Below are 50,681 nucleotides of genomic sequence, written 5' to 3'. Positions count from 1 at the left end.
ACCTGGGAGCCACAGAGTGTATACAGCAGACCATCCCACTGCCTAACAGCACACGCTAAGAGGCTTTGAGGAACTGATCAAAACAACAGCACAGTTCTTAACACTGGGAGCATGCTTACTGCATGTCACTTACAGAATTATACGTGTACTTCACTTCTAACATGAAACCTGAATGTCACCGCTTTTAACACTTAAACCATAACAATCAAAAGCTTTTTAACAGCACTGAGGATTAGAAAACTACCTTTGAAACTTCTGGGTTCATGGAATCTAAAAGAACACAGTTTTGTTCTGGGATTCACATACCAGCATTCCTAAATGAAGTTATTTTAAGTTGAAATCACTAAGACTGGTTACTTGGTCAAAAACACTGATTTCATAAGCATCTGTACAAACCTGGAGAGGCCTGAGACAGCTTGTGAGGTGGGGTTTCTGAATCTTGGTACATGGTGGACGCTCAGCTCCTCCAGATTGTCTTCAAGGTAGCAGCTAAGGCTCTGGGAGGACTGGACTCCAGTAACACTGCTTGAAATCAACACTGCCTCCTACAGCCAGGATGCCTTCTGCTCTAGCTGTTATTTTGGGGACAAAATTCACAACCCAGCTCAGACTGTCACAGAAAGCATTTATTACCAGAGGAAACCAGGAGATGCTGGAGCCCACGCAGGGCAGTGTGTGCGATTGGGATGAGGGGACAGCAGGCGGGGACCCCATCACGCATGGCCGGGGGGTCTCTACCCGGCAGGTTTGCTCAGCCCAGGAGACTCCAGCTGGGTTTGTGTTTATGGAGCTCAGGGAGGCAAGTCTCGATAAGCAGGCTTTCTCCTGGACAAAACAAAGGACAGCCGGAGCCAGGGCAACAGCAGCACAGACACCACCATAAAATGGAAATCAAATTAGGCTCACTGTATCAGGAAGTGCGTTTCACCCTGATTGTAAAACAAGGGGGAGAAGGGAGCGCGGGGCTCTACGAGACAGCCTGTCTCTGAGATCAGATGCTTTTAGAAGTTAAACACTGGCAGGGCCTTTCCCCTTGCTAATCCAAGCTGCATACAATTTCCAAGCCAGCTTTAAAAGCTATTGTTATCTTTGTTATCTGTTGTTATTTGGATTTTGAACAAAATTGATGGAGTAGGAGCCAGTAGAGGAATCCTGTTTGATCTGGAAATTCTCTGTGGAGAGTCCAAAAGGCCGGAGAACCAAGTTCCCAAGATCTTTTAGTTTACCTGCAACGTAAAAGCAAAAAGTCCAGTAAAAACAGGGAGTTGGCAGAAGCAGGAGATTCCAACTGCCTTCCTATCTGACTACAAAATAGAGTATTCCTCTGCAGTTAAAGAAACTCCTGCTTTTAAAATTATGAAACCCTCAGCCCCCAGTGTACCAACAGCAGAGCAGTCATTTCAGTGCTATCCACCTGAGCCATCACTTGCACAGATGAGCACAAGAGGCCCCGCTGGGACAGCAAAACTTCTTGGCCACACTGGCCAGAATCCCTAGGGGACAGGCTCTCTGGGCTGAGTGATGAGCTGCTGCCCCAGGGACTGAAGGCCAAGCCTGGCGGGGAAGGCCGCGGCGCCTCCAAGTCTGTTCTCCATGAAACAGCAGAGCCACTTGCTGAATCTAATTCCACTCAGCAGATTTCTACTGAACCTGAGGTTGAAACTCAAGAGCCTCCTGCTTTTCCAAGTCAAGTCTCAGCTTCCAAACCAAACTCATCATTTCTGGGGAAACGGGAGATCTTGCTCTCCTGCACAGCTCCATCAACCTCAACAGCCTAGTTTCCCTCCCTGAGTTTCGGGCTTTCTTTGTCAATCACAAGGTGAGTTCATGTCATAAAGTCAAATGAACACACACACAGCATAACCATGGATTTTTATGTTGATTCTCCATGTAAGGGGGACATGGAGCTTATACGCAAGTAGGAGTTTCCAGGACATTTGGGAGACTGGGATTTGTGGGGCAACAGGATGAATATCTGAAACGAGGGTGTTTTGGAAAATCTTGGCTAGGATGGGTAAATACGCATTTCAATCATTTCTAAACTGTTCTAATTTTTCTTGCAGGTCTGCTTCCAGTGGAGAGGAGGAGGAGGCAGAGGTACAGGTTCCTTCTCACCTTGCTGCCCTTGTTGGCAGCTTTGCTGCTCTGAGATCTCCCCCTTTGAAATAAATCCCAGGTAAAGAACTTAAAGATGCATGCCTTTAAATGCCAAGGCCTTTCCGGGGAACTCTTGGAAAGAACTTTTGGACTCAGTCTGAGATTTAGCCCCAGGAAAAGCTCACCATATTCACAGAAACCCAGACTGACCACTCTCCAGACAGGCTTCCCAAATCCGAACACACGTGCTCAGTGCTGCTGCTGGAGGGAGAGTCATTGCACAGGCCTTGTCCCCGCGCGCCGGGGGCAGCACAGAGAGGCCCCGCATGGGGCAGGGGACGGACGTGTGAATAGGAAGCCAGGAAAGACAGGGCCTCCCCAGGAGAGCGCGAGTCAGCCAGAACGCTGGCAGTTTGTCTGTCTTGGGACTGAAGAAAGAGGACAGGGAGGGAACCAAACATTTAAAGAAGCCCAATAAAATGTCACTGCTGGCACAATCCTTGGCTCCTCTGACACAGAGTGAGTGAAGCAAGGAGGTGCCTGTCCCAAGCCTGGGGCCACCACCCGGGGGAAGGGATCATGGCATGTCCATAGTCCACGCCAGAACAACAGTCTCCAGGGCAAATGCGTGTATTATCTGGTGTCCACTACAGGAGGCACTGGGATCTAAAAAGTACGAGTTACTCTGGTGTAACTTCTGAGATGCTCACAGTCTAGCAGGCAGACACAGATTGGGGAGAGTGCAGAGGAGCCCCCAGGCCCGTGCAGGGGTGTGAGGCAGGCGTTTCAGGAGGGCAGAGGCTCAGAAGGATGGGAGCAGGTACTGAAGGTGGTGAGGAGGCCCCTGTACCTTGGAGATGGCAGTGAAGCCAGGGCACGAATATTCACACTGAGGACAGAGCAGAGCAGGGGCCGTGCACTGGCCCTCGCTTTGCCCATCAGGCTGAAGCGCCTGTACCACGAGGAGCTGGGGACCTCAGCCTGGCTGATTCCACTGAGTGGCAGCCAGAACACACACTTCTCTGGATGCAGGGCGCCTCCACGCCAAGGTCGCAGGTCCCACGGCTGTTCAGTCAGTGACAGCCCTGCAGGACAGAGCAGGGGCCCCTGTGACAGGCGGTGTTGGCTCCCCAGTGGCTTTGCTGAAGCGTCCCTGGGACTAACCTGCAGGGCAGGACTTCTCTGACCCAGGTCCCTACTCCTCTCAGGGACCTGATGGGATCCCAGTCACGTCCAGTTCCCTGTTTCTGCTCACTTCCCCTTGCAGGTGGCTCCCTCCAATAAACCCCTCATATTTCTAATCCAATCTTGGCTTCTGTTTCTCCAAGGTCCCAACCTAACACACGTGGCATCACTTTTTCCTTTTATTCTCATATCTCTGCCCTCATAACATTCCACAACAGCTTGACTATTACCACCAGAACAGCAGAACAGAAGATGGGAAGCCTGCCTGCCAAACAGATAACGCACATAAAGTCCCTGGCAGGTACCAGACACATAATAAAGACACATGGCTAAACAGTCTCCATGTAAGAGAAGACCTGAGGTTACCTGACTGGAATTAACCAATATGTACCAAGTACGTATGTGCAGTGGGGGATGCAAAGATACATGACCTTGTCTTTATACCAAAATAAGGTTAGGTCTGATGGAAAAGCACACACACACACAAGCCAGTGCACATGGTCGAGATGTAAAATGCTGTGAGAGTCAGTAAGCAGATGATCCCCTCCAGCTTGGGCAGGAAGCAGGGGACCCAGCAGAGCGGTGTATGTGAATCTGCATTTCAGTCGCCAAGGACAGGCAGGACTGCAATGGTCTGAGACAGAGGGAGTAGGCAGCGCAGGCGAAAACGGGAGACAGGTGGGCACAGGAGGGCGGCGAGTCCATAGGACTGAAAGGAAGGCGGGAGGGTGCGGCCAAGGCCACTGACAGTTGGAGAACAGCTTTCAGTGTTAATAATGCTGTGCGGCAAAGTGAAGAATAAACCCAAAGGTTCTGACAGAGAGCTAGTGCAACATTACAGGAAAGAGGCCATTTATTCACTGAACAAACAGCTGATGTCTATGCTGTCGGGTAAAGAAGCTCTGAAATTAGGGATATGGAAATAAAAGACACAAACTACTATATATACGATAGATAAGCAAAAAGATACACTGGGAACTATACCCGTTATCTTGTAAAAACTTCAAATGGTGTATAATCTGCAAAAATACCGAATCACTACGCTGTATACCTGAAACTAACACAATGGTGCTGATGGTTTGTTTAGTTGTTGTGTCCGACTCTTTGCGACCCCATGGACTATAGCCTGCCAGGCCCTTCTGTCCGTGGAATTCTCCAGGCAAGAATACTGGAGTGAGTTGCCATTTCCTTCTCCAGGGAATCTTTGCAACCCAGGGACGGAACCTGCCTCTTCTGCACTGCAGGTTTTTTTTTTTCTTCTGCTGAGCCACCTTTGTAAATCAACTACAGTTCAATTTGACGACGCTCTAAAATCAGCGTAGGACCAATGGGGACATTAGGAAACAGAGCCCAACATTAAGGTAGAACCAAGTTGTGGTGTCTGCCCAATTCACCCTGTTTACGATGGTGGTAGAGAAGCACCTTCAGCGAGAGCAAGCTTTCAGCTGTGTACACGATCACATGCTCACAGACTTCCTGCTGCTGCTCAGTCAGGCTGGACTCTCAGAGACTCAAGCAGCTTCTGCAGACCCCAGACAGGACCATCTGCCATCTGGCCCATCTCCCACACTCTCCACTGGCTGCCAGATTTCACCTGCCCCTTATCTGGGCAGTAATCAATCAGGTTCCTTTCTTTCCACTTGTAGCAAACCTGGTACCACCCACTCAGCCTGAACGTGTCCACATGTCCTTAACTGTAAGGGTCTCATCTCTCAGACCAGATCCCATGGCAAAGAGAAGAGTCCAACAGTGCTTGGGCTCAGACAAGAACACTTACGACTAGAGATCAAGGCTTGGTACTGGATCCAGTTCTGATAAATATTAAATTTCTGTGTCTGCAAGCAACACTGTATTATAATAAACCAACTGACTTGTTATACATCACTTCTCTTTGGAGATAGTGACTGTGCAGTAGTCAGCTTACTGTCAGGAGAGGCAGGAAGACCTTCTCAAGATCACTGAGGTCTGGGCCTCGTGGAATAGATCCTCTATTAGGAGAACCAGACTGCACACAAGTGAATCCTGACACTGCATTTCCTCTTCTGAGACAGGAAACTAAGCCGTGCAGCTGACTCCTAATGTCCTCTGAGCAAAAGGCAAATTAAGAGACAGCACAGAATACAGAAAATAAAACTTACACCCAATTCAAATGCTTATATATTAGCTCCGGGGTGAAAGTGGAAGTTAGTTCCCTACCAAGAACTATCAAAGCAGCAGGAGTGATTCTCTCGAGAGGAGGAGCTATGGGAATAGCAACCAGGAAATGAGGCAAAAGACAGGGAGGGCACTGAAACCCCAAACTGGCCCTCCCTACTGAGGGGCCACAGCAACGTGAGCTGGCTGAGACTCTCTGCTGGCCAGACCCACCGCACGGCAAGTGCACAGTCTGAGCTAAGGACTGGGGAGTGCAGCAGGAAGAGAAATGTGGGAAAGGAGCATGGCTGCAGCAGCTTTCAGGGACAGAAACAGGCAAGGGAGCGACCAGATTCTAGGAACCTGAATCACTTACACAGAAGCACCTAATGCAAAGGAAGAGTCAAAAGAACCCTTACAATGACATGAACAAGTTACCTCCAGCTCCACATCTCACTTTTTAACATGGAACATACAAGGTGGTGTTCTTAATTTAGTTCACAAATGCACACTCTTTAGGATGCTAGTGGACAGGAACGAACACCTGAGTAACTTCAGGACTCAGGGGACTGGTAACATGTTCCAAGAAGGTGGAAGGAGGGGACGGTACAAGTGGAAAGCTGGACTGGATGGCGAACAAGGCCCCCGTGTGTGCCGAGCAGCTGGAAGCTAGTGAAAGAAAGGCAGGGTCATTGGGGCAACACCTCACCCACGGCTCTTGACCTTTGAGGGAGTCAATGAGTTTCACGTCCAGCTCTAGGTTTTCCAGGTCAGGACAGACTCTCAGCTGAGGTGGGAAGACAGATCATCTGGAATGGGTGGAACAGAAGCTAGATGCTCTGTCCAGGGCATCTTCCCCACCTCATCAAACCACTGACTATACCCTGCAGTCCTTTTAAACCTTATGTTCCCTGGCTACCACAGGGAGGCTGTCTTCCCAGAGAAGAGAAGAGGGCAAACAAGTAAACACTCCAGTGACTGACCCCTTTCCTCTAATCTAACGTCAGCACAATCATCCTCTCTGGCAAGGACTGTGGCACTATGACCAGTGGCCACTCCTGTTCTAAGGATGACATTTACAAATGACAGGCTAAGAAGTGAGGAGTAAGTATGTTCTGCCCACTCATAGTTTCAATTAGAATTTTTTTCCCAAGGAGGGGGGTACATTTCCAACAAAAAGGAAGTCAAGTTACAGAGAGAAAAGGAAAAGAAAATCAAGAGTACTGAACAAACTAAAAGTCATGCAGTCCACTGCAAAAAGCCTGCACAGGACTTCTGAGTAAGTGAGGTGGCTCTGAGCATCTGGAGACCAGCCTCCAAGGATCTCAAAGTGCACGAATCAAAACTAGTTCATCTGCAATGAGGAAGGAACACACCAGGAAGCTCATACAATGCTGACAGTGACTTCTCCCTTTAAGGCTCTCCTATGGGAGATGATACCAAGAAGCAGTATTTTATTCACTGTCATTATATTCATGAAGAAAATAAAGGAGTCTGGTCATTCAGACTACTGATGTGTAACAACAAACTGACGTATGATTTACCAAGCGAGCTAAGTTGTTCATGAAAGGAACAACATAAGTAACTGCCAAAACCACAAGACAAGAAACATCAGCTTATGAGAACTGAGTGACAAGGACAGACGGAACTTAATTCCATCTGGAACCAACAATGGCAGTAAGATTCAGTTTATATTTATCCATTTATTGTTTCATGGTGATTTAAAAACAGTGGACCCAGAGATCAGTGCCTAAGTGACCAGTACAGTCACTCACCAAGTCTTCTCTTTCAGCACAAAATCCAGCTCAGCTAAATGCAAATAAAATAAATAATCATTGTGAATTATTTTTTGCTAAAATAAATAATCATTGTGAACAGGTGAGGAATACTCTCTTCTTCCTTCTTTGAAGAAAAAGTACCTTCAAAATAACTTTTTGGCTCAAACATGATGTCAAATTTGATTAAAAATGTAAATTAGAGAAAAAGCCAATTTTGGAAGAAATGAGGAAGGCTCCACAGATCTGCCCATGTCTGAAGCAGCGCTCCTAGGAGTCTGAGTCCACCAAGAAGGGCCCACACTTGGATTTACTAGGTCAGTAGTTTCTCCTCAATCAACTCTGTCAGTGATCTTTTGGGAAATTTGTCTCATTCTCTGATACTGATGCCTAAAGGCCATGAATGGCCAGGCTCAATATATTTTAAGTGATCTTTCCTTTTGGCCCATGCGACTGCAATTCATGATATAGATTCTTCATAAGGAAAACATACAGGAGGTCATGAACAGACAACTATCACACAGGTTATAAGCAGATTATGCTGGGCAGGTCTCTGTCCAGGAACCTTTACTCCTCTTGGTCAAGCAGACTGTTTACAATGACAAACCCTCTAATCCCAACCATAAACACACGGTTTGGCCAATGTAAGAACTAATTAAAACATGGGTCAAATGAAACCATTTCCCCTGACTCCACCCACACAGTTTTTTCCCCTCTTCCCATTTACTACTAATTCTTACCCTCTCATGTCTTCTCAAATACTAAAGGGTCTCTGAACGTTATTTTCAAAACAAAAATCCCCTTGGTTTTCACAGGGTACTGGCTTGTACTGATTGCATCCTAATGAACTTAAAAACTGAAGTTGTTTCCTCAGTGAACAAACTCAACTGTTTTTATGAAACTGATGATCTGAAAGAGAGGTTGGTGGCACCCCCAGGGTTGGGCGTTAATTATGTTTGCATTTTGAAGGCAGGAAAACTTACCAAAAAAATAAAAGCAAAATGGAAGTTTAGTTTTTGAAAAGCTGATATCCACTCTAAACCACATTGGTCCTTTAGAGTCAAAACTGAGTAATAACTCACAAGCCCCAAGGTGCTGGTACTGAACCACAGAAGGGCCTCAAAGCTGTTTCCAACTGTTGAGTTCTCCTCTGATGAATAAAAGGACGGATGGCCGCATCCCCCAGCTGAGCTATTTATGGTAAAGAGAAGGTAAGGGAGGCAGACTTACCTAACATCTCTTCCTTCAGTCTTTCATTCCGTTCTTCAATTTGCTTAGGTAATCTCTGAGGGAAAAAGCACCAAAACAATGGTTGTGAAAATCTTTTGGCTTTATTTTGAACTTGAGAAACATTTTTACAAACCTTGTGTGAAAATGAGATCAGGTTAAAGCACACATATATGGTCCCACTAACTACAGAAAAATCCCCAATAGTTCTCTGTGGGGGCACTACAGAGACAGGAGTTTTGTTTGGTTCAATGCTATACACAGTTCCTGGGTCACTGGAGTGGACTCAGGAGGGCCTCGATAAAAATTTGGTGAAAAATACACATACGCGTACACACACACAGAATATCTGAAAGGATAAACATCAGATGTTTACAGTGGTATATTCAGGTGGTGGGATAATGGCTGATATTTATATATATTTTCTGCTCACTTGTATTTTGTAACTTGAGGTCCTTTCTTTATGTAACTTAATTGTTGAGAAAGCATCAGATTGATATGAGATATTCCGAAATGATCATCCAGCTTAGGGCTTTTCAACCTGGCACTACTGAGTCTGGACAGGGCAGTTTGCTATTGGGGCTGCCCTGTGCACAGTGCAGTGGTCAAAGCATCCACGGCCTTCAGCGATGCCAACAGGACCCTCCCCACCATGACAAAGTGGTCCCCCACGTAGCCAAATGTCCCCCGGAACCAGACCGCCTCCAGCTGAGAGCCGCAGGTCTGCTCTGGGCACTGTTAGCTCTGGAGTTGCCCCCACACCCTCTGCAATTCCCGTATTAACTCTGTTGCAATAATTCAAGATAAAATAAATTCTTTACGCCTATAACAACAAGCTTTAATAAAAGGCTCCCTTTGTCTTAACACTTAATTTGACAAGGATAAAGGCCACCATGAATTTAGCCAAGATTTTAAGTACTCTATTCCCTTTCCTCATGTCCAATTTAAGTTAATCCTAACACCATTCAGATACGTTAAAAGTCAGATAAAGGATTAAAACTGCTTTCAAATTACATATGTATTTTAATTACCCAAATGAACTTTTCTCCGATTGCTCCATTTCTAGGTAAATAAAAGACCTGTTGTGACCGAAGGAACTCACCTCAAGTGGGTATAAAAACAAAGCAAAACAAAACCCAAACTACCTAGGATTTTGATATGAATGCAGGGAGATGAGTCAACATTTCTCAGGTCTGCCTGGTGGAAAAACACATGAACTAAATGGGAGATCCTGTGGAGTAGGGGCTCAGATGCCCTCAGGACTGACAGGAAACGTAAGTAAGTAATGGACCGGGTGTAAGGCAATAGCACTGGTGTGCTCAGCCATGTAATCGGAGCACTCCAGCCCCACGCCAGCATGTGCGAGTTCAAGGAGCAGCCAGCATGTCCACATTTTCCAATTTTCAAAAGGAGCCCGACTTAGATTTTTACCCATTTAATTTTATCCACTTGAAATGGATAAAAGTTTATCCATTTAAAAATTCTTTCCATTTTAAAATGTTGGTAACTAGCCTCAATTAAAAAAACATAACCAAGAAGTCTGGCTAAATAAAAGACGCCTGTAGCTCTCTGGCTCCTGCCATCTCTGCTACATACTGGGTTCAGGACAGACCTCCCATTCTAATGCCCTCTGAAAAGTCCGGCAATCAAGAAACCTGGTTAGCTAAAGCCGGTGTGAGTCGAACTTATTTGAACACCTATTACTTTGGGGCAGTGAGACACACATCCAATTTTGCAGCAAATCCTTAAGAGTACACATTACTCTATGCACTGGAGATAGAGAGTGATGATAAAGGTAAAGGCGCAAACATACAGTTATTTTTAAAGAGAGGAAAACAAGTACTATTTAGTTTTAATTTACTATTGACATAAAAATATGACATTTAGAAGGAAAAGGATTTTTAGTGACACGGACAAGAACTAGAGTCATTTTAAGAGGGATAAAAAGATTAGGATATTTTCAACTAGAAATGTTCTGCACATATGACAATGAGTAGAACCTTGGTGACTGAGTAAGGAAAAGAAAACCAGAAATTTATTATCTATAATATTAAGGCTCACTCTCGACTAAACTGTACACCTATAAGCAGACAAGGTTTCCCTAGTCCAGCAACAAAAGAAGGTTCTTGTTAACCCTAGAGGTCAAAGGTTTATACAAGACAACAGTTTTAGAATGAAGATTAAATAGCACAGGGCGCAATGCGTTGCAGCCACCACTTCAAAGCTCTATCTCCTGCATATTCCTTCCAATAAGCTTCTCAAAAGCATAGAAATGGCATGTAGTTGTGTCTCAAAAGATTATTTAAGATTCAATGACTAGTAACACAAGGAATAGAAAATATTTTTGTAAAAAATTAAGTTTACCATGCAAGCTTCTCTTGCTTGATGTACTGATGGGTCTTTTTCTAATATGGATTTATAGTCTTCCAGGGCTTCATCCAGCTTGTCAGTTTTCTCATACAACTCTGCTCTCCTCAGTATTGCCCTGATATAGCTGGGGTTTAACTGAATTGCTGTAAAGGGGAAGAAGTAACTGTTACCATGAGGAAAAAGGTCCTACACACCCTCAGTTATATCAAGTTTCCTCAATAATCATTCTCCGTGGCTCCGTAAGAAGAGTTATTTGTTAAAGGTTATACGTAGGTTCAGCAAACTTTTTCTGTAAAGGGCAGGTAGTAAAGATGTCAGGCTTTGTGGGACAGACTGTTACAACTACTGAACGCTGCTATTGCAGCATGAAAGCAAGCACAGACAATGCATCAGCAAATAAGGGTGATGGTATCACAATAAAATTTTATTGATGGGTACTGAAACCTGAATCTCACATAATTTTCATGTGTCCTGAAATATTACTTCTCTTTTGATTTTACTTCCAATGATTTAGAAATGTAAAAACCATTCTTAGCTTGCAGGCTGTACAAAAGCAGGTGGCATTCAGGCTGCATTTGGCTTGTGGCTGTAGTTTACCCAACCCTGGTCTATACCCCAGGTTCTGGTTTCCACCTAGTGCACAGGGAAAAAGTGAGGGGAATTGGAAGGTGCATGTTAAAGAACTGAGGCAGAACAGTGGCAGACTATCATTTACTTTCTCGTTTTCTAGGCCTCAACTACGGAGGTCACACAATGACAGCTAAGGTTATATTTTTAGCTAAATCCTCACTGTTCTTTCAAACTCTTGCTCTAACACCCTTAGGTCACTAGTGTGTAATATCCTTTCTTGGATCCAACAACAAATGCCTTATAATAATCTGGTGCCCATATTTTGGTTCAAGTACACTACATTCTTCTATTCTTGTGTTTTTCCTTTTTCTGTTAAAAAGCAGTATCATGGCTCTAAAACTTTTTTCTTTTCAAATGATGTCCTCATTTTTAAATTCATTCATGTTTTCAGTAACTGTCTGTTTATACCTAATATATGCACTAGGGTAGTGACCCTCCAGAGTACAGTGGTAACCAGAACAGACCAGGTCCAAGTCCTCATGAGGCTTTAAGCTATTCTAGGAGGCAACAGAAGATGGCATACAAATAATTTCAGAGAGCTATAGAGCTACAGAGAAAAATAAAACAAGGTGATGTAAATTCAAAAGAGGGGAATGAGTGACTTTATAAAGAGTGGAAACAATATGAAAAGGGATTATTTGAGGGCAGCCAGCTATTTGAAAAGTGGAGGCAGACAGTATAGGAAAAAGAACTAAAAAGAGTAAAGGATCTAAAAGCAAGAATAACTTTGGCATCTTGGTGACAGGCAGAGGTGCAGAAGCGATGAGGCTGAACATACCCAACAAGCAGGTCATGGAGGCCTTGCTGGCCAGGGAAGGAGCTTGGACTTTTTCTATTTTGTATTTTTTCAACAGCTTTTATATTGGAATAATGCAGTTGATTCACAATGTTGTGTTAGTTTCAGGTGTAGAGCAAAGTGATTTAGTCATACACACACATCTACTCTTTTTCAGACTCTTTGCCCATTTAGGTTAATACAGAGTACTGAGTAGAGTTTCCTGTGCCACAGAGTAAGTAGGTCCTTGCTGATTGTCTATTTTAGTCATTTATTATAATTTTTATTGGAATATAGTTCATTTACTAGACCTTTTAAGTGTGATAAGAAGCCACTGGAATAGTTTCAAGCAGATTAAGACATAATCTGATTTACAGTTTTAAAAGCTCACTTTGGCTACAGTGTAAATGGTATGGGTGGAAGCAGTGAGACAGCCGGGAGGTCACTGCAATAGTCCAGACGACAGCTCACTAAGCTGCTAAACGTGGAGATGGGAAGGAGAGGCCAGATTAAGGAAATGTCTCTGAATCAGAGCCCAGTGGACTTGCTAATTAATTAAGCCATGTGGAATGAGAGAATAACTCAGGGATGACTCCAAAGGTTTTAGATTTCAGCAAGTGAATAGATAACAATGCCATTCACTAGTATGAAAAAAACTAACTGCAAGTTGTTTTCATGCATTCATGTATGTGTGGGACTGTGAGGCACCAGAGTCTGTTCTGGGCACGTTCCATCCGCCACGCCACGGGACCAGACATCCCAGGGAGATGTCAAGTTGGCAGTGGGATACAGGGCTCCTACAGGGCAGGACCGAAGATATAAACTACACGGTATGGATGGACTACTTCATGTGCAGACAGTCTTTCAATGAAGCAGATGACAGAAATGGTGCAGAGCCTGGAAGGGGATATTGGTTCAGGAGAAGGTTTTCTGAAAGAACCTAAACTGCAGGATTTCAACTTTACACACTGTCAACCTCCCCTTAGTCTAGCACACCATATTCTCTTAAAATACTCCAGGGACCTCTACTACATCATTTTTTAAAAAACTGAACCCCCTAGTTGACACCTTAACGCCTATACTGCCCCCTTTTCTCAACTAGTGGATAACTTGTAACAATGCAAATACTGACTGAAGAGATGGAATCCTTCCAGGGTTACTCTTCTTATTGGCCGCACAACTGACAGGATCTTAGTTTCCCAACCAAGGACTGAACTCGGGCCCTGGCAGTGAAAGCACTAAGTCCCAACCACTGTACTAGGGAACTCCCTATGACTACTTTATAAAAACCTCTAACACCAACTTACCACTCTAACTTGTGACTTGCTTTCTCAATCCATATAGAGAATTAACTTAAACTTTATTTACATGCTAAGCTAAAAGCATAAAGGTGACTGGCGTTAAATATTGTTCCACAGTTTTCATACAGGTTCTTGTATAGTATTTCATAGTAAAGAGCTCCAAATGAGTTAAGTCCTTTGCCAAAGTTTGTACACAGAGTGAACATGTGTTTATTTGGGGGGCAGAGGAATGAAAGGTCCTGTATATCCAAATAATCTGTACTACTTAATCCAAATAAACTGTACTACTGTTAATGTATTTTGTGCATGGATTCAATAAACCATATGTAGTCATAACAACTAAGTATAAGCACATGTATTTTGGTTTAACCAAAACCAAAAATGAATCTGGAAAACAAACACTTCCCCCCACTTCCTCTCATTCTCTTGGCTCCTAGACTGAGGGCGACAGCTAGAGATGTACTGTTTTCTAGTGTATTCCCCGCTAATCAGCTTACAAGCTATTTTCTCACCATTTGGTTACCAAGGAAAGAACTCTGAAAACTGCAGCTTGTTCCTAACTTAAACTCGTCAAAGCCACACATCTCACAGAGATTAAGGTTAAATATCTTCTTCCAAACAAAACAGTACATTTAGAATTAGTTCCAGTCCAAGACAGTAATAGATCAGAATAAGTTTGCTAGATCCTAATATGTTAAGTTTCATTCAGAGACTCTAATGAATTGCCAAGTATAAAGAAGAGAAGGTGACTAATTAATATTATTAAAAAATCTCAAGAAATAAAACAGATGAGGGAATTCATGCTTGGTCTGAGAGCAGGATTTGATAATATATAACGTTCTTCTTTTTTTTAAATACAGTTCTTTTAAACTCTGATTCTCTCAGAGAAAATATTATCCAAAGGAGAAAATATTATCCAAAATGGAGAAGAAAATACAAATTTAAAAAACAATATTAGCTTGAAAAAACTCATGCGAGTAGCAAGATGCAAGGAACAAGATTATGTGTGTTCCCCACATCAAGCAGGTTATAAAGACAAGACTACCATCTGGCCTGTCAGGAAATTTTTTGGAAAAAAAACAAAAACAATAATGACCCTATGTCTGGAGCTGTCTCTATGAGGTGGTGGAATGAAAAGATCATTATGGAACTCAGACATCAGATGACAAAGACTGGATTCACTGTGTTGAACTTGATAAAAAATGATGGCAAGGAGATCTGGATTAAGTACAACATCTGAACGGAGTACCATTTCCCTAATAGAAACCACCACTGCTATCCAAGCACATGGATTCAGAAGCCCCAACAGCAGCGAAGATCTTCAATTTCAAAAGCAAGCACACAAGAAGTATATACTGTTTCTGTGGCCAAGGTAGGTTTGAATTTTCTCCACGTATTTACCAATACAGGATAAACTGACTGAACTGTCCATTCAAAAAATGCTTTCACTAAGATGACTACTGTGCAGGACACCTCTGAGAAAGACCCGAAGCTTCTCATTTAGCAGCCCCAGAAGGGTGCATGTGTACAAGTACACATCTGACTGACAGCCTCTGCATTTGTTGTCTGGCTGAAGTAACAGGCTTCCCAGGTGACTCAGTGGTAAAGAATCCACCTGCCAAAGCAGGAGACAAAGGTATAATCCCTGGGTCAGGAAGAGCCCCTGGAGAATGAAATGGCAACCCACTTCAGTATTCTTTGCCTGGGAACCCTATGGTCGAAGGAGCCTGGTGGGCTACAGTCCACGGGGTCACAAAAGAGTCGGTCACAGCTCAGCAACTAAACAACAGCTGAGGTAATGCTCTTGTATGTCACCATGTACAAGACCAAAAAGCTGTACCTTTGCTGCAGTCACTGATGGCCATCTCTTTCTTGTCCTAAAAGGAAATAGATCATTAATATGTGTCACCCTAATTCTGTCTCAACAGCTCAAAGGCTCAATGACATAAATTGATCATTAATAATTGCTTACACAGATAGATGCATGCTTTTCAAGGAAATCACACCAAAACATGCATGCCACTTCCAAGCTAAAATTCAAACTATGCTGACAGCTGACTTGAAAGACTTCTGGCAACAGATTATTCAAGGAGCTTCCTCCTGAAGTATCTTTATTTAAAGATTGCTGCAATTGGCCTGCGACATTTTACATCAGAATGTTGATAGTGAGAAAACTCTGTGATCAATAAACAGGACAAATGACTGACACATGCATAACTGAATGAGTAACCTTCCTCGTTGGTGAACTGTTACATATCACACCCAAAGTGGTATTTTCCAGGAAGTACAGAGGTGGTCCACATACAGACAGGGCATGGCTTCTCATGTAGTCTCAGTTATGAACCTTAATTGATTCACTAACCAAACAAAAATACAAAAGAACCGGCCAAAAATCTAATTTAATTTGCTGAATTGAGAAGCACAGCATAGTGAAAAGAACATAGGATTTCAAAAGAACTAGATTCTAGCTTGAGAACCAGATTCTCAAAAGAACTAGATTCTAGCTCTGATATTCATCTGCTATTAATACTTCCATAATGGCTACTATGGCAAATGCCAAATACTTTGTAGAATATTTTAGAGCACTGTCTACCAAATTGAGTTTCAGGATTCAATCAAAAACAGTTCCAGGATGGGGAGTGACTACTTAATGGGTTTTTCTTAGGGTCATAAAAAATTTCTGGAACCGGACATGATGATCATTGCCTAATACTATGAATGTATCTAAAAATGGTTAAAATGGTCAATTTTATAGTATGTGTACTTTACCCACAATAACCAAAAACAGGTTCCAGAGTCGTCTGGGAAACACTAACTACATTATCTCTTCCAATGTCCAAAATAGCAATTCACGTACTAAAAACTCTAACACGAAGTCCTGTAGTACAGAAAACTGGAAGTCAGTATTTCCCTAACTTTTAGGTAACTGTTAAGTCTGAGGCACACAATGTCATTTTTAAAGTTTCTGATATAGGAGTAAATCTATATAACATGTGTGTACAGCTGATGTGGTGGTATTCTTTGTGCCCCCAAGTAACAATTCTTAGAACCTATTTTTTGTGGGACTTTGTTTACTGTAGTGTAGTCAGGCCTAGAGCTAAAAACTGCCCTAACTCCAGGTTTGCCTTTTCCCCCTCCAGACGTGAAACATGAAGCTTAGCCAGGCATACCCCATCAGGGATGCTGAGCCTGCAAACTTGTCTTTCAGAAATTCTTCTTAAAATATTTAACCTATCACTTCCTTAAACTCAGAATAGGCTCCTTAAATCACTTCAGTGCATTCCTAAAAGTCTCCAAGTCTGTAATTTTAGAATCTTCTTAAAAATATTAAGAATGAAAGTTGAAAGAATAAAACAAAAAGAGCCCACCAGCAAACTTATCCCTTGTAGAGGTCAGAGTTACATAGCAAGTTTCTTCTGAGTTCCCCTCAGCCATGACAGAAGACTAGCAAGGCCATCCATTTTCCTAACTCAGGAATGAGTTGCTCATACTAGCCTAAGGCTAGCAATGTCACTAATTTTGGCAACTATGAGAACAAAGAATCCCAAATTCCAGGAGCCAAATGGGTATGGTGCGTTTTCTCTGACACTGAAGGTGTCCTCGATCTCAATTCACAATGACAATTTCCAGTCTATGAATGTGGCTTGATGTCTCCCAGAGGCAAAAGTGAAATCAGAATTTTCCAGCTAAGTGGAAAGACTGTTAGTTGTGAATTCTGATCGATGGTAGAATGTATTAATGAATGTTGTTTTAAATAAATCTAAAAATTGTTTTATTTCCCCTAATACAAAATGTCTGTTTGTATACTCTGTATGCTCTAAAATTATTCCCTCTCTTATGTCACATGAATCACTCTAAAAATATTAAAACTTCACCCTGTACACTGAACCCAGTAACAAAACACACAAGCCTGGATTAAAATAAAACTTTTTGAATGCCCAAACATTCAAGCGCAGCCCCCACCTCTCCCCTTTAAAAACCCTCATCAGTCAACATCAAAAAGAAAATGACATAGATACCTGATCAAAACAAACAGAAAACCACTTCACCCAATCTTACGCCTGCTTTGTGGTTTTTGTTATAGCCACCCTAATAATCCTAAACTTAAAGGTAAAAAAAATTCTACCCTTGTGCTTTGAATATAAGTAGTCTTTAACAAGTGGTACTGTTTGTTTTTTCAAGCTCTCACCATTTCAAGCCAGGAAGATTTACTATGCTGTCTAAACAGGAATATCAACAAATCACCAATCTAACTTTTAATACCGACATGATACCAAACAAATATCACGACACTCTCCTCTACTCTACATTCACCCTGCCACACCAGGCTCTCAATCCTTTGGAAATACAAAAATGCTTCTGAATTTTCCCTGACACCCATTTTGCATTTAAGGGTACTTTTCACCTCAGCTCTTGGACGCTTCTCCCTATGTCCATACTTTCAACAGAAAATCAGAATCTCAGGGATAAGCACCTTGAAGTCGTTTCAAGCACGGCTTCCTGTCCCTTTGAGTCTTATCTAAAGTTCCAGAGGCCTGGAGTAAGCAGCTGGAGCTACGCTAGGACATGTACTACTTGGCTGTTTGATTCATTAACCTACCCTGGTTTGGTAGAAACTGTGCCAGGCTTCCTTCTGTGAAAGTATTCACTCAGCCACTTTAATAAGGAATACGAACAGTAATCTGACTTAAGTTTTTCAAAATTATGCTTCTATCCTTCCCATGCCCTTTAAATCAGCGAAATATAGGTGCAGGAAAAGAGAGGCAGCAACTTTAAAGCCCCTATGCTTGTTTCCGGCGAGAAGCTATCCTACAAAAACAGTGCAAATTCATGTGCTTCTGAAAAAGACAGGGTCTAAGACATACCTGTTTCATCCTTGCTGCAGCTCTGTTGGAAAACAGAACAGACCGGTCTTTCTGGAAGCAGGAGGGACACGTCTGCAGGGCGCGAGTATAAGAACTTTCGGCTTCTATGTAATCTGAGGATAAGGGAAAATATAAGAAGTTGTTATGGTTTTATTTCTGATATTACTGTATTCCAAATGACCTCAGGATGTATAGCTTTCCATTCTATACATTCACCTTTCACTTGGCTTATCAATTTAGCAAAGAGTTTTGAAAGGGGATTAGGAAACTGGACAGATGAAAGAGACTAAAATCTGGAATTAACAGCCCAGGATGAAGAAAAAAACTCTCTATATTTTTCATTAAAGATATTCTGCTTTCATAGAGTCAACCAGGCTAAAAATGCTTCCATGAAGTGTCTGGAGAGACATTTTATAGAGCTAAAAGAAACTATGTTAAAAACCACTAGTTGACTAAATACCTTAGAGAGAAAATGGTGATAAACTCATATTCATTGCCACATACAGAATTATAGTTAGGATACTAAAAGATAATTGCCTACTCACTCCTTTCTCAGGTTTGAAATATTTAATACTAAAATATAAAGAGACAAAACTTTCAGAGAATCTTTAGTTCTCTTAAAAAAAGAAGTGATAATTGATAAATCAGGATATACGAAAAAAAAATTTTTTTTAACCTAAAAATAACAAAGGGAAGATGTTACTGCTCCTAGATATCCAAAGCATACATACTTTGAGACGTGACAAATTTGATAATAAGATCAAATAGTTCCCCCAAATCATAAAAATGAACCTTAGTTATCCCTAAGCAAATACAAGAAATGCATTAGGACCATCTCTCTAGTTAAGGCATCTACAGAAAAAGGAACTTGAAACAGCAACTGAAGTGTAAGCAAAACCCTTCTCGAGGCAGCACAGGACACACGGGGCCAGTATTCACAGCACTGTCACTAAGTGAGGAACTGAGACCCTCTTTTTACAGCAATGCGGCAAACAGCCTTTTAACATTCTGGATTAGTTTCCCAAAACAAAAACTCAGAGAGCTTTGTTCTTCAGTACTGTTAGCAGTTCAGATCTGCTAGCTGTTTCCAAACATTCTTCAGTGTTTCTTCACAGACTCTACAAAAGAATGAGGAGTCAAGACAGCCAGCATCAGCGCTGAAAAACACATCTTACCTCCCTTCTTAAACTGCTCATTTCCCTCCTCCTTTAGTCTAGAGCTCTCTTCTCTCCTTCTCTGAAAAAGATCAGAGAATGACATAAATACAGTATTATGATAAGTGAACAGAAAGGCCAGCTTTCATTACACATTAGGCTATTCAACAGCCAGCAGCTTGACTTTTGAGAACTGGGTCAGTTTTATCTAAATCTCAAACACACAGAAAAAAAACACATGACCATCTGGCTAAACATCAAGTGAATTCTTGACACTAAAAAGACAAAACCCAGGTTTTCTTTGTTTCTGGCTTTTGCATGGAACAGTAATTTCCACTTACTAAAAATGAAACTAATAGACCCACTGGTATGCTTACCTTTATAAATTAAAATTCTAGATCTGCTACTTATTAATTGCAGATGACCTTGGACAAGTTTCAGATCTTTCTGGGCGTTAATTTCTTCATATAAAAATTAAAGCTAATAGATTTATGGGTTAACGTGATATGTATGCAAAGCTTCCAATACACTGGTGAATAAGGGTTCAAAAATTAGCTATTATTTTTCTGTAAAATAAACAATGTCATACTTATTTAGCTACAACTGCACTCTGTGTCATAAGCAGGCATACAGAGGCTGGCAGAGTATAATATGGGGGATGAGTCTTGTTTGCAGGGTCAGGTGGTATGCTGTTAGCAGGCTAACACAGGGAAATTTGAAGAAACCCAGAGAAATCTCTTTTCCTAGCCTCTTCTATCAACAGAAATTCATGCAGATGGTAGGGCACTCATGGGACTCAAAGGTAGAGTGAATGTTAGTCTGTGGGGCAAAAAAGACACGTGCCGAGCCCCTATGTTCTCTCAGCCCTGAACACCTCGGCAAGTTAGCCGGCATAAGCAGAGCTAGCATGCCACCTTTGACAGCATTTAAAAAAAAGAGAATCTCCAAAAATCTCTTCCTTCATTCTTGAAGTTTCTGACTCAATAAAAACGCCAATGGGAGAACACAAAATTAGCAGACTTATTCATCGACAGTACAAGCGACATCCTGAACCAAATTTAAAAAATATAATGCTTCTGGAGAAGATCTGTAAATGAGCTGCTGAGATCTGGGTGCTTTGCAAATACCTTATTACTATACTCTGAAAGAAACAGAACACTTGATGAATCTCAATAAAGAAACTAAGAAATAGGTATAAACAGAATCTAATTTTTACGACATCTATTATAGGCCAGATGTTCAGCAGACAATAATAATTCATTTTAGGATATAACATATCTGAAGAAGGCCTATTCCAAAGGAATACAGGAAAAAATAAGATGGGTAGTGGTGGTGACAATCAAAATACAAAAATGTGGCCACATTTACCTACTACCACCCAGAGGAAGGTGCCTGAACTGTAATATCCTCTGTTGAACTGGTGAGGATTTTTTGTTGTTTAGACACTAAGTCACGGCTGACTCTTTTGCGAACCCACGGACAGTAGCCTGCCAGGCTCCTCTGTCCATGGTATTGCCCAGGCAAGGATACTGGGGTGGGTTGCCACTTTCTCCTGGAAATCTTCCCGACCCAGGGATCAAACTCACATCTCCCTGTACTGGCAGGCAGATTTTTTTTACCACTGAGCCATTTGGGAAGCCCGGTTAGGATTTCTGGAGGCAAGCAAAAGGACTGTCTATCTCGGGCAAAAAAGAAAAAAAATTTTTTTTAAGGGCTTAAGTTTACTGGAATGCTACCATGGGGCTCACACAATCATGGGGAGGCCTAAAATATGGGCTTATAAAACAGACAGGACTCAAGGCAATTCTGAAGTCAAAAAGCTAAAAAATATTGATGTGTCTTCTAGGAGAAAAGTCTCGCCAAGATAGGGCTGTAATAACAGCCAACAGACCCTAACCATTCCCCTTTTTTTGTCCTGATTTAGATTTAAAGTTTTGGTAAGAAGCATTCAATGAGCCAAGCATAGTCACATGCCTTGGCTGTCAAGAGAACAGAGTGAACAGGGGGACTGACCAGCACTCAATAAGGGGAATTTCCTCCACATAAGAAAGGGAATTCTATGCTGGAAGCAAAGAAAACCCCATAATGAATCCAGTTAAAAGTTATTTCAACCCCAAATAGACAAAGTGACCTGGAGAAACAAAGTTGGAGGCATCATGCTCCCTGATTTCAACCTACACTTACAAAGCTATAGTAATAAAAATGGTATGGTACTGGCATAAAAACAGACACATTGATCAGGGAAACAGAATAGAGAGCCCAGGAATAAACCCACACACATACGGTCAATTAATTTATGATAAAGGAGCCACTAATATATAATGGGAAAAGGACAGTCTCTTCAGTAAGTGGTGCTGGGAAAACTGAACAGCCACATGCCAAAGAATGAAAACAAACCACTGTGTTATACCACACACAAAAGTTAACTCAAAATGGATTAGAGACTTGAATGTAAGACCTGAAACCATAATACTCCTAGAAGAAAACAGAGGTGGTAAGCTCCTTGAAGTAAGTCTTGGTGATCATTTTCTGAATCTGACACCAAAAGCAAAAATAACCAAGTGGGACCACATCAGACTGAAGAGCTTCTGCACAGTAAAGGAAACCATCAACAAAATGAATGGAAGAAAATAGTTATAAATCATATACTTGATAAGGGGGTAATATCTAAATACATAAAGAACTCACATAACTTAAAAGCAAAAACTCCCCAACCTTATTAAAAAGTGGGTCAAGATCTGAATGGACATTTTTCCAAAGACGACATACATGGTGAACAGGAAAAGATGTTCAACATCATTAATCAGCAGGGAAATGCAAATCAAAACTACAATGAGATATCATTCCACACCTGTTAGAATAACTATTATCAAAAGACAAGAAATAACCGGTGTTGGCAAGAATGTGGAGAAAAGAAAACCCTTGTGCACTGCTGGTAGGACTGTGAAGCCACTATGGAAAACAGTATGGACATTTCTTAAAAACTTTAAAACAGAACTACCATATGATTCAGCAAGTCCACTTTTGGGTGTTTATCTGAAGAAAATGAAAGTGCTAACTCAAAAAGATAGTGCATCCCCATGTTCAACTGCAACATTATATACAACAGCCAAGATATGGGAACAACCGAAAGGGCCATCAGTGAACAAATGGATAGGGAATTCCCTGGCTTTCCAGTGGTTAAGAATCCGCCAGCCAATCCAGGGAACACAGGTTCAATCCCTGGTCCAGGAAGATCCCATACACCACAGAGCAACTAAGCCCACCTGCTGCAACTACAGCGGGCGGGCCTACACGCCTAGATCCTGTGCTCTGCATCAAGGGACGCCACTGCAACGAGAAGCCCGCCCACCACAACAAAGAGCAGCCCCTGCTCACCACAATGAGAGAAAGCCTGCACACGGCAAAGACCCAACCCAGCCAAAAACAGAAGAGTCATAGCTCAAAAAAAGAAAAAGGACGAATGGATAAAGAAACTGTGGTTATACACACACAAAGGAATACTATTTAGCCATAAAAAGAATGACATCTTAGGAAAAAAAGACAAAAAAAAAAGGAATGACGTCTTGCTATCTGCCACAACATGGATAGACCTCCAGGGCATTATGCTAAGTGAAATAAATCAGAGAAAGACAAGCACCATACGGTCCCTCTTATAAGCAGAATCTAAACAAATTATGAAACAAAAAACACCAAGCTCAAAGGTTGGGGCAGGAGGGTATGTGGAGAAATGGGTTAAAAAAAAAAAAAACCACAAAAATTCTAAAATAATTTCAATTAGGGTAAAATGAAAACCCTATAAATAGTAGTGACTTTATTCAATCAATCTTAAATTCACACAAACACAAACAACCATATATCACTGGCTAATACAGTTCTAACAGTAAAATGAAAAATTGGTTTCACATTAGAAAATATATTAATGCAGGACAGCATGTTAATGAGTTAAGAGAAAATTACAGGATCACATGAATAAATGCATCACAGGTCTGTAATATATATATTTTCAAAACAGTACTATCAAAAATAAAAATTCTTCAGGGAAGGGTGGCTCATCAAGTTATTAAGAATTCAATGCCCATCCATTAATAATTTCACTCTCTCTAATTTTAAGCTACTTTCTGATCTATAATCTGTTCTCCAATGCCAACTTACCAGGAATGTTCTATGAACACAGATAGGTCATTCAGACTGCCAGATCAGGCTCTTGTGAAGTGTGCTTTAAGAGTCTAATCATTATTTGGTAAATTTAGAACATTAATATTCCAATGAGTAAAGCCTAGATCCAAAGTATACCCAGAAGGAATTATTGACAGGGGCCAGCCTGAGCAGGCAGCCTGAGAGAAGTTCACAGTGTTGTTACAACTAGGCCTAAAAGTTGAACTGGCCAAGAGGCTCTGAACATACTACAGAGGCCAATTATTCTAAGGAAGGCATTTTATTTTTTTGGTCTGATAAATCACAACTCAGTGACCCATTAAGTAATAAACACTGGAAAAGAGCTGTTGCTTTCACAGATTGTGTTAAATTGAGGATTAACGCAATTATCAATATCATGCTGAATATCTCCTTGGCAACAGCTAAAAATAGCACTTTGAAAAGAAAGCTGCACTGTCTCCCGGCTGTGCCAGGAGACTAACTTGATCCTAGTACAAAGACTAGGATTTATTCTGCCGCCGGAACACATTCTTTAACCAAAGGATGGCACGCACGCTGTGTAATGAATGCTATGGAATCCAAGGACAGACTCCATAGCACATAAGTCTTACTCAGCCTGCTAAGTGCAAAGAGCATCACACGTAAGGGAACTGGTAGGGCTGGTATCCTGCAGCATTACTGGGTGCAAATCTTCCAGGTTCTGGTCTGATGTGGTTAGGGGCCCTCTCACATGCCTCCAGATTCTGGGGAGGCCTCATAGGGTAACATGTGTTCTAGAATTTTATTTCCTTAAGAATAGGCACCAAAGGAATTTTACAGGACTCTAAACTCAGTAGACCTCCCCATTACTGAAAGCTCAGGGGGAAACAGGTTATTTTGCATTGTGAATCATCACAGGGGCTGCCACGGAAAACCTCAAAAACACAATGCCCTTGATGAAGGGAGTTTATTTCAACTGTTATCACTACAACTGCCAACTTTTCAGCCTGTTACTCAGTTCACTATAAATTTGACCAGTATAGTTCATAGTTTATATCTATACCAGTATAGATTTCACTGCTTACATCTGCTGTGATACACATTAGAGCTCTACTCATCTGCTTCCCAAGACAATTCTGAGAGATGCACATGGAGGTATCTACCTGTTTTACAGGTTAAAAAAAAATTTAAGATTCAGAAATCTTTTATTTTTTGCAACAAACTTCTATTCCAACCTACTCAGTCTTATCTCCCATTACTACACAAGTCCTCTCTTTTACATAGTTGGATCTCTTATTCTTCATTCTTTTCTTATGCACCCACTTTGGAAATGCCATTGTTTTTCTTCCAGATTTTCCTTTCAACTGCCCAAACCAAATTTTGCTGTTTTCCAAGTCTAACACAAACCAGACCTCTTCCCCAGGACTACCTTCACTTCCTTCCCCACATGATCTTCCTCTGAATGTAAACTGTACAAAACACCTCTAACTGGGCAATTCAATTCTACCTCAGGTAATTTTTAAAAAATTATAAGAGAATTTTTTTTAAAAGCACTGCAGAAAGTCTAGATGGTTACAAAATGCTTAGATGGTTTCATGAGTTGAAGAACACTGCACATCCCTTAGGCCTGGGCAAAATAGGCCAGTCAAGCTCCTCCTCTGACTGCACTCTTCCTCCTGTGGGACCTCTTTAGACCATACTCCAGACTTTTTATCCAAGACTTCTTAGCCCACTCTCAGGATCTGCATGAATCTTTGCCTGGATCTATCCCCCTAAGGGTAAGCTTTGCTGCAGGCATACATTATAGTCCAAGTGCAACAGTTTGTACTCTGCCTTCCCTGTACCTGGAATCAGTCATTTTTTCAAAACCAAGATCTAGGTGTTGTTATGAGGGAGTCATTGCTTTTAGGTCCTCTCAGTGAAGAGACTCATGAAAATACATCTTAAATAAAACAGAAATCCCAGGAGTAAATAAAGAAATAACACAGAAATCCCAGTAACAGCAAAATACTTAACTCATTTTGCTCTATCCAACAATAAACAAAAAGTTTCAAATACTATGTGACTATCACTACTTATAATCTACTACATAAAGTTCAAGATCTCATTTTTTTTCCAACTTTAGAACATATTCTACTAAGGATATACAGCCAAATTTATTGGAATTACCTTCTCTATGTAATTAACTTGAAATAGTTATGCTAACATGTAACCAATTTGATATAGCTACAGCAATTTGTTTCTGTTTATAATCCATTTTAAGGGTTAACTTTCCTTATCCTTTCTGATTTAGTTTTAACATTTGAAAGTGTAAAATACTTACACAGTTCAAAACAATACCAAGTGAGACTTCTGATGTGGCCAAATGAGGTTTCCAAACCCTCTAAGAGCAACTACAAAACTGGACAAAAAGATCAAACACAACCATTTCAGTGTCCTGGAAATGGATGACAGGCTTACGACAATGTGAATAATGCTTATTTATGAAAAACTATTGAACTTCAGGAAATCACCATGAAAATAAATCCCTGGCATACTTCCTAGGGACTGCTCCCTTTCTTCCTCCCATCATTCGGTGTGCTAATTTTCACACCACAAGGTAGGCTATGAATAACCAGCAGTTTTACTGCTGGAGGACTGACTTGATTGAAAGAAGGTTAAATAATCCATGCCTCGTGGTCCTGTAATCTGAGAGCCAAGCAAATGGGGAAAGCCAGGGGTTCTACTGATCTGTGGTTGCAGTCCTGGTTGGGCAAAGACAAACGTAAAAGAGACAGACAAATGTATTGGGAAGATAAAAAGAGAGAGAGACACAGATGCACTTGACAAGCGTTTCACATATCCTGGCTGACTAGAGTTGGTGTGCACGCTTAAGAAGGATGAAACTATTCACGCATCCTTGTTTTATCAGAAGCCTGTGCACACGTACTAAGGAAACACAAGAGGTGTAGACCTGAAAACTATCTCAACTTGGAATATACTTCTAAATTCACATATAGATCCACTGATAGTAAGTGGAAGCCATACTGGTTTGATATGTTTGAGTATAATCTCTAACCAGTACTGGATGGCCGCTACACTGTGTGGAAACAGACACGACCTCAAGAAAGCCAGAATTAAAATTAAAACAACAACAACAAAGAAAACAAGAACAAAAACAAAAACCAACTAAACAGAGCCATCAGTGGCCACACATCCCAGAGGAAATGAATCACACAGCTAAGTCCAGGTAAGTCCAGATAAATTACTACACATATAAGCAGACAGGCAAAATAGCAACAAAAATATTGGGGCACAGGGGAGGGTCAGACTTTACAGCTGCATCAATATTACTTAAAATACCCAGATTCATCAACAACAACAAAAAATGTAAGACAGGCAAAGAGTAAGTTTGACCACAATCAGGAAAAAGCAGCAGTTGACAGAAATATCTGATTATACAGGGATACTAGATCTAACCCACAAAAAGCGGCTATAGAAGGGAGGAATCAAGATGGCAGAGCAGGAGAACATGGCGTTCATCTCTCCCCACAAATGCATCAAGAATACTACTACAAATGGAACAATTCTCACAGAGTACCTGCAGAAAGCCAGCAGAGGACCTTGGACACCTGAAAGGACAAACAAGATCCCCACAGGAGGGGCAGGACAGAAGAAAGAGAGAAAGAAGAGAGCAAGCAGGACAGGACCTGTACTCCTGGGGAGGGGTGAGGAGCTGAAGGAAAAGAAAAAGTCCTGCACCTGGGGAAGCCCCTGCACCAGCAGGGAGATCAGCAGGGTCAGAAAAGGAGCTCTGGGGGCTTGGAGCAGAGTGGAGCAACCGGTCAGTGGCAGGCAGGACAAAGTGAGACCTACCTGGATGGTGCGTGCCACAGCTCCGCGCACCCCAGCCTCAAGTGTGGGTCTGCTAGTGTAGATGGGGGCTGGGGGCTGGAACGTGGGGTTTGGAGAACAGACCCGGGTAGAGGACTGCTGCTGGCTATGAAGAAACAGCCTGTAGGGATGGGAGCGAGGAAGTCCACAACCAGGCACCAGGAATGCTTGTGGAAGAAGCCTGGGCCTCCATAGAAATGAAGCTCTGTGGTTGAGCGGCACATGATGGGCACGGCCGCCACTGTAGCCTCTTCCCCTCACACTGGTCCCTGTCACCACGGGCACAGGAGGGGTGGCTTTCCCATCACATGTGGGCAGACTCACAAACCCGGGTTTTCATGTGTTGGCCCCATTCTGCCTGGGCAGGCTCATGTGCCGTGGGGCAGCCTCAGGAGAAGAAACCAGCTAGGGAGCCCACATGCAGAAAGGGGCTGAGTCCCAGGAGCCATGCGACTGAGAGAGAAGAGATGATATCTCTGCTCACGGCTGTGCGAACTCTGGATTTACATCCGTGCTGCTGATTCTGTAAATTCAGCACCTACAGAACAGCCCAATAAACAATGAGTGCTCTCAAAGCTGAGATGGGTCCAGCTTTAGAGCTGCGGGCTTTGTGGGCAGATACACACGGGGGCTGGGCCAGGCCAGAGGCTGAGCTGCTTCCATAGCTACCACAGCAGGTCCAGGGGCATGGCTACTGCAGTGCTGAGACCCACCTTCAGTGAATCTGTGCTGGTGGCCTGGCGAAAATAACCCGAGAGACACCAGGGCCAACCACACGCCTACCCAGGGTTACGACAGGGCTGAGAGCAGTGCTGACAATGGTGTAACCCGTGAGCCCGCACATCGGTGAAAGGTGACACGACAGGGCACACACACAGGTGAGCAGCTCCAAGGAGGCCCTCAGGGAGCGCTCCCGTGGGAGTGCTCCAGTCCCACCTATCCTGCACCACAGCTCAGAATCGCACCTCAGAAACACCTCTGGGGGCTCCTACTCCAATAGCAAGGGAGCAGATCCCGCCCCTGACAGGGCAGTGACAAGCACAGAGCAAAGGGGAGGTCCCACTCAATATCCAGTGCAAGCCCTGGTCACCACAACATCAGTCTGCCTAAACCTGTACTGAGTTCACAGCCACCTCAAAACATACCCCTTGATACGGCCCTACCCACCAGACGGACAAGACCCACCAAGGGGTAGTCACTAGGAGCGGCAGGAACTACTCTCCTGCTCCCTGTGGAAAGGAGACCACTAACACAGAAAGCTACAGAAGATGACATGGCAAGAGAAGTATGTTTCAGACAGAGGAGCAAGATAAAATCCCACAAGAACAACTAAATGAAGAAGAGACAGGTAGTCCGCCTGAAAAGGAATTCAGAGTAACGACAGTAAAGATGATATGAAATCTCGGAAAAAGAATGGAGGAACAGACCAAGAAGATACGAGAAACTGTTAACAAAGAGCTGTAAGATTTAAAATACAAATGGAGATGAACAGCATAGTAACTGAAATGAAAACTAAATTAGAAGGAATCAATGGCAGAAAAACTGAGGCAGAACGAGTAAGTGAGCTGGAAGAGTGGTGGAAATCATCACCACAGAACAGAACAAAGAAAAAAGAATGAAAAGAAATGAGGACAATCTCAGAGATCTCTGGGAGAACACTGAATGTGCCAACATTCACATTTTAGGGGTCCCAGAAGGAGAAGAGAAAGGCCTGAGAAAAATATTTGAAGAGATTACAGCTGAAAACTTCCCTAATACGAGAAAGGAAACACTCAAGTCAAGGAAGCACAGGTATTACTATACAGGATGAACCCAAGAACACATCAAGACACATATTAATCAAACTAACAAAAATTAGACACAAAGAAAAACATTACCAGTAACAAATAACTTTAACATACAAGGGAATCCCCATAGTTATCAGCTGATTTTTCAGCAGAAACTCTGCTGACAAGAATGGCATGACGTATTAAAAGTGATGAAAGGGAAAAATCTACAACCAAGAATATGCTACTCAGCAAGGCTCTCATTCATATTTGACAGAGAAATCAAAAGCTTTACAGACAAGCAGAGGCTAAGAGAATTTAGCATTGCCAAACTGGCTTTACAACAAATGATAAAAAGGAACTTTTCTAGGCAGGGGTTGGGGGGAGGTGAGGGGAGAAAGGAAGGAAAAAGAAAAAGACCATAACTACAAACAAGACAATCACAAGTGGGAAAGCTCACCAATAAAGGCAAATGAACAGTAAATGTAAAAACTCATCCATACCAATAAGATATTAAAACCAGCAACTGTGAAATGAGACTACTATTGCAGGAAGTGGGAAATGCCTTTGAAAATAAAAGCCCAGTAACTTAAAAACAACCTTGTATAGTTGGTTTAAAACTCAACATTTAGAAAACTAAGATCATGGCATCTGGTCCCATCACTTCATGGCAAATAGACTGGGAAACAGTGGAAACAGTGATAGACTTTATTTTGGGGGGCTCCAAAATCACTGCAGATGGTGACTGCAGCCATGAAATTAAAAGACACTTACTCCTTGGAAGGAAAGTTATGACCAACCTAGATAGTATATTAAAAAGCAGAGACATTACTTTGCCAACAAAGGTCCATTTAGTCAAAGCTATGGTTTTTCCAGTAGTCATGTATGGATGTGAGAGCTGGACTATAAAGAAAGCTAAGTGCTGAAGAATTGATGCATTTGAACTGTGGTGTTGGAGAAGACTCTTCAAAGTCCCTTGGACAGCAAGGAAACCCAACCAGTCCATCCTAAAGGAAATCAGTCCTGAATATTCACTGGAAGGACTGATGCTGAAGTTGAAACTCCAATACTTTGGCCACCTGATACGAAAAACTGACTCATCTGAAAAGACTGATGCTGGGGAAGACTGAAGGCGGGAGGAGAAGGGTACGACAGGATGAGATGGTTGGACGGCATCACCGACTCAATGGACGTGAGTCTAAGTAAACTCCGGGAGCTGGTGATGGACAGGGAGGCCTGGGTGCTGCAGTCCATGGGGTTGCAAAGAGTCAGATATGACTGAGCAACTGAACTGAACTGATCTGATATAGACTGCTATATCATAACCTCAGGGGAACTACAAACCAAAAAACTACAACACACACAAAAAAGGAAACACAACACTAAAGATAATCCTCAAGTCACAACAGAACAAAAGGGGAAGGGGGAAAAAAAGACCTAACAAAATCAAGTTGAAAATGATTCACAAAATGGTAGTTAAGAATTCAGATAGATAATTACTGTAAATGTAAATAGATTAAATGCTCCAACGAAAAGATTTACAATAGCTGAGTATATACAAAAATGAGACTTGTGTACAGGCTGCCTATAAGAGACCCACTTCAGATCCAGGGACACATACAGACTGAAAGTGAGGGGATGGAAAAATGTATTCTGTGCAAATAGAACCAAAAGAAAGCTGAAGTAGCAATACTCACATCAGATAAAACAGGCTTTTTAAAAAAAGACTGTTACAAGAGACAAGGAAGGACACTATGTAATGATCAAGGGGTCGATCCAAGAAGATGATGTAACAACTATAAATATGTATACACCGAACCTAGAGGCACCTCAATATGTAAGGCAAATGCTAACAGTCATAAAAGGGGAAACTGACAGTAATAGTGGGGGACTTTAACATCCCACTAACACTAATGGACAGATCATCCAGACAGAAAATCAATAAGGAAACACAGGCCTTAAATGACACATTAGGCGAGATAGACAATTGATATTCATAGAAAAATTCATCCAAAAGCAGAATATACTTTCTTCTCAAGTGCACATGGGACATTCTCCAGGATATGTCACGTCTTGGGCCAGAAATTAAGCTTCAGTAAATTTAAGAAAATTGAAGTCATATCAAGCATCTTTTCTGACCACAACACTATGAAATTAAAAATAAATTACAGAAAAAAAAAACTGTAAAGAAAAAAAATCAAACATGCGGCCACTAAACAATCTGACACTGAACTACCAGTAGATCACTGAAGAAATCAGAGAGGAAATAAAAAAATACCTACACACAAATTATAATGAAAGCATGACGATCCAAAACCTATGATATGCAGCAAAAGCAGTTCTAAGAGGGAAGTTTATGGCAATGCAATCTTACCTTAGAAAACACAAAAAATATCAAACATAGCTTTACGCCTAAAGAAAGAACAAACAAAATCCAAAGTTAGTACAAGGAAAGATATAAAGATCAGAGCAGGCAAATGAAACAGAGATGAAGAAAACAAAGGAAAATTATCAACAAAAATAAAAGCTGGTTCTTTGAAAAGTTGTAATTGATAAATCTTCAGCTAGACTTACCAATACAAAAAGGCAGAAGGCTCAAAACAATAAAGTTAGAGATGACAAAGAAGTTACAATAGACATCAAAGAAATACAAAAGATCATAAATTCTTAGAAAGGTACAATCTTCCAAGACTGAACAACAAACAGAAAATATGACCATATCAATCATAAGTATTGATATTGAAACTGTGATCAAAACACTTGCAACAAATGTTGACAGGCAAATTCTATCAAACATTGAGAGAAGAGTTAACACCTATCCTTCTGAAATGTTTCCAAAAAACTGCAGAGGAAGGAACACCCCTAAGCTCATTCTAGGAGTCCACCATTATTCTAATACCAAATCCAGACAAAGACACCACAAAAAGGAGAAAATTACTGGCCAATATCACTGATGAACACAGATGCAAAAACCCTTAACAAAACATTAGCAAATCAAATCCAACAATACATTAGAAGGATCATACACCATGATCAAACGGGATTTACCCCAGGGATGCAAGGGTTCTTCAACACATGCTAATCAATCAGTGTGATACACCACATGAACAAACTGAAGAAGAAAAACCACACGGTCATCTCAATAGATGCAGAAAGAGAATTTGACAAAATTCAAAAACTCATTTATCATTAAAAAAAAAAAAATCTCCAGAAAGCAGGTACAGAGAGAACCCATCTCAGCAAAATGAAGGCCATATATGACAAACCCACAGCTAACATCACTCTCAATGGTGAAAATTTTAAATCATTCAGATGGCACAAGTGGTAAAGAATCTGCCTGTCAATGCAGGAGATGAAGGTTTGATCTCTGGGTCATGAAGAGCCCCTGGAGAAGGAAATGGCAAACCACTCTTATTTCTTGCCTGGAAAATCCCACGGAGAGAGGAGCATGACAGGGACAGCCCAAGGGAGGGCAAAGAGTTAGACCGGATAGCGCACACACCATGCTTTCTGAGATCAGGGACAAGCACGTCTACTCTTTCCACTTCTACGCAACAGAGTTTTGGATGTCCTAGCCATGGCAATCAGAGGAGAAAAAGAAATAAAAGAAATTCAAATTGGGTAAGAAGTAAAGTTGTCATTGTTTGTACATGACATGATACTATCCACAGCAAATCCTAAAGATGCCATCAGAAAACTATTAGAGCTTCTCAAGGAATCTAGTAAAGTCACAGGATACAAAATTAATATACAGAAATCTCTTGCATTTCTATAAACAACAAAAGATCAGAAAGAGAATTAAGGAAACAATCCCATTTACCATCACATCAAGAATAAAATACCTAGTAATAAACCTACCTGAGGAGGCAAAAAGACCTGTACTCAGAAAACTACAAGATGCTGGTGAAAGAAATCAAAGATGCCATAGATGGAAAAATATATAGTGTTGTTGGATTGGAAGAGTCAATACTGTCAAAATGACTATACTATCCAAAGCAATCTACAGATTCAATGCAATCCCTATCAAATTACTGATGACATTTTTCACAGAATTAGAACAAAAATTTTAGGAATTTGTACGGAAACACAAATGACCCTGAATAGCCAAAGCAATCATGAGAAAGAAAAATGGGAGTTAGAGGAATCAGGCTCCCCGACTGCAGACTACACTACAAAACTACAGTCATCAAAACAATGTAGTACGGGCACAAAAATAGAAATAAAGATCAGGGCAACAGGACAGAAAATCTAGAGATAAACCCACGCACCTATTTTCAACTAATCTGTGATAAAGGAGGCAAGACGATACAATGCAGGAAACATGGTCTCTTCAATAAGTGTGCTAGGAAAACTGGACAGCTATATGCAAAAAAGTGGAAATAAGAACCCTCCCTAACACCATAGACAAAAATGAAAAGGATTAAAGACTAAAACTAAGGCTGGAAACTATAAAACTCTTAGAGGAAAACATAGGCTCAACATAAGTCACAGCAGTATCTTTTTTGATCCACTTCCTACAGTAACGAAAATAAAAACAAAAATAGACAAATGAGACCTAATTAAACTAAGTTTTCCACAGCAAAGGAAATCATAAACAAAATGAAAAGACAACTCACAGAATGAGAATATTTTTAATCAACGCAATTGACAAGGGGTTAATCTCCAAAACATACAAACAATTCATGCAGTTCGAAAAAAAAAAAAACCAACCCCAAATAACCCAATCAAAAACGGGTGAAATATATAAACAGACATTTTTCTAAAGAAGATATACAGATAGCCAAAGGGCACATGAAAAGATGTTCAACATCACTAATTACTAGAGAAATGCAAATCAAAACTACAATGAGATATCACTTCACACTGGTCAGAACGGCCATCATCAAAAGATTATATTAAGTGAAGTTAAGTCAGACAAATATCATATGAAATCACTGATATGTGAAATCTAATTAAAAAAATGATACAAATGAACCTACTTACAAAATAGAACAGATTCACCAATCTCAAAATCAAACTATGGTTACCGAAGGAAAAACACAGGCAAGTGATAAATTGGGAGATTAGGAATAACATACACACACTACTAAATACAAAATAGATAACACACACACATAACTGATTCACTTTGCTGTATATACGAACTAACCAAATTATAAATCAACTGCACTCCAATATAAATTTTTAAAATTTTAAGATGATAAAAAATAAAAAACATTTATATATAATTTGTTGAAAAAAACTAAAAGGAGTATGTTTAAAAACTTAAATGAGCATGATGACGATGATTTAAAAAAACAGAACCATGAAAAAGGACAGACGTTATTTACAAAGAGAAACAAAATGAAAACAAAGATGGAAGAGTCAATAACTGAAATAAAATATTCACAGATGGGCTCAGCAGACCTGCATTGGCATAAGGATTAAGTAAACTTGAAGTTAGAACAATAGACATCCAATCTGAAGAACTAAGGCCGGGGAAAAAAAGATGGAAAAAAAAAATTGGACCCGTCACAGTACATGTGATTAGAGTTCCAGAAATGAGGAGAGAACAGATATTTGAAAAAGTGACTAAAAATCTCAAAACTGTGATGAAAAGAGTTAATCTAAAGATCCGAGAAGCTCAGTGAACCCCAAGTACATAGATCCATCTCTTAGAGACACCAGAGTCAAATCTGCTCAAAGACAAAATCTGAAAGCAACAAGATAAAAACAACTTATTAAGTATAGGGGAACAACAAAACTGTCAATATCTGATTTCTCACCAGCAACAATGAAGGGCAGAGGCAGTACAATGACACATTCAAAATGGTAAAAGAAAAAAGACTGTCAATCAAGAATTAAATATTTAAGAAAACCATACCTCAAAACAAAGGCTAAATAAAGACATTCACAGATAAAGACAAGAGAATTTGCTGCTATCATACCTGCCTTACAAGACATATTAAAGGAAGTCCTTTGGACAGAAAGATGACACCGGATAGTAAAAGTTCCTGAAGAAATGAAGGGCATTATAAATGGGAAATACACCAAATGCTCTATAAACACGTTATTTTCTCTTTTAGGGCTTCCCTTGTGGCTCAGCTGGTAAAGAACTGCCTGCGATGTGGGAGACCTGGGTTCGATCCCTGGGTTGGGAGGATCCCCCGGAGGAGGGAAAGGCTACCCACTCCAGTATTCTGGCCTGCACATTTCCATGGACTACAGTCCATGGGGTTACAAAGAGTTGGACACGACTGAGCGACTTTCACTTTCAAGAAAATTTAGCTAAGAAACAGATGGCTAAAAAATCAGAAATATTAAAATAGTACAGTAAACAAATTAACACAAAAGACTATAGTAAAAGAAAAAGGAATAAAAAAGACATGAGATGTATAGAAGACAAAATGTCTTATATAAATTTAACCATGTCAATAAGCATAATGTGAATGGACTAAACACTAATGAAATGGCAGAGACTGTCACACTGAAATTAAGAAGATCCAATCACATGCTGTCTCTAAGACACACTTCAGATTCAAACATGCAAACAGGGTGAAAGTTTAAGGATATCAAAAATATATGAATCAGTAACCATAAAATAGAGTGGATGTCTTAGTTTGGGCTGCTATCACATAAGTATCAAAGACTGGGTGGCTTATAACCAACAAGCTTTCTGGAGGCTGGAAGTCTAAGATTATGGGGCTGGCAGATTCAATATCTGGTGAGTGCCTGCTCTCTGGATCCTAAGGGTCTTCTCACTACAGCCTCATGTGGCAGAATGGTCAAGGGCCCTTAGATCTCTTATTAGGGCACAAATCTCATTCATGAGTACTTCACTCTCACGACCTAATCATTTCCCCCAGGCTCCATCTCTTAATTCCATCACATTGGGAGTAAGCTTCTAAGATATAAATTTTGGGAGGATGAAAATATTGTCTATAGTAGTGCCTACAGAAGTATCAGACTAAATAGTTTTAAAGACAGGAAATATTGCTAGAGACAAAGAAGGAACATTTCATGATGATAAGAGAGTCGTTAGGAAAATATAATAGCTATAAAAATGGATATGCACCTAAAAGTAGAGTTATAAAATACATAAAGAGGACAAACGGCCAGAACCTCAGAAGCTTCCCAGGTGTCCCTTCCAAATTTGTAATACCTTCTTTCTCACCCCAGTCCCACATCCCCCAGCAAACAGTCAATCTGTTCTTCATAAATTAACTTGAAGAATAATTTATGTATTATTAACTGAGGTTAACATAATTCTAAAAATTTGAAATATTCACTTATGCTTGCCACCTTGTGAGAAACGTGTCCAAAAAAGACTCAAGAGATCTTAGAGGTTACTCTAGACCCCTAAGTATTTTGCAGTCTACACTCACATTGAATTTTAGCTACAACTTAGCTAACAACTAACACTTCCTGATTGTTTTCATGTGCTAGTCATTTAATCCTTACAACAACTTTGTGAGGAAGGTAGTATTATTGGAGAAGGCAATGGCACCCCACTCCAGTACTCCTGCCTAGAAAATCCCATGGATGGAGGAGACTGGTAGGCTGTAGTCCATGGGGTCGCTGAGGGTCGGACACGACTGAGCGACTTACTTTGACTTTTCACTTTCATGCATCGGAGAAGGAAATGGCAACCCACTCCAGTGTTCTTGCCTGGAGAATCCCAGGGACGGGGGAGCCTGGTGGGCTGCCGTCTATGGGGTCGCACAGAGTCGGACACGACTGAAGTGACTTAGCAGTAGCAGCATACCAAGTTAAATGATGGAACTAGAACAGATCTGTCTAACTCTTCATGCTTTTAACTACAAGAGTATATTGTCTTTCACTGTATGAAAATAACAAAGTGTTTGCAGGAAGGAATAACTGAGCCAGACACAGAAGCTGCTGCAGAAAGGTAATAAGCACAGAGCATACGCGTTTCACTGTCCTAAAGAAAAAATGACTTTAAATTCCCTTGCTACCAAGAATTAGGGCACCTGAAAGGAAGATGACACTACTTCAGAACATGTCATCAAGTCACAGAGACCTGATCTATAAAGATTCTGAGACCTGTGTTAAAAATAAACCTCTACCTCACTGTGAATCAGGGACTTGTACCACTGGTCTTGGGTTTTTCTTCTACAGTTAATCCAAGTTCATTTTCCAGTAAGTTGGCAAAATGGATTCCTTGAAGATGGATGAATTCAATCTGCAAGTACTTGTTCTTTGAAAGTGAAAGTCACTCAGTCATGTCCAACTCTTTGCGACCCCACGGACTACACAGTCGATGGAATTCTCCAGACCAGAATACTGGAGTGGGTTGCGTTTCCCTTCTCCAGGGAATCTTCCCAACCCAGGGACTGAACTCAGGTCTCCCTTATTCTTTGCCCTTACAAACATACAGATACATGGGATCTTTTATTCTGTTTTCTAGAAAATTATTTTCTTGGGTCATAGGGTAAAATAATTTCACATGACATGGGGCACAGTCCTTTATGAAAGAACTGAAATATTATACTGCAGAAAGCAATCTCCACAGCATGCTTTTATACTTTAAAAATAATTCTCCAGTTATTTTATTTTATTACTACTCAAATCTCTGGTAATCCAATCTGAGTCTAAATGAGGTTCTAATGCCACTATAACGTAAATTTAAGTGATAATCTGACAAACAGGAAGAAGGTAAGCATTTGGGAAAGGAAACAAACTCAGCTGACACTAAAATATAACGAGATCTTCGAGGCAAAGATGGACATTTTGAAACAGTCCTGGGACAAGTTGGTAGTTATTTGGAAAGTGAAAAATTTGGATTTCTATGTCACACCACACACAAGAATAAACTCCAACTGGACTGCAGATCTAAATGTAAAAATCTATAACTACTGGGAAAAAACAGGTGACTTCCTCTTTAAGCTCAGTATAGGGAATGGCTTTCTGTAATTCAGAATCCTACAGAATTTCAACTGACACAACTTTAGATATTGGTGTAACCTGGAAAAAATATCAGAAGGTGTTCAACCGTTCCCTTAATCACAAAACAACCACTTCTCCACCAGAGACTCTCTCGATGCAGTGGCTGGCTAGGGATATTTCCTATACTTCAGATCAGTGAACAAAACATAAATACAATAAGCTTGACTTGGAACTTACAAGTGTATATCCCATCTATCATTATTAAATGATAAAAATTTGCATTAAGTACATTAAAAAAACTTCTCTTAATTAAATAATTCTGTAGTGAATATGTGTTTATAGACAACAGGGAGAAAAACAAGAGACTCACTATCCGCAGATTAATTTCCACACTAAATCTATCAGCAGCTCTCTGCCTCCCCCTGCAGCTTTGTAAAGTAATTGCTACAAAATAAGAAAGTACTAACTTTTAAAGCACAGTAAGCAAAGATCAATCTTACCTGGCTAAAAAAGAGGGATAAAAAAAGTTACATACTTGCTGAAGGGCTGGAAAGTGGAAGCACAGACAACAAAACTTTCTGCCTCAGCCCTATTTAGATAGGAAGAGGAAACCCTACACTGAAAGTGCTAATCCACTGACCTACAAATTATCCCGAAGGGAATGGCTTATCATTAAGAAGGAAACAGAAGCTTCAGTTTTGTTTTCTTTGAAATAAGACATCATTTGCTTCACACATTTGCTCTTTCCACAAGTCACTTTTATTAGTCTACTAGGAGCTTGGAGGGAGAATCTCTAGATTGAAGCTGTAGTTAGAACCTCTCACTAAGCGTTGTCCTTCTGAGGAAAGACAACTGATCTTGGAAACAGTTTCCTGTTTCTTAACTCAGAAAATCCCATCTCCCAAAACTCAATTCAACAGAAATAAATTTTCTTATTTTGGTACTGCTTAAATTTTGTCCAACTCTTTTAATCTTTTAGAACCCTGAGCACAAGATCAGGGTAAAAAAAAAAAAAAATATATATATATATATATATATCCTATTAGCAAGCTCTTCTGATGTTAGATGGAGTCAGTATACTGATTAGTCAATACTTCTTGTTTTGGAAGCTTAGTCATCTCCAGCCATCGAGCTCTCTGTCTCCCAAAGTGCAGTCACAGTTCTACCTGAACCAAAATGACATGGAAAATAAGCCACAAGGATTTATTGTATAGCACAGGGAACTACATTCAATATCTTGTAACAACCTATAAAGAAATATAATTGAGAAAAAGTACAACTGAATCGAACTGATGCTTTTGAACTGTGGTGTTGGAGAAGACTCTTGATAGTCCCTTGGACTGCAAGGAGATCCAACTAGTCCATCCTAAAGGAAATCAGTCCTGAATATTCATTGGAAGGACTGATGCTGAAGCTGAAACTCCAATGCTTTGGCCATCTGATGCGAAAAGCTGACTCATCTGAAAAGACCTGATGCTGGGAAAGATTGGGGGCAGGAGGAGAAGGGGACAACAGAGGATGAGATGGTTGGATGGCATCAGACTCAATGGACATGGGTTTGGGTGGACTCTGGGAGTTGGTGATGGACAGGGAGGTCTGGCGCTGCGGCTCATGGGGTCGCAAAGAGTCGGACACGACTGAGCGACTGAACTGAACAACTGAATCACTATGCTGCACACCTGAAATGAACACAACGCTGTTAATCAGCTTACTTCAATTGTTAACAAAGGAGATTCCTGGCTGCTACCTCACAATTTTGTGGTAGCAGACACTTCTCAGGGCTTTGCATAAGTAAGTTTCCTGTGATTCTCAGACACAATTCAGTTTGAGAACCAATGATCTACACAATGAGATCTTCCTTAGCAAACAAAAGAAACACTGAACTCCATTTTAACTCTTTCATCAGCAAATAACTTCCAAAAGTTTTAGAGTAAATGACCCTTACTTCCCCTGTTTTAAAATCAGGATCAGAAATCTAAGGTCCCTTCCAGTTCTTAAATTCTAGGATTTAATCACTTGTCAGTAGCATTCATTAAACTTAATACTGGTAAACACTATGAAATTAATAAATATGGCAACCTTAGTTCAAAAGAATGCACATTAGAAATGAGATAAAAGGGAAAGAACAAATCAGAAGGGGTTTTCTCATGAGGTTAACAGAATATGCAGGGCACTAAGTTACTGAAAGCTTTCTGGAAGCAACCAAGAGAACTGTTCCTGGTAACCATGCCCAGGATTACAACAACACTGATAAGATTATGAAAACAATGCAACCGGGAGTTCCCTGGTGGTCCAATGGATAAGACTCGATGCTCCCAATACAGGGGGCCTGAGTTCAATCCCAAGTCAGAGAACTAGATCCGACATGCAGAAACTAAGACCACTCACAGACAAACAAACAAAACAAATCATATTTTTTTAAAAAAATAATGCAATGAGGCAGCAGATACATGGAAATCAAAAGGATAAAGTAATGTGTGATTTAAGAAATATGGGAGTGACGGGGGAAAGACTAATAAAGAACTTCAGCACTAAACCAGTAACTATTCCTGGTTAAAGATTAAACAGCCCTAAAGGAAAATACAATCCTTTACAGTTTCAGAACCTAAGGAAAATGTTTTAAAATCGCAGAAACAACATGCTCTGAGTCCATGCTCACCAAGCAACAGACTTTTTGTAAATGAATTCGATGCGCAAACAACTGGCAACAGGGAGCAAATCCATTAAAAGGATGCAATCTGCACTCCGGCTTAAAATAAAAAACCTTTTTCATTTACACACAAAAATGAAGTCACCAGAGACCTGACAAACTCAAAAAGCCCTCCACCATCTGCCTATTTCTAATGGGCATCACCAGCTACCAGGTAGCCAAAGCCAAGGAATCATGCTTATTCCTCTGTCCAGCCCTCCCAAAGGAAGCTAGTATGTCTCATCAACTCCTCCTCCAAAATGTATCCTGAAGTACTCACTCATCTGCACTCAGTTCACAGTTCAAGCTACCATCATCTTTCACAGGCTACAGATTAGGCCCTAACTGGTCTAAGTGTTCTGCCTCATCCCTGTCCCCATGACCAACAGAATACTCTCAATAAAAGGTTAATAACTTTCATCTTTCCTCTGGCTTAAAATTTCCCATCTGTTTTCCATCTGTGTACTCAGAAAAAAATTCAGATTCCTTACTCACGGCTCTCCAGGTGTTCCATCATCAGACTCTCTCTTACTTCATCACCCCATTCTCTTGCTTAATCACTTTGCTCCAGTTCCCAGGCCTTGCACTCCTTGCACGCTCATAAACTGTAGCCCGCCAGGCTCCTCTGTTCATGAGATTCCCCAAGCAAGAATACTAGAGGGGGTGGCCATTCCTTTCTCCAGGGGATTTTCCTGACCCAGGGATAGAACCCAGGTCTCCTGCATTGCAGGCAGATTCCTTATCATCTGAGCCACCAGGGAAGCCCATGCCAAAAATATATCAAGTTTACAGCTACCGTACAACCTTCACACTAAGTGCTCCCTTTATATGGAATATTTTCCCATCAGATCCTCACACACTTGACTCCTTTTTCCCCGCAGTCTTTCCTAAAATGGCACGTCCCCAGAGAGGTCTTCCCTGACCAACCAATTTAAAGTAGTCCTGCCTGCATGAAGCAACCTAGATAGATGTTCACCGACAGATGAATGTATAAAAAAGATGTGGTACAGGTACAAAATGGAATATTACTCAGCTATAAAAAGGAGTGAAATTGAGTCAGCTGTAGTGATGTGGATGGACCTAGCATCTGTAACAGAGAGTGAAGTACATTAGAGAGAGAGAAACACCATATGTTAACACACATATATGCAATCTATAAAAATGGTGCAGATGAACCTACCTGCAGGGCAGGAACAGAGATGCAGACATACAGAATGGACTTATGGACACAGAGGGGAAAGGAGAGGGCGGGCCGAACGGGGAGAGCAGCACGGACATGCGTGCATCACCATGTGTCAGACAGACAGCTAGTGGGAAGCTGCTGCATGGCACAGGGAGCTCAGCTTGGTGCTCTGTGATGACTAGAGAGGTGGGGCGGGGGTGGGAGGGAGGGTCTAGAGAAAGAGGATGCATATATACATATGGCTGATTCACGTTGTTGTATTGCAGAAATGAATATGATATTGTAAAGCAATTATATTCCAATTAAAAAAAATAAAGTAGTCCCGCCCACCCCTCCAGGCCCCATGCATTTTTCATCACTCCCCTCACCTCCACCCATACCTCCCAACTAGAATATGAGAGATGAGTGTTTTATTCACCACTGTATTCCTGAATGTCTCAAACAATGCGTGGCATGTGGAAGAAATGCAAATATTTCTTGAATAAATGAATGATAAAATCTCTGATATCTGTAAGACCAATTACTGGCCCTCACGGGAGAGAGAAAACCTTACTTACTCAGCTACTTAATGAAGGAAGACAGTGTGCAAGGTTCCAAGACAGTGGTCTTTGAATTTTAGTGTGTGTATAAGAACACCCAGAGAACTCCACTTTGATAAGCAGCCCATAAAAATGATTCTCTTACATCAATACTACCACAAAGAAATATATTCTATAGTTTCCCAAACTATAAGCATCTTTGTATAATAATATTATTATAGTAATAATTCTCATCTGCTACCAGCTAAGTCCACCTCAGTCAAGCCTTTAAAAATCATTTATTTGCTTTGCAAATCTAGTACATCTCAAATGTGAGTTAAAAATCCCATCCCTCTGGGTAGTCATGTCTACATTTAAGTTTTCACAAATACTCAACATAGCTGCTGAAACACACAGACACACAAACGCAGACACACACACAGAGCTTTCTTGAAGAGATTCTGCCGGTTTTAACCAAACCTTAACTGCCTCCCTTCTCCATTACTCCTAATTAATCTACGAGTTCTGCTGGGAACTGGCATTCACTTGAGCCTGGATCTTCTCCTCAGCCATAGGGCAAGTCAAGTCAGCTTGAATAACAGACTTCAGCTATTGATACCTGATACGTTTGGCAATACATAGATCCTATGATAGTAAATCTTTCCCAAATCCCCAAAGGTCAGCTTTATGTACTTATTTTAGTAAAAAGTCTGCCCTGGTTATAAAGAATGGAAATTTTATTTATTTATATATTCAAATTGGAGTTACTTTTTTTTTGATGTTGGTCATAAATGTAACATATGCTTACCATAAAAAAAATCCTGCAAACATTATAAAATTGTATTAAAGATAAATGAAAATTTTCCAATAATGACATCCTTCAGAGCTACTCACTTTTTATAATTTGGTGTATACCCTTCCAAGCATTCCTGTATAAACATATTTTTACGTATAAACTAATTTCACACAGGTTTTTAATTTAAATGGAATCACTGACTGTTCTATGCTGCTGCTGCTAAGTCGCTTCAGTTGTGTCCGACTCTGTGTGACTCCATAGACGGCAGCCCACCAGGTTCCACCATCCCTGGGATTCTCCAGGCGAGAACACTGGAGTGGGTTGCCATTTCCTTCTCCAATGCGTGAAAGTGAAAGGCGAAAGTGAAGTCGCTCAGTCGCGACCCCATGGACTGCAGTCCACCAGGCTCCTCCGTCCATGGGATTTTCCAGGCAAGAGTACTGGAGTGGGGTGCCATTGCCTTCTCCGGACTGTTCTCTAACCTCTGATAAAGAAAACACCTGCATGTCTCTTCTACTCTCAATGCTCATGTAGAACATGTGTAGAAGTTTCTCCCACACCAAGCAACTCCAGCTCTACAGTGGACACCAGCCAGTGTCCTACACTTTAAACTCAATTATGTCACTATCTACTTGGAGACAGTGCCAGACCCCAAAGCTTACAGGCTGAGTTCCACAAGACTGGCTCCATCCACATTTCAGATGCCAACTGCAAGTCCAGGTTGTCACTGCTGTTTTTTTTTTTTTTCTTTTGGGGGGGGGTCTGTTTGTATGTGTATATATATATATTTTAAACTATAGTTGATGCACAATATTATGTTATACATAAAGGTGTACACCACAGTGATCCATGATCGTAAAGGTTATACTCCACTTCTAATTATTATAAAATATTAGCCATATCCCCATAGCTTATTTTATACACAGGAGTTTGTGCCTCTTATTTCTCTACCCCTATACTGCCCCTCCGTTCTTCCCTCTCCCTACTGGTAACCATTGGTTTGTTTCCTTTATCTGCAAGTCTGTTTTTTTTTTTGCTATAGTCACCAGTTGCTTTATCTTTTAGACTCTGCACACAAGTGGTATCATACAGTATTTGTCTTTCTCTGCTTCTTTCACTCAGGTCCATCCACGCTGTTGCTGCCAGCTCTGCTTTTGACCCACTGGCTATAAATAGACAGCTTCCACGACCCTCAGGTTCAACTAATTTGCTAGAGGGGCTCAGAGAACTCAGAAAGAGAGTTCACTTATTAGATTATCACTTTATTTTACAGGATATAACTCAGGAACAGTCAGATGGAAGAGATGCGTAAGGCAAGGTTTGTGTGAAGGGGCACTGAGCTTCCAGGCTCTATGGATGTGAATCCTCTCAGCATCTATAGGTGCTCACCAACTCTGAAGCTCTCTGAACCCCAACCTGTAGGGGTTTTATGGAGCTTTCATTAAGTAAGCATGATTGATTAATCACTGATCATTAGTGATTAATTCAACCTTCAGCATCTCTTCCCTCCCCAGAGGTGGGGTGGAGCTGAGAGCCCCAAACTGACAACCAGACCTCATCCTTAGGGGTTTTCCCAAAGTCATCTCATTAACTCAGATGTGGTTGAAAGAGCCTTGCTATGAATAACAAACCTTCATCTCTTTTCACTTAGGAAATGTCAGAGGTCTTAGGAACTCTGTGTCAGGAACTGGATAAACACCAAATACATATTTATTATAAATCATATTATAACACCTGCTTAATTCATTTAACATTCAGGCATTAATCCATGTCAATACAAGATTTATCTCTTTTTAATGACTACGTTGTACACCACACATAAATATGCCAAAACTGTTTAACGTAATACCCTCTGTTCAACATTAGTTCTAGTTTTCTGAAATTATGAATGATCCTGCAATGTGTCTTTACGGGACTCACCAGCCATGTGCGACCATTTAAATTAACTAAAATTTTAAAAATAGTTTTCAAATTCATTTTGTCAGCTGCACTAGCCACATTGTAACTGCTTTATGGCCAGATGACTGTTAAAATGTAGTAGCCAGTGGCTACCATATTGGACAGTGGAGATATAGAACATTCCCATCACTGCAGAAGGTTCCATAGTAGCCCTGATCTAAAGAAACGCTCATATAAAAATTTGCTATCTGTACACCACAGAAATGATGTAACAATTCAAACTCTCACTGTTAGTACATCAGTTCCTACTTCCTTTTCTTGTCAACATCCAAACAATGCTTGGATCTGAGAAGTGACGTATGTCTTAATTTGCATTTAAAAATTATTACTGAGACTGAAAGTCTTCCCATGTGGCCCTTTGTGTTTATTTTTGTTGTTGAATTATCTGAACTGTGTCTACTTTAAAAGAATCAAGCTTAAACATATCCTTTTCCCAATGACCTATAAAACTAAACCTTATGTGCAACAAAGAGACATTTCTTCATCTGTTTAGCTGATTTCCTAATACTAATTTCACAAAGATATTTATCAAAGCATCATAAAAGAAAGCTAATACTACAACTGATGTGAGTTACACAGGTATACACAGTTGTCAAAACTCAGTGTGAGTAGTACACATTATAACTTAGTTTAACAACATGTAAATTATATCTTAATTTTTAAAAGGAAAAAAGTTTAAAAAGTATTCTGCTATTTAGAATATTTGATTTATAAGCAATAAAAAGAATTATTTCTAATATTTATAGAACGTAAAATTTTCTGGCCAGGAGACAAAAAATGTTTTGCTATAATGAGAATGGGAAGTATAGTATGTAACAAATCACGCAACTGCCAAACCAGTGGCACTGGAGAAAATTCACTATAGCAGGGCAAACTACGTTAAGGTGTCAGAAAAGCACTGTTAATATTTTAACATAGTCATTGCATATCTACACCAGTGTTAAGAAAATTGAGCCAAACACTTTCTGGAAAATCATTTCTCTAATGTTATTGAATAGTACTTGATATAATTTTCTGAGCCGTTTCTGCTGAAGGTAGTTTATGAACTTGGCTCATTTTTGCCCTTTATCGTTCTCTAGTGGCACACATTAGCACAAAAGCTAAAACATGCATGTTAAAACCAAAAGATCTGATAATGAAAAGTGCCTAAGATGCTTCTCCTCACTTCCTGCTACATCCCCCCTCCCATTATTACACTGCATGTTTACCATCTCAGCCCATCACCAATGCATCATAACCTGTTCAGTGAGTGCTTCAGAGGCATAAGCTACAAATCTCACTTATATTCTCTGCAGACAAACTCAGATGTTACAGTACCTCTTTAAGCCACCTTGCTTATGAGATCAGAAGAAAGAATATATAGAAGACACCAAGCCTCTGTCTCCCAAAATAAATGCTTGCTCAGTCACTAGCCCAGGGGCAGAGTAGCAGGACAGTATACATTTTATTAGTGCATCTGCTTTGCAGGAAGACAGTTGTTTTTGTTATTAAATTCTGCATTATATTTTACCTTTGGAATCAAAAAGATCTGGGTTTGAGAAACAGTTCTACTGCTTAATAGATATGTGATTTCAGGCAAGTTACTGTACTATCCTAAGCTGCTGTCTTATGGAGATACTAACAGTTTCTGCTGGAGGTAGTTGTAGGCATGTTGTAAAGATTAAGTGAAAACACAAGCAACATTTTAAGCTTAGTGGTTGGCATATTACTGGTGCGTAACAAATGAGCTACTATCACACACAACTCTGTTCCTCAAGAACAAAATAAAATGTAAATGACACAGGTCCCAGTCACTGCCCTCTGTAAGCGAATCAACACCAAGATATTCAGGCAGTCATTTTCTGCTAACGAAGGATTAACAAACAGGCAGCATACCAAATTCTAAAGTCTGACCAAAAAACATGCACGACAGCAATTTCAGCAGCCAACCATCAATAAGGTCATTTAAATAAGCTAAAAGGTATATATATATAAGAAATAATTACACAAGATGAACATAAGAACCCAAAGTTCACAGAAAAAAGTGGAAACTTCTTTGCTAAGCAGGCACACTCAATGCAGCCCCACCACGTCACTGATTTATCTCAGATCCATCATTACTAAAGCAATAAGGACACAGATGGGCCAGTCACTCTTTACCACAAATGATGCAATCTATGATAGTAGTATCAATCAAATTTAGCACTTTAAAAAAGTTTACATGGCAAATCATGCACACCAAATAGAATATTTACCTTTTTCTCTTCATCTGGCATGTTCTTCTCCAGTTCCATTAGATATTCTTCATCTAGTTCAGAGGAATTCATATCATCCTCAGGTTTGTTCTCAATCTTCTCCGCTCCCGGCTCCTCCGTCTCAAATGAGGCACTGGCGTCATGAAAGCACTCCTCCTCCCCTTGGTCTTCCTGGGGCTGGGCGTCGACATCCTTGAGCAGTTCGCTCTGGGAATGATGCTCTTTGCCACTGGATACTGGAGGGTTAACACACTCTGCTTCCTGGGGATCTGTAACTTTCAAACCAGTCAACAGATCCTCTGGAACCCTACAGTCCTCCGACTTTTCCCCCATGCTGAATCAGTGAGGGAGGTGAAGCTGAAACTGCGAAAGAGAAAATAGGTTAGGTAATGCTATCTACCTGCCTATCCAATCCTAACTATCACATTTCAACAAACTTCTGCATCAAAATTCAAATCACATCCGAACTTCTTTTCATTGATTCAATTATATATTCATATATAAAGGCTTTCATAAGCCCACAAATAATGCCAAATGTAATTCTAACTGCTACCCTTTTCAGAATTTCTTACAAGCCAATAGGAGACACCGCTTTTAACGTGATTCTTTCATCTTCTACTGCTCCTAGTTTTTCAGGGTTGCAAAAAATTGGCAGAAGGGAAAACAATGGCAAGACAAAAGATGCGTTTCTAATTTTTCTTCAGATTGAATAACTAGGTCGTAAATAACTTCCAGCACCACCGCAGAAAGCTCAAAAATAAGTTTCTGGTAGAGTTCAAAATATAATCCGTGTCAACAGAGCAAACATCAACTTCACCCACTTGCATGTGATACAGCCCACGCAGGTTACAGTGGAAGGGAGGCCTTGGCTCAGGTAGCCCTAATCAGGATTCCCTAAGGGGTCAGAATTAGCCATGAAAAGCGTGGTTGTTAACCCTGGATGCACATTAACACTCAAAACGCTTTAGCAAGTCTTGCTGACCAGATTGTATACTCCGCAGATTCTGATTTACTGGTCTGGCGTGAAGCCAGGGCATCTGTAGTTTTAAAACGGCATCCCAGGTGACTTTCAGGTGCAGCCAATTGAGAACTAGTACTGTAGAAGCTGAGTCAGACCGTCAGCAGCTTCACTCTTCCGGTCGCAGTAAAATCACGCCGACCCTTGGGTTGCTACAGAACCCGAATTCGCCCCTATCTCGTACCAAGAAAACTTAAAACAGCACGATTTTAATACGGAGACTTTGCCTCCACAGCAACGTTTTGTTTTTCCCCGGTCCCAGGCCTAGTATAAGAACACAGGAGTCTGAGGCTCCTGAGTTAAGGAGGGCCACCCTCACACTTCCCAAACGTTCCTCCCCTAGCTGTGTCCCTCAGCGCCAAGACTAGAGACCCATGTGGCTACTCACGGCTTCACTGTTCCTCTCGTCCTCACCTTTCTCGCCTCTGAGATCTCTACTTCCGCTCAGTCAGGTGCTCTTCCGTCGGCGCCGGCCAATAGCGTCGTCGTTGGCAAAGCATCCTGGGAAATGTAGTAAAACCTCAGGGAGAGGGTGCGGCACTGTCGCTCTATCACGTCACTGTACGGACTGAAAATGTGCGATGGTTGCCATCTTGGGTTACGGCGAGACTCCGCGGGCTCTGGAGAAAAAAAGGAAAAGAGAAAGGCTGTTTCTATAGTGTTCCTTTTACTTCTCAGCTCTGACCTCTCAGATGCCAGCTGTGCTGTGTACAGAAGAGTCCTAAAGCATGAATCTTGTTCAGAAATAGTTTTCCCTCTAATGTTTCTCAAAGTGGGTTTGTTTTTTTTTTTTTGTCGAAAGGGGTCTACAGCTAGATCAAAACAGTGTCGATAAGTTGTTAAATGGCAACCCACTCCAGTACTCATGCCTGGAAAATTCCATGGACGGAGAACCCTGGTGGGCTACAGTCCATGGGGTCGCAAAGAGTCGGACACGACTGAGCGACTTCACTTTCACTTTTCACTTTATACTCCTCTCATGAATGTACAATGGATTTTTCCAGAGGATGTGTCCTGTGATAGCGCAATGGATTGAACGCAGGAGCAATGAGAATCCAGGTGTCTTTTATTATGCTAGAGATTTGCAAAAATGTAAGACAATGCCACTCTTCACTATATGTACATTTTTTGTTTTTGAAAACTTATCTATTGAAAGATTGTTTATGTTAGCATATAATGGGGGTATTGTTATTTTAAGTGAATTAATAAACTGATATTACAATATTTTCAGTTATAGGTAGAACCCACATAAAAGCTTTTTGTGGTCCTCAATAATATTTGAGAGTGTTAAGCAGTCCTGGAACCAAAAGCGAACTGTTGGCCTATACATTCATTCAAGAGATGTTTACTGAATATTAATTAGACCCCAAGCATTGCCCACTAGGAGTACAGAATCCCTTTAAGGTAGCCAGATACATAACCAAGGATAACAGCAGAATATTAGTTTTCTATAATTCACAGACCCTACTGCAGAGAAAGCTGGAAGTGACTTTTTCAAGAAGGGTATAACATTTGCTTTTTGAATTTGTGTCTGAATGAGGTTATACATACAGTTATATTTTTGTGTAAATCAAAAGTTTTAATATGCCAAAAGTAAATATTAAAAATATATCAGAATTTTATAAACCTTTTTATATCTTTTATTTTTTAAAATACAGTAAGACCTTCAAAAAGTTAAGTGGTTAGGTCTTATGATCTTTAAGAAGTCCTGTTAAATTCTGGTGTGATATGCTGTAAATTTCAGAGCAAAACTAAGAAAGTAAATAAATTCAACAGACACATTACAATGTCAAGTTTTTTTAATAGCTGTCCAACTTTGGATGATAGTTCTAGTAGCTAGCCTTTATTGATTACATGCTTATTAGGTGCTATATGCTGTGAGAAATGCTCTAGGTGGATGCTTTGATTATTTGAATCCTAATTCTAGCTCTGCCATTTGACTAGCTGTGTGACATTGGGACAAATTACTTAATGCTTCTAAGCTTAATATATAAATGTACCTCATATGTAAAAATTGGGATGGAGCCAAGGGAACATTTCATTCAAAGATGGGAATAATAAAGGACAGAAATGGTATGGACCTAACAGAAGCATAAGATATTAAGAAGAG

At 40.7% G+C, this 50,681-nt stretch overlaps 1 protein-coding gene across 2 annotated transcripts; it reads right to left on the bottom strand.

Annotated features, from left to right (window-relative positions):
• Window positions 1–614: 614 nt before the first annotated feature.
• On the bottom strand, window positions 615–49,105 carry TTC1 (tetratricopeptide repeat domain 1). 2 transcript variants are annotated; one of them, XM_052643592.1, is made up of 8 exons: window positions 48,986–49,105; window positions 47,554–47,916; window positions 19,534–19,594; window positions 18,359–18,471; window positions 15,334–15,370; window positions 10,782–10,930; window positions 8,421–8,475; window positions 615–1,226 (listed from the first exon to the last, which is right to left on the bottom strand). In XM_052643592.1, exons 2-8 carry the CDS (start codon window positions 47,884–47,886, stop codon window positions 1,093–1,095), a joined length of 882 nt encoding a protein of 293 aa, XP_052499552.1. In that variant the 5' UTR covers window positions 47,887–47,916; window positions 48,986–49,105; the 3' UTR covers window positions 615–1,092. The 2 variants fall into 2 exon arrangements, with proteins under 2 accessions (XP_052499552.1, XP_052499551.1); XM_052643591.1 differs by having other exon boundaries at window positions 48,960–49,028.
• Between the last annotated feature and the right edge of the window lie 1,576 nt (window positions 49,106–50,681).

Source organism: Budorcas taxicolor, chromosome 7 (genome assembly GCF_023091745.1).
Source record: "Budorcas taxicolor isolate Tak-1 chromosome 7, Takin1.1, whole genome shotgun sequence".
Taxonomy (NCBI): Eukaryota; Metazoa; Chordata; class Mammalia; order Artiodactyla; family Bovidae; genus Budorcas; species Budorcas taxicolor.
The sequence above is the reverse complement of the archived record's forward strand: the minus strand, read 5'-3'. Positions and strand labels throughout refer to the sequence as shown.

What these genes read in the sequence shown, in the direction of transcription:
- TTC1 (XM_052643592.1), bottom strand. Translation starts at nt 47,886, where the DNA reads ATGGGGGAAAAGTCGGAGGACTGTAGGGTTCCAGAGGATCTGTTGACT. An exon ending in TGCCAGATGAAGAGAAAAAG is followed by an intron (nt 19,595 to 47,553) that starts GTAAATATTCTA and finishes GATCTTTTTCAG; the next exon opens with AGAAGGAGAGAAGAGAGCTC. An exon ending in AAGCAAGAGAAGCTTGCATG is followed by an intron (nt 8,476 to 10,781) that starts GTAAACTTAATT and finishes TTTTTCCCTCAG; the next exon opens with AGATTACCTAAGCAAATTGA.